Source organism: Pinus tabuliformis, chromosome X (assembly GCF_031772625.1).
Source record: "Pinus tabuliformis cultivar Carrire ecotype Pingquan chromosome X, CPIR1, whole genome shotgun sequence".
Classification (NCBI taxonomy): Eukaryota; Viridiplantae; Streptophyta; class Pinopsida; order Pinales; family Pinaceae; genus Pinus; species Pinus tabuliformis.
The window spans coordinates 353,253,543-353,325,631 of NC_142308.1; the positions used below are offsets into that span (position 1 = coordinate 353,253,543).

The window sequence follows — 72,089 nt, forward strand, 5'->3', positions numbered from 1 at the left end:
TTTAGGAAAATGGCATCAAAGAAAATTTTTGTGAATCTTTCTGGACCAAAGACTCTTAAAGGTGTATCTTCAAAAAACATTGGTGAACGAACTCCACCTGAGCTCATGGCTACAAATCTTTCAAGTGCCTCAAGTGATAAGAAGATAATTTCAGACTGGAAGAATTCAAAAGAGGTGAAATTTCCATCAAGAGTCTGGTATGTGAAAGAAAGAGAAAGCACAAATGTGAATATATATCTATATATTGATATACTGAATGATAATGGAAATTTTGAGGTGATGGGAAGAGTCATAGATATGTGTTCAGTACCGAACACTGAAGTTGTTTACGTACTTACAAAAGCTCTCAAGTCACATGAAAGGATTAAATACCGAATATCATATTCATTATATGACACGAGAGAGGTATCTACAAAGTTGTGTAAACAAATCGTAAATGAGATGACACAAAACATCATAAATATTGTTATTTATATTTGTATTTTGCGTTCTTGAAAGTCTCTCGCTATATTTTTTAACTTTGTTTTTATTGACATATGATATTTTGTTTGGCAGAATTTTGTTGAAAGTTGTTCAATTAGGTTGGAAGGCATTCATTTCATAGAGCATGATATCATGAAAGTTGTTAGCAATTTCTACTCAGTGTCAGAAAAAGATATGGAAGGCAAGAAAAATGTAGTAATTGATGATGCTACAAAACTACATCCAAAGAATTAGAAAAAAAGGCCTCTGGTGGATAAATCTAGCAAGGGTAAACAAGTTACTTTTGAGGACGATGAAGTTGAAACTGATAGTGAAGCATATGTTGCCATTATTGAAGATGACATTAGAACTGAGAAAAGTCATAAAAGACCAAAAGTAACAATTCCCAAGAATAAATCTGTTGAGAATGTTATGACGAAGAAAAGTAAAGTTGAAGATTTTGAAGTAGTCATTACCAGCAGTCAAGAACCTAGTGAAACTTCAAAAGAAAGCAGAGAAATCATTACACCAGGAGCTGATTTAGATGATGACATTATCAAAACAAAAAAAAAATGCCATTCGACAGAATTTGACAAAGAGAAACTTAATTGATGGTGGTCATACATTTCAGCTTAATGTCAGACAAACCTATAAGGTAAGTGAAGGACAATGCCAATATCAAGTCAGAAAGCCACATCATCTGCATGTTCACAACTTGAAGACATTGATGAGGTACAATCCATATGCTCATGTGGTTAGTTATGTGCTTCTTGTTGATCCACTTCAAGTTCCCAACAAAGAAGCATTTGATAAGTCAAAATGTTTTGAATACAATTATTATGTGCTTGGGGGGAACCATTCTGTAGAAGCTCAGAGACAATTGATGGAGGAATATCCTAATAACCCATGTTTTGAAACAATGAAATGTATCATTTATGTTGGTTTAAATGAAACAGAAACAAAGTTAGTGGCATGGGATCATAATTCAGATAATGAATATAGGATGTCTATGACTTTCATCCAAAGGGTTAGATTTATTCATAGTGAATTTCAAGAAAATTTGGTGGGGATAGGATAAATGTTACTGCCAATTTCTGAAAGGAATGTTGTATGGAAATAGGCTATCAAATTGAAGATAAAACCAATTGAAAAGGTGGAAAAGGCAACAAAAATAGTGATTTATTCAAAGGTGTTGATAACATTTTCCAATTGGCATTTAGAATTGGAGATGTCTGGAAGTTGATTGATGAGATTTTTAGCATGTGGGAAGACATTGGCATTAAAAACCAGAGGGTCAAAAAGTCTAAGCCATTGATATGTAGCAACAATAAATCAGCTCCTGAACTGAAGCAACTTCCAGACGATATGACTATCACGCCTTGGAGGGCGATGCGAGTGAAAGATGAAAAAATTGTCAAAACAATATTATCTCGTGTGAGGTTAGGGGAATTATCATTAGAGGAAATGTCTGAAGAATTTCAAAAGTAAGTTTATTGAATTATTTTTATTTATTTATAGATTATAGTTATCTTTTAAATAAAACATGTTGTTCTTGGTAGTATTTGTTATACATATCATTATATTAACTTTTTCTTGCTTTATCTATGTAGTCACAAAGTTTATATGAAAATTCAAGAACAAATGGTTAGATTGTTGAATGAAGATAGTTGGGATGATGTTATATGCAACTATTTAGATTCAAGTTCTACATCAACATTAAAAGCTTTTTATCTTGCATTTAAAAAGGTATCTTGATTTATGCATTCATTTTTATTCATCTGTGTACTATTTTTAATTTAAAACTTACACATATATTTGTTTATTTGATAAAATATGAGGAAGGAAGATAATGGAGCACCAGACAATTTCAAGACTTTTATTGAAAAAATAAAGATCGAAAGACTGAGGAAGCAACGTATTAAGAATGTTGAACTTGATCCAACTCTTAATCATTTCATTTGGAATGGGCTAGACACTATTCAATATCAAGTAATACAAGGTGACTATGAAGACATTGCTAAACTCATACCAAAAAGAGATTATGCCCTAGTTATTGCAGATATTCCCCATGGTTTCAATATTCCAAGCATTTAGTATGATAGTGACCCTTATACTTATCAAGCTTTTAATAAAGTGGTTGCGGGATTTGTAGAAGTGACGTCATCACTATTATGGAGATTTGTGACATTTCATTCAGACACACAATTGGCAATGATATTATCAAGCTTCAAGGGGAAAAAAAATTCAAGGATGCAGCTTACATGGTAAGACGTTTAAAATGTATATTTGATTAATGTTGAAAAATTCATTTATATGCAAGTTAATTGAACTTTTACTATTTCATGTTACAGGCAAAAGTCAAATCTTCTTAATAATGAAGATCAACAATTTATAAATGATTGTGAGTTCATTCATATTGATAGTTGGGCAAAAGATGATAGCCATATGTCTATGATTTTTAATCGGGTGGATGGAAAGAGTCATAGCCAAACACTGACTTATGAAGCTGTTGTGAGAAAACTAACATATGAAGACAAAGAAACAAAAAGAGAGATAGTTAACATTTATCAAAAACCATAATTATAGATTAACTATCTTATAGACATATGTTTAAATGAAGGAAATTGGGTTCTGGATTTATTTTCTGGTTCAGGTAAGTTTTATTATATGGAATTGAATTTCAATATGTTTTTTTTTTAATTAATATGTCATTGTACTAATTTACTTAATTATTTTTTTTGTGCTTGAAATTAGGTACAACACTAGCATGCTGCCTTCAAAAAGGAAGAAATTGCATTGCAATTGAGAAAGATCCATTACAGTGCAATTTCATTCAGCAAAGAATTAATGCTCTTCAATTTCTTCCAGATGCAATGCAAGAAATTGGGTTGAAGAAAGGGGACTTTAGTGAATCACGTGTGGCAAAAAAGGCAAAGGAACCCCAACCACCATTACATGGAATGTTTGGAAATACATACATTAGGAGATTCGCAGACATCAAGGATCCATTAGAAGAGGAAAATGAGCAAAATAAAGCAGAAAATATTGTGGAAGAAGACAATGATGAAACTCTAGAGGACGAAGAGTTTGGATTACGTGACATTGTTGATTAAATTTAAGTTATGCTTGGAAATCAAGCTTTGCAATGTTTTGACTTTGACATTTTATGAGAAGAATAATCAATCAATTAAGGTTGTTATGTGTTCAATATTTGTAATATGTGATTTTCGCATTGATTTTTAAGTTAATCATTATTTTTTGAAAAAAAAAAGTGATTATTATTATTTTTTTGACATGAAATTCATTAAAAAAAAACTATTATTTAACCATTTTTAGTTAAAATTTTCGTATAAAAATTGTGATTTTGACATGTCAATTCTAGCAAAAAATTATCAAAACGTGTAGTTTTTTTGTTATATTTATGTTAAAAATGGTTATTTTTATGTCCATTGTTAAAAAATATTGTTTTTTAGAAACAATTATTTCATGTGGATTGAAAAATTAATTAAGGATGTATAAATATGTAGATTATCTAAAATTCAAAATATCGACTTTCTAGTTTAAAAATGCAAAACAATAAAAACCTCACTAAAAAAAAAATTAAAATTAAAATAAATACAAGAAAATATGAAGAAAACAGCCACTTCAAAAACTGTCAAATTTAGAAAATAATTATTTACATTTCATACACTAGAAAATTTAAAGTAAAAGAACAGGTATTTTAAAAAAAGGGTGTGATGCAGAATAATCACTTTTTTAAATCAGCATGAAAATCACTACCATTCTAAAACGTAATGTACATAAAAAAAAATTAAAGTGCCAAAAAATATGCTCTAAAAAAACATGTGTGTTCTGCATCACCCCTTTTCAAAATCAAGTCACTTTTTTGCTATCTCTACGAAACGGGTAACAGTATCAGTTCCCATTTCAAAATTTACATTATTGGAAGGATCCACATGAATTGATTATGGATTTTTGGCAGCGCTTCCATGACTTAAAGTTTCAAGCTCCGAGGAGCCAGATGAAATTTGACTATCTTTGGGACCGGTTCGAGTATTTCCTTAAGAAATCTACCCATCCCAAGAAGAATCTTGAAATCAAGCCTCTCTCAACATTCTTCACTGGTGGAGCTACATAATCTCATGTGGATGTGGCCACTGTCTCGACTAACTGTCTGCCATCCCCTCATTCAACAGTTCCACCACTACCAAGTGATGTTGAGGATCATGCTTACTCACTTGTTTAGCTTTCACATCCTCACAACATCACTTCACTCAATTTTCGCGCAATGTTGGTTGTGAGTCCCTTGAGTTCCCATATACATTATGTTCCACGGCCTCCGTCTTCGCACTCGGTTGTTCCTTCAGATGATACTATCTTGTGTTCTTCCATTTCGGACTCTTCACTTGTTGTGAACAAGGAACAAGCCACTGACGGAGTTGGTGTTGCACAACCAACATGCGCTGTCATTCATGAAGAGTATGAGTGGGAGCTTGAGCATCAACACTTGGAAAAGGATGACTCCCTTCCATCCGAGCCCCCTCCGTTCTTTCCTAACATCTTTGGTGAACCTTCCATCCATGATTTCGCATGTGTGTCTTCATCCATGGATACACCCATTGTTGATCGCTCATAGGGCTCGCCAGATGCTGGTCCATCATTCGACAACAGAGAGGATAAATTATTCATCGAAAAGCCACTTGATCTTTCATCTGTCTTTTCTGGAAACACAGAGGATGATTTTGTTCTCTTTTCATCTGCCCCTCTATTTGATTCATCTGATCATGAGGATGTCGACGAAATATTTTTCTAATTGTGGCTATCATGATCCATTTACTACCATATTTAATCACGATCATGACTCTATCGGAGTTGATCTTTTGAAGCCACCGGTTTATGATGATCTACCTGATGATGAAGTTGAAACACCCAAGACTATTGGGGCACTTTAGCCTGAGCTGATGGTTATGTCAGGCCCTCGCTTTCTTGGGGTTAGTCTCACTTCCGATCAGGAAACCATTCAATCACCAAAGGCTCCTCATCACTTGTATATATCCATTAAAGATCCATCTCACACACAGATCATACTTCCTCCACTTGAACTACATGATCCTAATTCTCATGCATTGGAGGAATCTTGCGTTGCAAGCACACGTGTATGACACAAGTTATCTTTGTTTCTTTCATTTGCTTACATGTCTCAATCAAGAGTGTGCTTATGCTTCAAAGCTATATGAAATGTCACACAACTTCATGATAAGTCCATGAACTGCTCATCATGCACTTGCACTCACTTATGTCCAGAGGGCACTTTGAAACATGAAGTGTGGCTGTCTTCATTGTTATATCTTTCTTGCTTGCTGGTTCGCACAACTAGGTTGCTTGTGGACCAAGCCTTCACCAACATGGGTCAACCAATGTGCCGGTGGCTGCATTGGAAATATCACTTCACGTGATTAGGCCCATGCACCATTAGTTTAGGAGTAGGAGTAGTGTTTGCTTTCATTCAATTTTCTTGCATGCTTGTTTGCTTACTTGCTTTGTTTGTTGGTTTGTCGGCTTGCTTGTTTGGTTACTTGCTTTGCTTTCGCTTTTGCTTCTTCTCTTGATTTTCTTTGTTGTTTGCTAGTTCACTTGTTTCGTTCATAGGTTAGTTTTGCATGAAACCATGTATGACTCTTGAAACGAGCTGGGTAAAATACAAGAGGGCTTGTACAACTATCACTACTTGGTTATCTATCATCTTACCTTTGTATGAAGATCTTGTTACTTTTAGTTCATGATACGTCGAAGGAAAATATGTGCTATTCGACGTGAACCCTGTTGAAAACACAACGCTTGCGCGCTAACTAGTGTCGCCTACTCTAGTTGGTTGTTTTTGGGTTAACCCTTGTCAACTCAGTCAAGTACACAAAATTTAATGTTTTTTTTGCACAAAGGCAGCCCGTCGATCACAACTTGATGCATTCCCCTCACAGGCTAATCACCCGGACTTGGTCCAGCTGTAGGCTGAGCAACTCCCCGAGAAATTGTGCAATTCTTAAGGGCAACCAGCCTTCCCTCCAAACATTGTGCAATCCTGATTGGCAGCCTGTTGGGCTCCATAATTGCACAATTCTAGCAGTCAACACTCACAGTGAAAATTGCGCAATTTTCCCCAACAAGGCTTCTTAGCCTAGAATTTGCCCAAATCTAGGCAGCAGTCAACTTCTCTACCCAGAAATTGCGCAAATCTCCTGTGCAGCCAGCCCAGCTCCCAGCCAGAAATGCTTATTTTCTCCGAACAATCGAACGACCTCTTGCATGTGCAGTTGAGTTGACCGGTTCCCTCCGGGATCGAGCAAAACTGACTTGCATGCATGAGCTGCTTCTCCCAAGGTAGCATGCAAAGGCATCCCTTGTTTCAGGGATCTATTTTGGCAGTTGGAGGTTACATGAAACAATCATTTCAGAAACCTCCCACCAAGTGTTGCTTTCCCTAGATTTGTGGCATGCGCATCACAACCTCAATGTTATCAAAACTCATTAACCATACGCCGCAAAGATCATTCCTCATATCAACCTTGAAGCTCTGACATCCCACATCACATCTAGGAGTTGTCGGCACACTCGACTCAACTGTTTTGGGGTAAACCCACTTTTTATGACTTATGCTACATTTCTGGAGCTTTTTTTGTTTCGCTTCGTATGAATGATGTCTGCTTGATTTCAGTGAGCGCTTGTTGTCGTTTTGATACATACTAGCTTGTACCAGCACCGTTTCAGTTTTTGTTGCTATCTCACTGCTGCTGCATGCATGAAACTGTTTTGCACAAACGATCGCTGATTCAGCGACTCGCTTCACCCACATGGATGTTGATATGTTTATTGAACCTTTCATTCAATGTTTGCATGCACGATCAATCACTTATGTTTTCCTTAGTATCGCCATGAATTCACTTCCACATTTGCTTTCAGTTTCTTGTTGGTGAGTTTGGCCAACCTTGGCCCAGAATCTGCCTTCATTGAGACAACATTGCACAATCTGGGGAAGGAAGGCTTTGTCTTCCTCTCCATAAATGCACATTTTTTCCCAAGCACTATCCTCCAGGACTGATTTTCTCATTTTTGAGGGACAGTGACTGTTGGCCCAAAAAATTGTGCAATGCAGTCTCTAAGCTTGCAGTCACTCCCAACTGGAATTGCGCATTGCGTAATTCCAGCAGTCAACAACCAGACTGGACTGTGCATTGCGTAGTTCCAGTAGTTAGTTAGCCTCCCGACAGCCTAGACTGTGCCTTGCGCAATCTTGGCAGGCAGTCTCTCGATAGAAATTGAGCAACCTTCATGGTCAGTCACACAGGTATGTTGCAAGTCAGTTCTCAAGTTCATTTTGGTTTTCGACCAACATATTTCTTGCCATGAGTGTTGCCATGTCTCCAGGTATGGCAGGTGTTCATCTCCCTCCGAGGAGTATAGGTACAATGGTTTCCAAGAGAGAAGAGTTGAAGACACCATTCAGAGCACACTTGGGGATGCGTTCCATCAAGTGTCTATGGACTTGCCTACCCACGAAGACATCGAGTTGTTCATAGACAAGGACACCAAGACATGACAACAGAAGCATCAAATCGAGCAACATCATATACAACATCTAAAGGCAGCATACTGAATGCAACTAATGCAAGAGGAATGTTGTTGACAACACAAAGGCAAAACAAAATTGCAAGCTCAAGCAAATCCATTGATGATGAAAGAAACTTTGGAGACTTAGGCTATGAGGTGATGGCGCGGCATGAAGATTGCATGAAGAAAAAGAATGGAACAAAGGAGTTGCATGTGCTGAAGCAACAACTCAAGGAAGAACATGAAGCTGCACAGACAAGTGAATGAGTTGTAGTAGGAACAGGAACAACATAGGGTGCAACATGCATTCACAGATGAACATGTGCCCGTACAAGTTAAAGATCCATCCTAGAAGTTGGCATGGAGCAGACATGGTGAGCAGTGTTGTTGATCACATGCAGGGGATTCAACAACATGCATGCGATCCAACCCATTTAGCACACTTACCAAGGCGAAGACAAGAAGCAAGTCCAACTGGAGTTGGACATGTAGTTGGCAGTTGATGCGCATGACCACCAGCAGACACTGTAAGGTCAACAAGAACACTATGCATCAGTGTGCTTCCAGTTTGGTCACACCCAAGAAGACCATGTGCATGCTAGCAGATGAGTTGGATGGAGCAGCAATACCAATGCACCCGGATGCAACGAAGGCAAAAGTTCGCTTCAACGAGATGTCATCATGGGGTGCATGCACACCATCATAGACAACCAAGCTTGGCATCAACTCACCACCTTCACCATCACAAGCATCTCACCACAACGGACCGAGTGTAAGTGATGTCTTGCATGGCTTGCTCAAGCCCTTTTGTCTCACATGGGAACATGCATTGTAATGTAGCGTCTTGTCAAGTGTCAATTGTTGAATGTAATAGTCATAGAGTAGATGAAGAGTCCTTAGGGTAGATGAACTATCACAAAGGGGAATGTCAAGGGTCACCCCACCCTTTGCTATAAATAGTCCCTCATAACTCATTGTAAAGGCTTCTAGTCAGCCAAGCTTCCGATAAGACTATCTTGGAGAGAGATTGGAGAATATTGTAATGCGCCTTGGCTTCTCCACTGCACGGGGCTAGTACATCTCTTTGGAGGAGCAGACGGATGTGGCTGTAACGTTCCACTATTGGGACTAGTGGTTGGACATGGATGTATTGTATGACTGGAAGTTACACTTCTTTATATAATAAGAGCCAACACATTTCATGCATATGTTATATTGTATTCTAGCTATCTTGTTTACTCTAAATGGTATATGTATCTGTTTGCTTACGCATGCATGTATGAACTATTCTATATAAGTATGTGTGAATCTTACTTAAATGTGTTGATTGGTTTAACCATCACTTTGGATTGTTAGCTAACTAGCTTTCCAACTTGTGATGTATCTTCGCTCGTGTGTTCCCTTCCCATGTGAGTACTATTACAGGTTGCTAAGGGGTGCACTCATCTCAATCCACATGTGTTAGAACCTCTCATGCACCTTCCTTGACTCACTGCAATTGTCACACCCTTGCTACCAACAGAGTCATCTTACTTGCCTCTATGCGAAATCGTGGTTAAGGCATTACCATATGACTCACTGCTGGGACTCCTACAACAAATGGTCTAAGGTCTAATTGATACTTCTTACTAAGGAGATCCCCTTGACATGTTGGCGGGTCTAGCATCATCAACATGTTCCTTTGTTGTTGTTGAAAATAGCAACAAGAAATGACAAAAATAGAATCCAAATATTCCAATTTTAATTTGTCCTAAAAATAAAATTGTGAATTAAAATCGAATTTTAGTCTCACCTGTTGCTTGGAAATAATTAATTAATTCATTATGGATTAATTAGTTGGATAAATTTAGTTTAGAAGTCTTTCTGAAGTCATGCAACAGTTATACCTAAAATTTAGGAGATAAGATTGAGTTATATTTAAGTTGTAATTAGTTAACTCAGTTTATTGAGTTAAGTCTAGTTAAATTAGTTCCAAACCGTTTGAGGAATTAATTGTGAGTTATTAGTCAGTTGATGCATGCATGCACTCAACCAGTGTACTCCAGATAACTGAAGATTCCCTCATCAGAAACTCATGCATGTCTATTATGAGAAAGACCCAGTTGAGCTAAATGTCAACAACAGTGTACTATCAGTTACATGTGTTTTCCTATAAAGAAAACTCATGCATGAAGAAGGAATCATTCCTTGAGGATTGCGCAGTTCTGACAGTGTGTGAGAGAAATGTTCCACTTGGTGAGGTGAGGACCATCCACTAGGAATAACGCAAGGAAATAAGAGCTTGGAGGGTAGAGAGGAAGGCTTGTGAGAAGCCAAGATTGCATGTGAGCATCTATGAGGATTGTACTAAGAGCTGACTAGTTGTGAGAGCTAAGGATTTGTATAATCTCTATGTATTTCCACCTTGTACGATAATACAGATAGTGGGGTTTTTAGCTGAGGCTTTCCCCAAAGTATTTTCATGTGTATTTTGCATTGATTCTTCTTCTTCTGGTTATATGTGTTCAGCTCGATTCAACACGATCTTTAAGCTTCCGCAAATTGATAGTAGAAGTAGGTTATAGTATTTTGCTTTGGTTATATTGCATTATCGGGTTAATATACAGTAAGATTTTATACATAGGTCTCAGATCAAGATTTGTAGAGAATTTTTAGAATTTCTACAGTCGTTCCACAACATTCAGGTATTTATTCATAGTTGGTTTTGGTGGTCTAACTAATTTGGAGAGTTTCACATGAAACATGGGTGTTCCTGACGAGGTGGGGGACCTCATGGTCATCTCGCAGACTGTGGAGAACAAGTGGTTGAAGTGAAGGGTGATGGGGGTGTCGAGGATACTTTTGAGGGCAATTTAGCCCACGGTCAAGTTCCATCACCTGGTAATGTGGACATGCCACCATCCCTAGACTCTTTGGATATGCAACTTCAGAGTGTTCTGCACTATTGATGGAACTAGGGAAACAAAGGCATGAGGATCAGAACAAGGTGATAACGTTCGTGAATGATTTACAACACAATCAATGGTAAATCCTAGATAGGCTAGCCTCAATCGTATAGAGCCAAAGACAAATTAATTAGCAGTTGGATTAGATTAAGGGTGGGATTGATCATTTTGAGTTTCATGTTCACGGGGATACTAGACCCTCAGACATCCTTGGTGTTGGATAGGCACCAATACCTCCTCATAATCCTTGATGGTGGTGGGTTGCATATGTATTCTCATTGTGTTTTGGGTGTTTTGTGCATTTTGTTTTTTGACATGATGTAAATTTTGGCATTTTGCTATTAGTTTTTGTATCCCTCTCTTGGCCAATAAATTCGGTAGGAGTGAGGCTGGTAGAGAAGTGGAAATCAAGAAAATATGTTATATTGTTTTGAAGAATTAATAAAAATGGTTTGATCAACAAAAAATATATTAAAAACTAATATAAAAATTTAACATAATAAGAGCTCCTTCATAATCTTTTGCGAGATGAAATTTTTTATCTACAACGAAATTAAGAGTTTATATATGTCAAACTTTATTTTGGATTTAAGTTTATATGTATCAAATTTTATTTACAAAAATATTATAAAATAAAATTAAAATAAAATCTTTTGATTTTGAAATGAGTTATGGTTTTTGGGAAAGTGGTATTGGTAAGTCATGATATCGAACCATGGTATTTAACAAAGCTTATTTACAAGTTAGTAATATCGATGGTAAAATGAGGGTACATATCCATGGTTAAGAATCTTGTTATATTGTAAGTATTAAATTTTAATTTTAAAAATATGATAAAATTAAATTAAAATAAAATATTTATAAAATATTTTGATTTTGAAATGAGTTATGGTTTTTGGGCATGTGGTATTGATAACCATGGTATTAGCCCATGATATTGTAATAAAGCCTCAATTATTATGACACTTGATAAATATAATTTTTTTTTTTTTAAGTTTTTTTTTTTTTAATATAGTTTTTATATTTAACAATTATATTTAAAACCATATAAAAAGAGTTGTCAAAAATAAGGAAAAAGCAATTTACATTTTAAAATAATAAAAATTTTTTTTTTTGTTTTTACAAAACTTTAATAAACTTCATAAAACCTGTTTAAAATTTTCAAAACTAAGTCAAGGTTTTTTTTGACCAAAATAAAAAACAATAAGTTATGATTTAGTCTTAAAAAGATTAGTAGCACATTTTTTTTGAGTCAATTTTGAAGCTTTTGTTTGCAAAAATACTAATTGTCAAGGCCACAATTTCAACTAAATTGTAGTTTAACCGTTGTAAAGAATATATGCCACTTGATTTTGGGTTTTTTGTTTGTAATTATGTTGATTGTGAATGTTGGGGTTCCATAAAAATTGTAATTTTAAAGCACCCCTCTCCCCCTTAAAAAAAATTGGTGCTATTTAGTGTCACTGCTTTTCAATTTGGGGGTTGGTCTTGGTGTTTTTTCCCCAAAATGGGTTTTAATATTGGAGTTCTCATTTTGAGGTCATAGCTCTTTTTAATGCAATAACATCATTAACCATTGATGTCAAGAAGAGAAGACTAACTAAATGATATTAGCTAATTATAATGTCAAAAAATCAATAATTAAGAAATTCATCAATACAATGATAAGAAAAGCACAAATAGATTATAAGAAGATCAAATATAAACACTACATGAAACTTAGATATGATGACTAAAATTAATGAACCAATCTTACATCCAAAAGAGAATATGAAAACCATGTAAGCTCAAGTGATTGAAAACTAGATTCTATAGCAAGTGACTAACATTAATAAGAAGTTAGCTTTAGAAACCAACATAAAAAAAGAGGTTAATGATCTAAAAGAGAAAAATGGAGTCAATCTTAATAGAGGTTAAGGAAATAAAATGAAAAAAAATGGAGTCATTCTAACTAGCTTCAAGTTAAGGATATAAAAAAAGAAAAAATTGGAGCCATTCTAATGGGTTTCAAGAGTTTAAATGAACCATCCAAAATCTCAAGTTTCTTCTTTAATATACACATAAATATCCAAGCTAACATCCTTTGAAATCTAAGGTAGTTGACCCTTTAAGTACCTAGGTTCCCACTAATTTACAATTTAGGTAGGAGTGTTTTGTGGGGAAAAACATTTAGGTGCTAAGTTACATCATGATGGACATTTTGCTTTCTCATTTTGGCAAGTTGGGTTCTTCTAATCAAATCAGTCCTTCATGCCTCAATATCATTTCTCAGCCTTGGCTATGCCTACTAAAACTATTAAAGCCATAAAACGCCTCTATCTCCTTTAGGGAGGGTCAAATAAAGAGTAAAAATAGGCTTTGGTGGCTTAGGATAGAGTAGGATACTCAAATCACTAGGAGGACTAGGGATTATAGACCTTCAAGATTAAAAACCTTCATGTTTTAACAATTTAGGTAGGATTGTTTTGTGGGAAAAACATTTAGGTGCTAAGTTAGAACATGATGGACCTTTTGCTTTCTCATTTTTGCAAGGTGGGTTCTTCTAATCAAATTAGTCCTTTAGTCCATGCCTCAATATCATTTCTCAACCTTGGCTATGCCTACTAAAACTATTAAAGCCGTAAAATGCCTCTATATCCTTTAGGGAGGGTCAAATAAAGAGTAAAAATAGGTTTTGGTGGCTTAGGGTAGACTAGGATACTCAAATCTCTAGGAGGACTAGGGATTACAAACCTTCATGTTTTAGGGAGGGCCATGGGAGGGAAATCCTAGTGGAATTTCTAAAAAGAAGGAATGATTTGTGGGGTAAAATTTTGAGGGACAAATATGCCATTAGAAATGGAGAGAATAATATGATAACGATGGGGGCACTTGAAGAAACTCTAGTTTGGAACACTACTTGGAGGAATAGAGATTAGATTTAGCATCACATCGTTAGGGAGGTAAGGGAGAGGATGCCAACCCTATTCTAGGAAGATTTCTAGCAACATAACAATGAAAAGAGTGAGCAACCCAAATTCATAATATCTAAGGATATATTTGCCATTAATAATTTGACCGTTATTGACAATTACTAGAATAATTATTTGAAGAAGCTAAGGGATAGATATTCCTTTGGATAGAGAACTTGGAAACCTCTAAAATCTTAGGCCAAAAGAAATCACTAGAGGATGTCATATACCATTTGGTTTTTTCTAAAAGATTTAAAAAAAGAAAAATATTTTTAAGGAAGGTGTAGACATCCATAAATAAGGCACCCATGGGGAGTTTCCTAGTCCAATACTAAATGCACATGGAAAAGAGACAAGGGTGTTTCAAAGTCATATTGGAACTCTTTAACGAGGCCAAAGATTGTAATCTTTCTTAACTTGGTTACTTGTGTGAAAGAAGATCTAATCATGGGAAAAACTAAGTATGAGAAAAATCAAAAGTATATTCATTTATTAGATTTGTGATAAGATGAGGAAGAGAAAGCAAAATTGTTATCAATGCATGCCACAAAGGAGGGCTATACTTCAAACAATATGATGGGAGTCCAAAACCTTTGGAGGCTCCATCAAAAACTAAATTGCTATTGTTTTGGAAAGCTTGATGTAGAAGGTAAGTCACAACTTCTATTCAATCCAATGGCTAGGGTTTAAAATGAAACCCATCTTGAGAAGATTCTAAAAACTAGGCTTATATCTTGGTCTTGAGTTGAATTCCTTAACTTAAAGGAACATCCTTATCATCATTCCATCATTATGGAGAGCGTAGAGAAATGAAAATAATAAGGCGAGCACAGTTTGCATTAAAGTTAGAGTCAAAAGCAATGGTCTACGTAGCATCCGTTAATACAGCTTCGAAGAAAGCGTCCTCGCCTATTCGAAAGTCCGTAGCTTAAACTGTTCCAGAGCCAGCCTATTTATGTTCCAGATAGAAATTCAGAGCCTCAGGCAGCGGCTAAGCTATCCCACAGCCTTGAAAGATGTATAAGAAATCAGAACGGCTCATGTTGCTGCATCACTTGGCTGGCCTCAGATGCTGGTGACTCATGTTGCTACTTAACATCCAATGGCGAGGGTGGATCCAGATGTTAGTAAGGCCGCCGCAGTTGGTGCTACAAGGGATTGGAGGTACTGCCTCAGAAAAACTACTAGGAAAAAGAGAAGGGCATTCAGGTCCAGGAGGGGCAGCTAAGGGGAAGGGCCGCCAATAGCGTAAAAGGGAGCTATTTATTGAGGATCAGGCAACATGACTCTCCCTCTTCAATCCGGGCCAATAACTGAAAACAAATGGTACAGGAGTCTACTTTCCAAGTTTCCAGCCTGCAATTATAGATCTTTTTGCCTTAGTGGACCAAAAGAAGGTACGACGTCTCTTTCTTTATAACGTATTCTGCAAATAGATGTGGATTTTCCAATGAAAATGTAAATCCGTTGTCGTCTAGTCCGGTTAGGATACCTGGTTTTCACCCAGGCGACCCGGGTTCAAATCCCGGGAACGGAAATATTTTTGCATACTAGAGGTTCAAGACCCCAAGGGACCAGGGTTCAAATCCCGGCAACGGAAATCTTTTTGCGGTTCAAGCCCTCCTTCAAGAGTGCAACTAATTAAACTTGGATTTAATATTTGCGGACCCCAAGGGACCAGGGTTCAAATCCCGGCAACGTAAATCTTTTTGCCATATTAGAGGTTCAAGCCCTCCTTCAAGAGTGCAACTAATTAAACTTGGATTTAATATTTGCGGAATCCTTTTTTTCATGTCGAAGGTAACCCTCCCTCAAAAGTGTAACTAAGTAAATTTTGAATTTAATATTTCATAAACTTCCAAGGCGACCTGGGTTCAAATCCCGGAAACGGAACGTTATCTGCCAGTCCGGTGGTTTAAACCATTACCCAGGAGGTCGGAGGTCCAAGCCCTCCAAGACTGTAATTAATTATATATTGGATGTAATATTTCAGGTTCAAGCCCTCTTTCAAGAGTGCAACTAATTAAACTTGGATTTAATATTTGCGGAATCCTTCTTTTCAGGTCGGAGGTAACCCCTCCATCAAAAGTGTAATTAAATAAGTTTTAAATTTAATATCTCATGAACTTCCATGGGACCCGGGTTCAAATCTCGGAAACCAAACGTTATTCGCCAGGTCGGTGGTTGGTGGTTCAAACCCTTACCCAGGCAGTCGGAGGTTCAACCCCTCTTTCAAGACTAATTAATTATATATTGGATGTAATATTTCATACTCTCAGGGCGACCCGGGTTCAAATCCCGGCAGCGCAACGTTATCTGTCAGGTCGGTGGTTCAAGCCTTTCAAAAATTGAACTAATCATACTTTTGGGTTTAATAAGGCTGTAATGTGTTTTGAAATAAGGGTGTAATGTGTTTTGAAATTTATGGAAATTCTTATTATATTTTTAGAAAATTTGGTAGAGATTTTTGTAAATTTAAGATACAGTTGTTAAATTTCAAAATTTTAGGTGTCTTAAATTTAGATGGTGCTGAATCCATTTTTACCTATCCGTTTTTTGTGGGAACGGTAAATGAAACTTTGGACGGTTTCCGGAACTGGTCAGAATTAAATTTGCAACGCTCCAGCGTTTCCATGTGGACCCATGTGGAAATTGGAATTGGCAGCGGTCTTTTAGCTATGACAGCTAGTTTCGAACCAAACATTCCAGTATGGTTTCGGTGGAAACTGCCAGCGTGATATGAAAATTGGCTACTTGAATTCACTAATTTAGTAATTTTCACTTTGAATTCACCCAGGAAATTGCAGAATTTAGTAATTGAATTCACCCATGAAATTGTATAGTGGATTACTACCAATATGGTAAGTAAAAAACACTGTAAACCCCAAAAAAAAGGACCTAGGCAGAGAAAGACGCACTTGCTGTTACACACTGTATGATCAGAGAGGGAAATACGCACTTGTTATTAATAGACGATGCACTATTCATCTTTCCACCAGTTTCTGTGGATATGAATGGGTGGGAATGTTTTTGGGGCCAAAAAAACCCTTCAGTTTTTCCATAAATGCTGGTTGCTACACCTTTTTTCACTGAGAGCTTTAGTTGTTGTTTGGCGTTGAGAGCGGAGAGCTAAGTGTGTTGAGAGGGGAGAGCTGAGTGTGTTGAGAGAGCTAAGTGTGTTGAGAGTTGGAGCGCTGCCCGGAGAGCTAAGTGTGTTGAGAGGGGAGAGCTGAGTGTGTTGAGAGAGCTAAGTGTGTTGAGAGTTGGAGCGCTGCCCTTCAGCAATAAACTACTTGTTTCGTTTTCATAAGTTCAGGTAAAAAAAACAAATCAAGCATATTTTATTTTTATTTTTGTTTTTGTATATATTGAGTTGTTTGGGAATGCAGCGTTTAAAAATTTAGACAGAGAGCTCATGGCTTAAACATTTACATGTACGATCCAACATTTTACTCAAATATGTTCATGGATACAACGCAATGATTAATTCAAAAGAAAATAATAAGACATGGCTTCAAACTTAAAATTGGTATCTACGCTACACTAGTAAAAAAGTGCCTTTAAATTTGTTATGGATCACTAAATTTTTTAAAGAAATATATGTAAATTCTTTTTCTTACCTCTGTAACTTATATTAATGTAATTTTGGTAAAGGTTCACCCTATTGGTAAATATTACATCTTTTTGGTAAAATAGGAGACATATGTCAACACTTATTTTTGATAACATATGTTAACATATACATCTTTTTGCTATGGCAGCGGAGCCGTTTCCTGGAAAATTTGGGGAAACCTCTAGCCGTTCCAGACACCCGTACCCAAGTTCCCAACGTTCCCAAGTTCCAGAAACTCGTGCAACATAGATTTTTACCATAAAAAACACGATTCAAACAGTGTTTACAAAAAAATTTGAACTTTTTTACCTAGATTCCAGCCACTAGACCTAGATGGTGCTGAATCCATTTCTACCATCAAAAACATTCCTCCACCTTGCCTCTACAACATTTTTTGAAATTTTTACATTCCTCCTCCCTGTCTCTACAAAATATTTTAAATTTTTTTATCCAAATTCCAATCACTTTTAACATCCAAACAATTCTTCCACCTTTCATAACGACCCAAATTCTGCTTTCATAAACTCTCCCGGCGACCGAGCCAATCCCCACAACGGAACGTTATCCGTCAGGTCCGAGGCTCTAATCATATTTTTGGATTTAATATTTCATAAGCTCTCAAGGCAACCCGGGTTCAAATCCCTGCAACGGAACGTTTTCGATTAGGTGGCAGGTTCAAGATCTCCTCCAAAACTGCAACTGAATATAGTTTCGATAAAATTATCGGTTGCAACTTGTGTCTGATGCCTAATTTATTTTTTTAGAATTTAAAATGGGTACCAGCAATTATGGATGGATGTATAGCTATTTCTGTCATTATTTCCTTGTATTTTATTATTTACTTCGTTATTTATATATATATATATATATGCAAAATTACTCTATATAATTTTATTATGATAATAACTATAATTAAATTACAATAATGACTATATCCACAATTACTATATATATCATTTTATTATAATAATAACTATAACTAAATTAATTATAATAATAATTATAATTAAGTTGGTGTAGGAGAATTTTTTATATTTAAAGGTTTTTTTTTAATAATTTGATTATTAAAATTTACACTTCACATATTATATTTATAATTTATTAAAAAAAAATTTTTACTCATTAAATCTACTCAAAATGTATATATTGGTGCAATTATATAAATTAAATGATGAGCAAATATTGATAGACATCAAAACATTTATATCATGATACATCTTAGAGTGTCAATATTAAAAGTAATTATAAACATTAATAAAATTATAACTTTATTATTATTAAAAAAAATTATTATGAGTTAAACATATATAAAATACAAAAAAGAGTTAACAATATTATTAATCATGGAAATTCAGCCCTATTATAAAGATTCTTAATCTCCAAATAGACTTTATTACAATATTATAAGTCAATATCATGGCTTATCAATAACCACATGCCCAATAGAAAACCATAACATATATATAATTTTTTAATTAAATTGAAAAGTAAAACCCACATCGCTACGTTGAAATAATTTATCTCAACCCTCTATTTTGATAATTACTAAAAATATTTTAGATATATTATATGAAGATTAAATCCCTACAATCCATCTATCAATTATTAATAATTAAATTAAAATTTAGAAATTATATTCTAAAATAGATATACATATTAAAACAATTTTCCACATTATATTTGATGGTTTATAATATGTCAGTGTAACAATTATGCTTTTTTGCCCTGAAAGTTATTTTTTGCAAATCCAAGTAAACGCTGTTAAACTTCATAATTTTAGGTGCGTTAGAGGTTTTTGATGGTGCGGAATCCATTTCCACCATCAAAAACATGTTTCAAACACTGCATCTACAAGATTTTTGAATATTTTTTGCCGAGATTCCGGCCACTTTGAGTATCCGAGCAATTCCTCCAACTCTGAAGATGACTCCCTTTATGTATGTATATATATAATTAATTAATTTTAATCTACCAAATATTTAATTAACCAATATATTATCATGAAAATACAATTTCCATTTAAAGTTATCAACTCTTTAATATCAAAAATATAATCTTACAAAATCTCTAAATAAAATTAATATTAGCACAACTACATTAATTTATATATATATAATTAAGTAATTAATTAATGTAACATCATTAATTATATTAATAATATTTTTATTAATATCAATATTATATATTTTTGTGACCTTTTTACTTAAATAAGGAGGATTGTTCTATTTTCTATAATAGTAGTAAAAATTATGGCTTTGATAAATAGTTATATTAAGAATTATTTTATTTTTTTCTAGTAAATTAGCATAATTTATTATATCTATGTGGATCATTTTGAATATTAATGAGCATTCATGTTTGAATATTAATGAGCATTCATGTGATAAAGTCTTTGGAGTTGAAAATTTAGGGTCTAAAACTAAGGCAAAGGAGACCGTTTGTTGGCTGATTTTAATACGATTTGAAATTATGTATATACATGTTTCTCAAAATTTATATTTATCTCTCTTTTTTTTTTCTCAGGGGGGCGGGCCCCGCTGAAGAAGCTATATATGTCATAATACAACTGTACATAGTACATATGGCCGTGGCCCAAATATGCTGCTGGTGTAGCCTCTGCAGGACTCGATACCTGCCGGGGGCGTGTAAACCGACCGCCCCGACCATTCCAACATACACTCGCGTGTACATATTTATCTATGGTACATATACCATATGAATTGATAATATATCTTATTTTTTATATAAATAATTCAATTTTTGCATTTGGTTATCATCAATAACTTGAATTTCACATTTCAATCTTGAGTTGTATATTTGATATTAATATGAATTGATAATATAGCTTATTTTCTATATAAATAATTCAAATTTTACATTTGGTTATGACCAATAACTTGAATTTCACATTTCAATCTTGAGCTATATATATTTGATATTAATATGAAACATGGTTATAATTTTGCTAACATTAATATGAATTTTAATGTACCGGTGACATTCACACATTTGATATAATCCACGGGGTTGTGACTGGGTTTATATATATATATAGTCAAGTAACTATAGATTGAGTGGTTGAGATGGGCTATTAACTCCCTCACCACCTATGTTAGTCAATAACATATGTTTATATATATGGTCAAGTAACTATAGATTGAGTGTTTGAGATGGGCTCTTAACTCCCTCACCACCTATGTTAGTCAATAAGATACATTTCGGCTCTTGCTTAGTCATTAGGTCATCATTGTTTAAAAAAAAAAAAATGTGGAAAAGATGTTGTTTTTATCCAATATATTTCACTTATTTCGAGACATGGGAAACTTGCGCACAATGAGTACCATTATGATATCATAGTTCTTTGTTGTTCACCTTTCTAAAACCCATGAAATGGCACAGACCAACATATTCCTACATCTAAAGTGGTAAAGAGCCCAATTGCAATTTTTTAGTCATTAGTTTAGAGATGTGGTTCTTTTCATTTCTTGTTTAATCATAGTTCCTATTAGGTGTTGTGCTTCTATTGATTTTAACCCTTCTTTATTATTGGGGCGCATTACATAAAAATACCAATGTGCATTACATTAAAACACTAAAAATTCAACTAAGTACATTAGATTCACCAGGATATCAATCAAATCAAATATTTGTTGCCAATGTCCAAAGCCCTAATTTACATTCTTCACTTTTCGGCTCTATAACTGAGTTTCTCAGGTTTTGCAATTATGCTTTTACTTCCTAATTGGGCCCATTGAATTACAAGGATGTCAAGCAATAATACCAAGAGTAGATGTAATATTTCCCAATATTTGCTTGGATGATCTCAAAGCCCTGCATTTTCTTATTTTATTACTTCAAAATTGGGTTGTTAGGATATAAATTAGGATAACACATTAACTACTTCAAAATTGAGTTGTTAGGATATAAATTAGGATAACACAAATTCAAAACTGGGTTGTTAGGATATAAATTAGGATAACACAAATTAACTATTTCAAAATTGGGTTGTTAGGATATAAATTAGGATAACACAGATTAACAATGAAATGACCTCATTTGGACTCCTAACATCTTGGAGCATAAAAAATAGGTTTTCCAGTTTTGAGGGGCTAAACACTACTAATTCCTTTAAGAGTTTCAATAATTTCAAACAAAATTACATATGAAATAGCTTGGATGACTTAGATGTGATAGATGCCTCTCAATTTTCCAAACTTAGCCTCATTGCAAAGCAGAAACATATGAAGAAAATTTATTGTCAATATCTCATAGTTATTGGGCGTGCGTAATTTTTTTATAATGCTATAAGTTTTAGGCACACAACCATGGATGCATCATTGATGACTCCTACGTGAAAAATTATTTGAGAAACCATTTTTCTTTTAATAATGGCCAACCTGAGTCTAGCCATCATGCCAATATTATGAAATTTGCTTGTAGGGATCTCGTAAACAAACTGAACATGGTCGAAATGCACAACTCACAGACAGATTTAAGAGAACCGTGATAAACATCGCTCTCAATTTGCACAAACCTTAGACATATGATAAATAAAAACCAAACCTTAAACCTAAATTTAAAAGCCATTACAAAATGCAATGCTCCCCTTTTAATTCTGTCACTCCCTTTCACAATTACATGATATCTCTCGATATGAAATGAAACAAACGATTAATTGGTCAAGGTAACAAACAATCCATAGTAATGAAACAAAGAGATGGGAGAGTGTAGCTATTTGTAAAATCTATTAATTATATTTTGGAATTGACACCTCATCAAGTGATTTTTGAAACTAAAAAAACTTTTGAAACTTATTCAATTTGATCCATTAGATTGTATATAAGATGAAGAATATTTTGCCACAATAAAATCTTAGCCATTCATAATTTGTAATTTTATAAAGAAAGAAAATTCATACATGCCAATTCCAATATAGACGAGGCTTATTGGCCTAATTAAAGAATTGCAAAAAATAAACATGCAATACTAGGTTCATCTTCACCATTATTGATTTTGATATTCTCTTCATCTCCTAGTTGATTGCTATGGATTTACGAGGCATTTATGTCCCACCCAACATTTTTCCTTTTATCTTAAAGACCACTCAGTAACAAAGATCATTGATGTTATCATAGGGAAATTGTCAATTTAAGATTGGGAGAAGAGTTATTAGGCCAACATTGTTATAATTTATGACAATACTCCCTAACATGTTGACAATGTGCCAAGATCAATTAACACATTATTGTGATTATTTGATTTAATATTCGTTTTTTCATGTATGTATGATTTTTTTATTCCTTTTTTCTAAATCATCTATGTTGGGATCATATCTCAAAATATTTTTGTTTGTGATATATGATCTTATATTCCCAAATAAAATTAGAAAATAAAATATATTCAATGTTAACATTATATTTGAGGGAGAAGCCTAAAATTGCTTAAGTGATAAAGACCGATTTTAGTGCACTTCAAAGCCAAAACTTCACGAATGATGAATCAAAATTCTCTAAGATGGCACAAGTAATGAACCAAATTCTACTATCCTAAAGCCAAAGATCCAAAATGAGTATTCTTGATAAGTAATGATTACTTTGACTGGTCTTTCTTATGCCTTATCCTAACTAAAATTGGGTTGGATGTGCACAATGTGGAGTGGATTATGGCATGTATATCATTGGTTGCTCTGATGTGTTGATAAATGGATATCCATTGAGTGTTTTTGGGCAGGCATGGGATTGAGACAGGGCTGCTCACTTTCACCCTTGCTTTTCATACTTGTTATGTACGACCTTAGTTTGAAGATTAATGCAACAAATTCTCTGGATTTATTCATAGGTATCAATTTAGTTGACAAGGTGAACATTACACATTTGTTTTTTGTTGATGATATACTTACCTTTGGTATGGTCTCTCAATCTCAATGGAATTTACTTCACTATATTTTTATGCGTTACGAGGAGGCATCTGGGTTGGCGGCTAATGGGCGGAAATCCATACTTATTTTTTCTAATGGAGACTGGGTGGATATAGATTATATTGCAGTTATATTGGGGGTTGGGACCATACCATTGGTTGATGGTTTCTCCTACTTGGACTATAGATTAAAGCCAAATAATTATAGGCGGGTAGATTGGACTTGGCTATTGGAAAAATTCCAGTATAGACCGAATAGTTGGATGCACATGTGGCTATCTCTTTGGTTTGGGGGGGGGGGGGGGGTGATATATACTCATTCAGGATGTACTACAACAAATTTCAGTTCTCATATATTTTCTCTTTTGTCATCTATTATATTTAAGATAAGGTCAATTCTCTCCTGTTTCCTTTGGTCAGGTACTGGCGAGACACATAAATTTCACTTGATAAGGTGGGAAGCAATAACTTTACCGAAGGAATATGGTGGAAGAATCGCCAAAAATGTTATTCCTCAACTCCTCTTGTGACTTCATATATCTTATATCTTAGATTATGTTCAAATTCACTCATATTACCTTTATTTATATTGTTTTTATGCTTACTTATGGGGATGACTCGTAAAATTGTTAGGTCGGGTTGCTTGTACTTTGGTTGGGTCATCTTGAAAAAATATTTCATATCTCCTCATTTGTATGGAGTTAGAGAGAGTGCCATATATCATTTGAAAGGTATTGGAATAATATTTACAACCATATATCCTATGCTCCCATTTGATCTAGGTAATTGGAGTAAAAATTCCTTAAATATAGGGTATCCAAATGGGGTATCGAATGTCCACAAACAACATTTTCAACAATATTCATTCTCCAATATTTTTCTTAGACACAAGTAGTCTCCTCTTGTCTTTGAAATTAATGAAAAATCATGTTTTACAATATCCCCCTTCTTCCTTGATGGAAATCCTAAGTCAATGCAATAATATTGTAGAACTTCCCTATTTGAAATTCTCCTTGTGTCTACAACTTCCCCCCCTTAAAAGCAATGGCAAAGGAATGCTACCCATGAACTTATGTTTCTCCTTATTTGTGACTCTTATTTTATATGCAACTCTTCCTCTATTTGAAAATTCTCTTAGTGATTACATCTCTTCCTCTATCTACAATTTCTCTTAGTAATTGCAATTGCCCCCTCTATCTATTATCACTCCTTATGTCTACATATTCTCCCCTTTTATGAATGGAAATGAGTTTTTTTAACTTCCAGTTGCAATTTCTCCCCTTGAGATCATAAAAACAAAATAATTACTTGCTCCAATTATTCACTTCTCCTTTGTTTGTAACTACGCTCCCCTTGTCAAGGTTGTGTCTATCTATTGTTGCATACAAAATTTCCTCTTCTATAGATATGCTCTTGAGACTACTCCCACTATGCTTGAACTTTCTTTTAATTCTTATTTTGGGATTGATCCCCCTGGGATATGCTTCCTTTTGTATACAACTTAACTCTTTTAACATCAAAGTGTTTTTCCCCTGAATTGATACTTCTCCTTACTTTCAAATCTCATTCTTTTTCTTTTCTTTCTAATTGAATTTCACCATTATATTTAATTTTTCTACTAATTCATACCTTTCAATGATATTCTTCTACTTGACCAATTGTGATGGGCATATCTTCAATATGTGCATGCTTCCTAGTCATCTTATACTGGTGTTTCTTCCATTGCTTTTCCTTGATGCAAACACAAGTCTTTGTGCATGCATACAAATGCAAGTTCATTTTCTTTACCTCCATTCATTTTGGGCTTGCATGCTTCTCTTTCTCTTTTTTGGCCTTCACTGTAGCATTTGGAATTCTATGGGTTGTACTCTCTTCCATTGCTTGCATTGCTACTATATCCGAATTCTCATCCTCATGTCTATCCCACAAGCTTTCCATTTCATCATCGTTCTCCTATAGCTCACACTTAAAAGTCCCCATGTTCTTAATGAAAGTTGAGTTATTAGAGTCTCTCACTTGTATTTTACTGATAAGATGAGGGAGATAACACTCTTATCCAACAATCTTCCCCTTTTCCTTTATTAAGGACATATACATTATGTGACGTCCTAGTTACTCTTTCCACTAATTTTATAGACCCTAATTTTCTTGTTTTCCATTAGAATTCAATGTGACTTCATGTCATTTATCAACCATTTGAATTACACTTAGAATATTGTTCTTTAAACCTTCAACAAATAGGACATCTCCATCTTCAACTTTTTCATTACCAAGGCTTGCCTATTATTCTTCCTAATGCATTTTCTCCGAGAGTGACACACCCACCTTTGACTTCCTTTAGAGATAAAAAAATATTTTTATCTCGAGTCATATGATGTTAACATTCACTATCTATATATAATTTGCTATCTTTATTTTGAACACATAGAGGTAGACCACACTCTACATGCTCTCCTTGCTTCCTTCTCCATATCTTTATTCTTTTATTTCTATTTTTGACAACATCTTCATCTCTACTTTAGTTTACGGGCCTCAATATAGCACTTCTACAATCTTGAGCTTTGTGCCCAAAATAATTGCACTTGAAACATTCAATGTGATCTAATAAGGGGGGGAAATTAATTGTAATTTTTGACATAACTCTCATGAAAACTTCTTGGATTGTTTCTAATACAACCATTACTTGAGATCTTATAATATCCATTGTTTCTATTCCTCATATAGTCATTTCTTACATAGGTTCTTAAATTTATTGCCTTATCACCAAAATTATTGCATGAAAAGCAATACCCATAAAATAAATTTTAATGTCTGGATATGATGAGCCTTCTTGGTGGGGTAATTGTGCTATAACATAAAATCTAGTGAAGATATTTGTGCTATGATGAGCCTTCTTTGGTGACCTAGGTGATATTTGGAAACTTATAGTGTTATCAAATGAGTCAATCCCTTTTTCAAACTTTAATTCATATTCAATTGAGAATTTGCCTTCTCTAGATCATTTATTAATAATACAACCTCTTCTTCTAGTTTCTTTCCTTTTCTTCTAGTTGAAGTAGCAATGAATCATATATTTTCTTTGCTTGTTCCAATTCTGGCTTTAGGAGGATGATTGATGCTTCTTCAAAATCAAGATATTTATCTTCATATTTCTATAATGGATCCTCTAGCTCTTTATTCCTTCTTCTGAGTCTATCTTTCTTTTAGAGAAAAAACAAGTTCACCCTCAATATCCTTTTTACCTTCAACTTCTTCCTTTGAGTTTGAATATTCATTTTGATGATCAACATTCATGACTTTTCCTTCTTTAGTTCCTCTTGAGATAGATTGTGCTTCCTACACATCTAACCTTTGACTTCCTTTAGAGATAAAAAATTATTTTTATCTTGTGTCATATGATGTTAACATTCACTATATATATATAATTTACTATCTTTATATTGAACACATAGAGGTAGACCACACTCTACATGCTCTCCTTGCTTCCTTCTCCATATCTTTATTCTTTTATTTCTATTTTTGACAACATCTTCATCTCTACTTTAGTTTACGGGCCTCAATGCAGCACTTCTAGAATCTTGAGCTTTGTGCCCAAAATTATTGCACTTGAAACATTCAACGTGATCTAATAAGGGGGGGAATTAATTGTAATTTTTGACAAAACTCTCATGAAAACTTCTTGGATTGTTTCTAATACAACCATTACTTGAGATCTTATAATATCCATTGTTTCTATTCCTCATATAGTCATTTCTTATATAGGTTCTTAAAACCAAAATTATTGCATGAAAAGAAATACCCATAAAATAAATTTTAATACCTGGATATGATGAGCCTTCTTGTTGGAGTAATTGTGCTATAACATAAAATCTAGTGAAGGTATTTGTGTTATGATGAGCCTTATTTGGCGACCTAGGTGATATTTGGAAACTTATAGTGTTATCTAATGAGTCAATGTTATGCAACCAGCTCAAGAAAAAGATAGAAAAGATAGATCAACACCTTAGAATTCAGCCTCTTCGAGGGGGCAACCTCCTTTACATTACATAAATGAACAATTCTTGGATGATACAAATGAAAAGACCTCCTTTCTATATATAGGAGTCTAAGGGGTCATAACATAATCAGAGCCGACATAACAATAATAATGTAAGGGCACAATAATAACAATAGTGGGCTTCTATGCGGCACAATAGTAACAATATGGGCACTACATGGGTACATCAATATAATAAGTGGGTTATACTAATAACAATAAGGGGTTACACTAGTAGTATAGGGGCATAACATGCCCCTCTCCTTCAAAAAGCGTTGTCCTCAAAGCTTGAGTAGTTCTTGATGCTTTTGTATAAAATTCTTGTCCTCCCATGTGGAATATTCAGCGAGTAAGTTCTTCCACTTGATGAGATACTCTGAAATTGATCGATTTCGTAGCTGTCGGGTTCTTGTTTCTGTGACTGCTCCAGGTTCCAATATGATTTTTCCTTCCTCTTTAATTTCTGGCAATATTGTTTGAATTGGAATCTTTTGCAACTTTTGAATAAGTGGCCATACTTCTTCGTCCTTCTTCCATTCATCCCTTGCTTCGTTTATCCAATCTGGTTGGATAATATAAATAGCACAAAACAATTCTTCCACATCCTCATCCTTGAAGAGTCTTCCCATTCGGTAAGGTCGCCATTTTTTATGTGCCTGTTGTTTCGTTTGATTTTGCACTGAAGTGGCGTTATCCTTTAAAAGTTGGAGAACTTGTTGTTGATGCTCGATGTGATCTTTCACTGCTTGAACCTTTTTCTTCTTGATATGTCCTTCTATCTCTAGAGTTTGAGGAGTGGTAATTTCTTCCAATCCTTTACAAGATATGGTCGGATTTATTTCTTGATGCTCGATGTGATCTTTCACTTCTTGAACATTTTTCTTCTTTATATGTCCTTCTATCTTGATAGTTTGAGGAGTGGTAATTTCAAACAATGAATTACAAGATATGGTTGGATTCATTTCTTCTTTCTCGATGTGATCTTTCACTTCTTGCACCTTTTTCTTCTTGATATGTCCTTCTATCTTGAGAGTTTTAGGAGTGGTAATTCTTGCCAATATTTTACAAGATATGGTGTGATTCATTTCTTCTTTCTCTGGGGTGGGGTCCTGGCGTATATCTTCTTCTTTTGTTGTTTCTTGATCCTTTTCTTCCTCCTCTTCATATTCTATGTAAAATAATTTCTTCTCAGCACACTTATGACCTTTAGCGCCTTTGTTATCACAATTGTAACAAAGCCCTTTTTCTCTTTTTTCTTCCAATTGTTGTGGTGTAACCCTTGTAGGTTGTGGAAGGCTAGGAGAAACAACAATTCCATCTTTATAGTTGTGAGGGGTACACTTATTGGTTTCCATAATTTTGCTTTCCACTATGTCACAAAGCCCTTTTACTCTTTCCAATTGTTGTTGTGTTTCTCTAAAGAAGGTGTTGCTCTTTGTATCCTCATAATGTGCTATCATTTCCTCCGTGAAAATTGACCACGTAACAAGTTGTTTACGAGAGCAAAGCCCTTTGTACCATAAAAATTGATCTGGTTCTAAATATGAAGATGCAATACATACCTTTTGTAACAGTTGTACACCATGTATATGAAAATATTGCTCCATCTGAAGTATCCAATTTACCGGATCCTTGCTATCAAACTTCCTCATCTTGCTTTTTCTTGATTTTAGGAGCTCTACCTTGAAATGACTATAACTCTGTACTTTCGGATCTTTAAGTTCTGAAATTGTGACTTCTAGTAGCCCTCTGTGTCATCTTTCCAATTCCACCAGTCTGATTCAAATTGGATTCTCCAAGAAAGAGTTATGCACAATCTCCCAAGATGACCTGATTATAGAATAGTTCAATAGAGCGAACTTGTACGACGTGCCACGAGTCACTGTTTCAACCTTTGGATCTGAAAAATGCATACAAGAAACTACAGTCCGTCCTCTTTCTGTACCTTCTAACGAAATTTCAATTCGATCCCCAGAGAGAAAGTTATGACGATTTTCCCCAGGTCACCTGTTTTTGAATGTAAGTCAGGAGTCTGCAAAAAGACCAACTTCCTCAGATCATGTCTCCGTAAATATCGCGCGAAAAGCTCTGAAATTCGGACCCAAGGTTCAGCGCGATTTATTTTCAAATGGGTTTTTTTTGCGACTTCTGAAACGTCACAGAAAAAAGTTATAGCGAAAATGCCACGATGACCTGTTTGGAGCAGTGAAACCCTAGAATCTAAAGCTCTGATACCAAATGTTATGAAACCAGCTCAAGAAAAAGATAGAAAAGATAGATCAACGCCTTAGAATTCAGCCTCTTCGAGGGGGCAACCTCCTTTACATTACATAAATGAACAATTCTTGGATGATACAAATGAAAAGACCTCCTTTCTATATATAGGAGTCTAAGGGGTCATAACATAATCAGAGCCGACATAACAATAATAATGTAAGGGCACAATAATAACAATAGTGGGCTTCTATGGGGCACAATAGTAACAATATGGGTACTACATGGGTACATCAATATAATAAGTGGGTTATACTAATAACAATAAGGGGTTACACTAGTAGTATAGGGGCCTAATAGTCAATCCCTTTTTCAAACTTTAATTCATATTCAATTGAGCATTTTCCTTCTCTAGATCATTTATTAATGATGCAATCTCTTCTTCTAGTTTCTTTCCTTTTCTTCTAGCTGGCTTAGCAATGAATCATCTATTTTCTTAGCTTCTTCGAATTCTGACTTTAGGAGGATGGTTGATGCTTCTTCAAAATCATGATATTTATCTTCATATTTCTATAATGGATCCTCTAGCTCTTGATTCTTTCTTCTGAGTCTATCTATTTCATTTAGAGAAAAAACAAGTTCACCCTCAATATCCTTTTTACCTTCAACTTCTTCCTTTGAGTTTGAATCTTCATTTTGATGATCAACATTCATGACTTTTCCTTCTTAAGTTCCTCTTGAGATAGATTGTGCTTCCTATACATCTAACCTTTGACTTCCTTTAGAGATAAAAAATTATTTTTATCTTGTGTCATATGATGTTAACATTCACTATCTATATATAATTTACTATCTTTCTTTTGAACACATAGAGGTAGACCACACTCTACATGCTCTCCTTGCTTTCTTCTCCATATCTTTATTATTTTATTTTTATTTTTGTCAACATCTTCATCTCTACTTTAGTTTATGGGCCTCAATGCATCACTTCTACAATCTTGAGCTTTGTGCCCAAGATTATTGCACTTGAAACATTCAACGTGATCTAATGGGGGGGGGGGGAATTAATTGTAATTTGTGACATAACTCTCATGAAAACTTCTTGGATTGTTTCTAATACAACCATTACTTGAGATCTTACAATATCCATTGTTTCTATTCCTCATATAGTCATTTCTTACATAGGTTCTTAAATTTATTGCCTTATCACCAAAATTATTGCATGAAAAACAATACCCATAAAATAAATTTTAATACCTGGATATGATGAGCCTTCTTGTTGGAGTAATTGTGTTATAACATAAAATCTAGTGAAAAAACAAGTTCACCCTCAATATCCTTTTTACCTTCAACTTCTTCCTTTGAGTTTGAATCTTCATTTTGATGATCAACATTCATGACTTTTCCTTCTTAAGTTCCTCTTGAGATAGATTGTGCTTCCTATACATCTAACCTTTGACTTCCTTTAGAGATAAAAAATTATTTTTATCTTGTGTCATATGATGTTAACATTCACTATCTATATATAATTTACTATCTTTCTTTTGAACACATAGAGGTAGACCACACTCTACATGCTCTCCTTGCTTCCTTCAACATATCTTTATTATTTTATTTTTATTTTTGTCAACATGTTCATCTCTACTTTAGTTTACGGGCCTCAATGCATCACTTCTACAATCTTGAGCTTTGTGCCCAAAATTATTGCACTTGAAACATTCAACGTGATCTAATAGGGGGGGGGGGAATTAATTGTAATTTGTGACATAACTCTCATGAAAACTTCTTGGATTGTTTCTAATACAACCATTACTTGAGATCTTATAATATCCATTTTTTCTATTCCTCATATAGTCATTTCTTACATAGGTTCTTAAATTTATTGCCTTATCACCAAAATTATTGCATGAAAAACAATACCCATAAAATAAATTTTAATACCTGGATGATGAGCCTTCTTGGTGGAGTAATTGTGTTATAACATAAAATATAGTGAAGATATTTGTGCTATGATGAGCCTTATTTGGCGACCTAGGTGATATTTGAAAACTTATAGTGTTATCTAATGAGTCAATCCCTTTTTCAAACTTTAATTCATATTCAATTGAGCATTTTCCTTCTCTAGATCATTTATTAATGATACAACCTCTTCTTCTAGTTTCTTTCCTTTTCTTCTAACTGACTTAGCAATGAATCATCTATTTTCTTTGCTTCTTCCAATTCTGACTTTAGGAGGATGGTTGATGCTTCTTCAAAATCATGATATCTATCTTCATATTTCTATAATGGATCCTCTAGCTCTTTATTCCTTCTTCCGAGTCTATCTATTTCATTTAGAGAAAAAACAAGTTCACCCTCAATATCCTTTTTACCTTCAACCTCTTCCTTTGAGTTTGAATCTTCATTTTGATGATCAACATTCATGACTTTTCCTTCTTCAATTCCTCTTGAGATAGATTGTGCTTCCTATACATTTAACTCATTGTTGGAGTCATCACAAGTGATGAGCCCCAATTTTTGGTACAATTTGGGCTCATTTGGCCTACTTGCTCTGCTCAAACCATTCATTTTTTATTGCTTATGCATTCATTTCTTGGTTTATTCGTGTTGTTTGTAGGAAGAAGGGTAGGCATTCTATCTACGTGACTAATACATGATGATTTTAGGTTTTTGGCATTAAAAGGGAGCAAAGACCACGAGAAAGGAGACAAGGAGACAGTGAGGTGGCACTGCTGGTTTTTAGGAGAGGATGTCCACAGTCTTGGGGACCTTCCTCGTGATTCCCACCATAGCTCCGAGCTCCAACCAATCTCCCCACCGAGCTTAGAGGCAGCCAACTGTTCTACAGGAACAGCAGTTACAACTGTTCTACAGGATCAACAGTTTAACCTTCAGTTGGACAGCCGAGCTCCACAAATCAAGGAAACCTGTTGGACTATCATTTGGCATAAATACTGAGGCCGTAGCCTTGGATAGAAGCTTTTTGAACTTTTGTATTGCTCTTGTAATTTGGAAGTACGAGCTACAGCTCGGTATTAGTTCTTTTTGTAAGCCAGTTTTGGCATGACATCAGATTTTTGGTTATGAATAAAGGCAGGCAGATTTTGATCTCATTCTGAGTTTCTAAGGGAGCTATAGCTCTCAGGTTAGGGCCCAACCTGAGAGCAATAGATCTCCTCGGTGTTGTAATGTTATTTGCATTTCGTTCCAGCACTTTGAATCTTTACTTGGACATTCAATTCGAATTTACAGTCTGTTAATTTAGTCTTTTTCATGAGATTGAATAGGATTAGTTTATGGTGAATTTGCTTCCAATTGCTTAGGTTAGAAGAGGATCGTTATCATTTATTGGAGCTCCAGAAAAAGGTTGTTAGAGCTCACTGCCATCTCTGCTTAGGGATTGGGGTGCAGTCCATATCAACCACCAAAAAGAAACGCAGCTCTTCTCACTTCCATGCAAGCTGCAACATAGACATTTTCGTTGAAGATCCATCCATGCACTTTTGATATTGAACCATACTTCTACATTCTTCATTCCATGCACGGTTTCTTTTCTTGGTTTTACATTGCTGTTCATAGGTTTAATGGCACAGGTATCATAGGTTAATGAATTCTCGTTTTTGGTGCATAAGTCATTTGTTTCATTTACACTGCTCCATATCATTCCACTTCCTTCTTCTTCCTCTTAATCTCTCCTCAATCCACCTACTCGGCCTCTGTCCAGCTCGTTTACCCTCCAATTCATCCACTGCCACGTAGCTTCATCTTTTTGACCTTTTGTTAATCCCATCCTTCCAGCCATCAACCCACTGCATGCACTCTTCCTCCATCTGACTTCTCTGCTCCTGAGCCATCACCAGTTCCATCTCCATCTCACCTATCCTCCCACACCACTCCAACACTTCACCATCTCCCAAAACTTCCACGGTCAAACATCCTGTAGAATTGCACAGACTTCCTGTAGAATCCCTGAGTTTCCTGTAGGATCCCCTGCAGACTTCCTGTAGAAGCCTGCAAACTCGGTTGCTGAGCATCCGAACGTGGTAGACTTCTGTGGACTGATGCTAGGGACCCTCTGGGACCTCCCTTAGCCATCCTGACCTTGCCCATGCTTTCCTTCCATTCAAATCGCTCCTGCACAACCAAACCCTAATCAAAAGCATCATCACAATAAATCCAACCACTTAATGAAAAAATACAAAAACATGTCTTTTCAGATGCAAGTAGCTTAGATGCATGTATTTCAGCTCACTACAAGTAATGGCATGATTGGTAGTAGTTTCATTCACAGTTTTGCATTGTAAGGGTCTAGCTAGTCAAATTAGGGTTTACTAGGGTTTTCATGCTTTGTTGGCTTTCAGTTTCTTTCTGCCAATAGACTAGTCTCCTTTGAGTTAGCTTTCGTCCATCATTCATAAAGCTTCTTCTGTGAGCATATAGAAGTTGGCTTGAGCCCTAGCGGACTTGTGCCAGCTGACCAAGTGACAGCTGCGACAAGAGCTAGTACTTGTGCATACAGCACCGTCGCTTCCAAGTTTGTACGAACTACCGGGTTGATAAAATTAGAGATAGGAAGCTCCAGGAGTTGTAGTATTATTGCTACAATACTGGAGCCCACCATCTTTTTGGCGCCGTTGCCGGGGAAGCGTCAAAGTATTAGTAATTGTTGCTTTTCTTCTACTTTCTTACTCTTGCCTTCTGCTAAGTAGTTTACTTCATTTCCATTCAGCAAAAGTAGCATAAGACATTTCCTGCTTTCATAGATTAGCATTTCCTGCTTTCATAGATTAGCATTTCCTTTCTGCAAGCATAGACTAGCATTTCCATTCTTGCAATTTCATTTGAGAAAAGTAGATTAGTTCTTTCCTGCTTTCAGTTTAATTCTGCATCTTTCATAGTTAGTTGTAGATCAATCTGTCTCAGTTTTGCAGGTACCAAAAGAAAAGCAAAGAAAAAACAATCAAAAGAAAAAGAAAGTCTTTTCCATTTCATGCCTCGTAGGAACCGAGATAGATCAGGCAAATTCCTACCAAACACCCCCACCACATCACTGAGTCACCCTTCTCTCTTCTTTGGTGACAGTGACCCAGAAGAACCTATAGGTGAACATCCTGAGATATACAAAGATCCTATAGTAGAAGAAGAGTTAGAGACCACTCCATCTGAAGCTATGGCTGACAATAGAAGAGAAGATGAGAGAATAGAAGGTGCCTTCCCCATCCGAGAGACCAATGGAGAGATGAAAATGAAGAACATTAGCCCCTCTGCCTTACCTCACTTCCATGGGCTGACCACTGAAGATCCGGATACCTTCCTGTTTGAGTTTGCTGTCCTTTGTAGAACCTATGACTATACTGAAGATGAGCAAAAGCTGAAACTTTTCCCTTCCACTCTTAAGGATGCAGCACTACGCTGGTTCATGGGCTTACCTGGGAATAGTATCACCACTTGGGCTCAGATGCAGCAAGCTTTCAATACCAAGTACCAGGATTACTTTAGGTCCAAGGAAACAAAGGGGGAAATCTTTCAGATGACCATGGGAAATGATGAGTCCTTAGAGGATTATGAGGAGAGGTTCCAACTAAGCTATAAGCGGGCCAGGTGCACACTTGACCCTGAATCCCTCAAGTTGGTCCTGCTCCGAGGAGTCCCTGAAGACCTCTTAGATACCCTTCACATGTTAGCTGGGGGGGACATTTAACAACTGCCTTATGAGGACATCAAGACTGTGTTTAGAAACCACTCCAGGGCAGCTCGGAAACGAGGTAGAGGAAACCACCTCTCAACTAGTGTCCCTTTCTCCAAACATGAGCTTGCAAATCAATTAGAAGATCTTAAGAGTGAGGTGAGACAGACCATTGCCATGCAGCTTGACACATTCAGGATTCAACAAAAGAAAGAAGAAGCTGAGAGAGCCTTGGCTGTCTTCTGCCCTAGGTGCACAAGTAGACACCCTAAGAACGAATGTCCATTGCATTCGGTTGAAGTGTGTTTCGTTTGTGAGGAGGACCATCCCACAAATCAGTGTCCAACCTTACCTGGGTTTAAAGCCATGTACCAAGGGACAGAAGCTCCCACAGAGCCTCTCTATTACCTCAACCAAAGGAGGCCACAGGGATCTAGACCTTATCAGCAGGGGATGCAAGGGGCATCTCAAGCTTATTACAGCCCCAACCAATAGACTCCTATGCCTTCCTGGGGTCCCCCTGCTCATCCTTCATGGTCCATGCATCCTCCATGGTCTTATCCACCTCAGTACCCCACTCAACCTACTTCTCATTCATATCACTCACATGCCCAGCCACAGCCTCAATGGAATGCACCTCAGTCGGGGTGGAGGCCCCAATACAACACTCCTCCTGCCGTCTTGCCTCCACCACCAGTTCAACCTCAGCCATTACCTCCTGCTCCTCCAAGGCAACCTCAAATGCCTGCTCAACCGAACCCGAACCCCAACAATAGACAGGCCCAACAGGTATACACTGGGTAAACCTCATGCCCTACCTATGCTGTGGAGATCCAGGAGATCAATCTTCAATCTGGAAAGACTCTACCAGATCGCCAACCTCCTCCCCCAGAGGATGAGGAAGATAAACAGGAAAGTGAACCGAAGGTTATTCCACCCTTTCCTGAGAGACTAACAGCCACCACACAACCCAACCTAGAGGAGGATGAGCTTCTGGGTGAGCTCAAGCAGTTGTGTGTAAAAATACCACTTCTCCAAGCCATCAAGGATGTGCCAATATACAACAAACTGGTTAAGGAGAAGTGTTTCAAACACCCAGGCAGACGGAAGAAAGATGCCTCAACTATCAATGTCATAGGACAACTGTCTGACCTTATGTTAGGACAAGTCATCTGCCCAAAGTACCTAGATCCTGGAAGTCCTGTAGTAGATGTTCACATCAATGGCACCATTATACCTCACACCTTGATTGATCTGGGGGCTGCCATTAATGTGATGACTAGGGATACCATGCTTAAGCTTAATCTTCAGGGTTCCTTAAGGAAGACCTCGACAGTACTGCAATTAGCAGATCGCTCCACCGTGACTCCCGAAGGGATTGTGGAGGATGTCTTGGTCTCTATTGACTCTTGGGAATACCCTGCAGACTTCCTGGTTCTGCAACCAAAGGCCAAGCTTACTGGATATCCTCTCATTTTGGGAAGGCCTTGGTTAGCTACTGCAGATGCTTACATAAGTTGTCATGCAGGAAACATGACCATCAAAAATGGTCCCATGTCCAAGCAGCTAGTCCTATACCCTCCTGCCCAACCCTCCTTAGAGCATGACTTACCACTCTGGTTGGAAGAAGGAGAGGAAGACGAGGTGTACTCAACACCTCTGTGCACCTTAGATACCACTAGAAGAGACCCCCCAACCGAGGATGACTTGATCGAGACCTTGATCCAGAATCCACCTTCCAGTGCATTACCCTTAGAGAAATTGGTGGAGGATGCCCAAGCCAGCACCTTAGTGGATCTTTGTACAACCAACCCTGTTACTCCCAGAGTCAAGAATGTGGAGTTCGGCCCTGAGAAAGCATTGAAGATCAGCTCCTCCCTATCTCCTTCCCAGGAAAAGGAGCTGTGTAGTCTGTTGGCCAACCACCTAGATGCTTTTGCTTGGAGCTATAAGGAAATGAAAGGAGTCCATCCTTCGGTCTGTACCCATCATATATACATCAAAGAGGATTGTAAACCGGTTAGGCAACCTCAGAGGAGAATGAATCCAACCCTTAAGGACATTGTCAAGGAAGAATTGCAAAAACTGTTGGATGTTGGGTTCATCTACCCCATCTCAGATAGTGAATGGGTGTCCCCTCTAGTGTTGGTTCCCAAGAAAAATGGGAAATGGAGAATCTGTGTGGACTACCGAGAACTGAACAAAGCTACCAAGAAGGACCATTTCCCTCTACCTTTCATAGATCAAGTGTTGGATGGACTGGCAGGAAAGAAGTTCTTCTCTTTCCTGGATGGGTTTAGCGGGTACAACCAAATCCAAATCAGCCCGGAAGACCAAGATAAGACCACCTTCACTTGTCCTTGGGGTACCTTTGCCTACTGAGTCCTTCCCTTTGGGCTATGCAATGCTCCTGCTACCTTCCAGAGAGCTGTCTTGAGCATCTTCTCGGAGCTGGTCCATGATGCGGTAGAAATCTATATGGATGACTTTACTCCTTATGGGGCCAACTTCCAGGAAGCATTGTCCAACCTGGGAAAAGTCCTAACCAAATGCACCGAGATGAACTTGTCCCTTAGTCCTGAAAAATGTGAATTCCTAATGACTGAAGGGACCGTGCTAGGCCATACCATTTCTTGCCAAGGGTTGCAGGTGGATCCTAACAAAATTGCTCTCATCAAGAGGGTTCCACCTCCTCAAAAGGTAAGGGATGTTCGGAGTTTCTTGGGATTAGCAGGATACTACCGGAGATTCATTAAAGATTTCAGCAAGCTAGCCTCGCCATTGTTTGGCCTGTTGGCAAAAGATGTGGAGTTTAATTGGACTGACGATTGTCAGAGGGCTTTAAATGAATTGAAGGAAAAGTTGGTGTCAGCCCCAATCCTGAGAGGTCCAAACTGGGCCCTACCTTTCCACATCCACACCGATGCCTCGAACAAAGCCATAGGTGCGGCTTTAGGACAAGTTGAGCAAAAACTTCCATATGCCATTTACTTTGTTAGCAAAAACTTGTCCAAAGCTGAGCTGAATTACACTGTAACTGAGAAAGAATTCTTGGCTGTGGTCCATGCATTGAACAAGTTCTGACATTATATTACTGGTTACCAGACCTTTGTACATACTGACCATGCTGCTATTAGATATTTAATGAATAAACTAGATGTGAATGCTCGTATTATTAGATGGTTACTTTTATTGCAGCAGTTTGATTTGACTATTGTTGACAAACCAGGTAGAGAAAATGTTGTTGCTGACTTTTTATCTAGATTGGATTTGTCTGCAGATGAGGATGGAACAGTGGATGACCAGATGCTCGATGAACATCTGTTTGCTATTTCAGTACTCTCTCCATGGTTTGCTGATATAGCAAACTATCTTGTTTCAGCACAGTTCCCTCCACACCTATCTTCCAGAGAGAAGAGCAGAATCATCAGAAAAAGTGCCTCATTTACTTGGATCGGGGGCAATCTGTTCAAGCTTGGCCTCGATCAGATCTTAAGGCGTTGTGTAAGGGAGGAGGAAGTCTTTGATATCCTCCTCACTTGTCATGATGGGCCTTGTGGAGGACATTTTGCAGCAAAGAGAACTGCCTTCAAAATCCTGCAGGCAGGCTACTATTGGCCCACACTTCATCAAGATGTCAGAAGATATGTCAGTCAGTGTGACCAATTCCAAAGAATGGGGAAACCGACCCAAAGGGATGAGATGCCTCTCTAACCTCAAGTGACTCTTGAGCCATTTGAGAAGTGGGGCATGGACTTGGTGGGCCCAGTCAACCCCTCTTCGAGGCAAAGGACTTACATCATTGTGTGTACTGACTATTTGACAAAGTGGGCAGAGACCAAAGCAATCAAAGCAGCAACAGAAGAAAAGGTGGCCGAGTTCCTAAGAGAAAACATCTTCTATAAGTTTGGCTATCCAAGAGAGCTGGTCACCGATCAAGGGAGCCAGTTCACCTCCAACCTGGTTGAAGATCTACTAGCTCATCACAAGATCAAGCATAGGACTTCCACCCCTTATCACCCTCAAGCAAATGGGCAGGTGGAAGTCACCAATAGAGCATTAGAAGGGATCTTGACTAAGGTGGTGAGCAACAGCAGAAAGGACTGGGCAGATCGCCTGGTTGAAGCCACATGGGCTTACAACACCACTTGGAAGACCACCACCGGCTTTACACCGTATGAGCTGGTCTATGGGAAGAAAGCTTTGTTTTCCATTGAGTTTGAATACAACACTTTGAGGATGGCAGCTCAGCTGGACCTAGATCTCAGCCATGCACAACAAGAAAGGCTACTGCAGCTGAATGGCCTGGATGAGCACCGAATGCAGGCCCTCCTTCACTCAGAAGTGGTTCAACTTCAGAGAAAGGTGTGGCATGACCAACATCTCCATGACAAGCAATTTCAGCTGGGAGATTGGGCTTTGTTGTATGACTCCAGATACAAAGATTTCAAGGGGAAGCTGAGAACCAGATGGCTAGGACCATATGCAGTGGAGAAATGCCATGACAATGGATCTGTCCTCATTCGAACCATTGATGAGGAAGCCATTCCCATGCTTGTCAATGGGCATCGATTGAAGATCTACAGGAGACCTCTCTCAAGACAAGAGTTCATCAAAACTATGGAGAAATCTGTATTGGTCCTAGAGAGGGGTTCTGCCTCTGCTTCTGGCATACCCTGAGGGATATGAAAAAAAAAAAAAGAAGAAAAAATAATAAAGATCCTTGGGTGAAAACCTCTCTGAGGCGCCCAAGATAGGTGGTAGGGGTGAAAACCTCATTGAGGCGCCCCTATTGTCTTTCAAAAAAAAGAGAAAAGGTTTGAAAAAGATCCTTGAGTGAAAACCTCTCTGAGGCGCTCAGGGCAGATGGCACGGGTGAAAACCTCTTTGAGGCGCCCCTGTCATCTTTCAAAAAAAAAAAGAGAAAAAAAAAAGAAAAAACAATAAGAAAAATATGGTAAAATTGCATGCAGGTTGCAGATGTTCTATGGAGGAGAGGAAGCCCTTCAACTCAAAGCCAAGGGTCCTTATCATGCTGTCAAGAGACCTCACCAGCACCTCCTCTAAGGGTACCCATGCTTTTTCAAGGTATGTGCAATTTTATCATGGTTTGAGTCTTCTACAGGAAGATGCAGTCTTTCTACAGGAAGATGCAGTCTTTCTACAGGAAGACGCGGATTTTCTACAGGAAAGTGCAGACTTTCTACAGGAAGCCCGAACTTTCTACAGGAAGCTTTGTGTTCTACAGGAAACTTCCTGTAGAAGTTTGGGACGGCCCAGAATTCATCTTAAAAGGAGATTTAGCGACTATGGATTGGTTTGGATGCATGCAAGCCTCTGTTGGCACCCTTGCACATTGCTGTCACCTTGCTCCACCATCCTTGTCGACATGCAACCGAGTTCCCTGCACCAACAAAGCAGATCGATGAGTTCTCGCGGAGAAGCCATTTTCGAAGATAAACAAATGCTGAGATCTCATACCACAGGCATCAGAAGCTCAGGGAACGTGATTGAAAGGCCAGATCCTCTGTCGTGCAGCATGCACCCAAGGAGGAAGAACTGTTACGAGACACCTCGCGGGAATCCTGTAACAGTTCAACCTGCTAGAGTGGATACCATTCACAGCACCGCCATCTGCAATGAAACGTGGGCGCATGCAACCCAAGCATCCACTCCATCGTCGGCAGCCTGTAACCACGAGCCTCCGGGTCTGTGTAAGTTCGCATGCAGCAGGTAGATCCACTCACCATCGTCCAAAGACTGGAAAAATCGTGTGCAGCCACGCAGGTAAGTGTCTCGACCCTTCCTTCCATCAAATCGCATGAATTTTACTTTGAATTGTTTGCATGGCGTAAAAGTGAATGGTTGAGCGGCCGTATGGCCAGTCGACTGGCCACGTCGGCTAGTTATGGTGTAATTGGATGTTTGGGTGGCGGCCACGACAAAGAGAATGAGCGGCACGCACGTGAGAACACTCCCGTCGGAAGCAAGAGTTTAACAGGAAAAGGCGGCGGCAGATCTGTGGGAATGGATGCGGCAACAAGTGAATACGCAGGCGAATGATGGATGATGTCGCCCAACGGTCCGGCGGGGACAGCTCACCCCCCGCGCCACGGATTGCGCCAATTCAAAATCTAATCGGCTAGATCATGCGCATGCATTTATCAACCACACTTCAAACTCGAGTGGCTATTCTGATCTCCTCTGCACTTTGATACGCCGAGCTTTTGGCTACCAGAACACCGGTGAAGCACACCTCACGCGCAGGCCAACTAAAGTCCTCCCCGAAAATTGCGCACTGCTCCTACAGGAACACAGTTTCTACAGGAACGCAGTTCTACAGGAACGCAGTCCCTACAGGAACGCAGTCTTCTACAGGGAAGCGGGTGCCTCACGGAAAAAGGTGGCAAATTAAAGAGGTAACCCTGAACTCTTCATGTAACTGGTTAGTAAGAGTGGCAAGACCATCGTCCACAGTTTGGTCATAAAGATATTGGTGAAATTGTTGGTTGCTGTGCCTATGCTGTCGTTCTACAGGATGTCAGTATAAGTAGACTGTGTTGAATTTTGTGGATTATGTGCATGCTCTGTCTTAATAGACCAAATCTCTTTCGCATTTGCCACCTTTAATTAAAACAACCGTGTTCATCATGTCGGGTGGGTTTATAAGACGGGAACCCACTGATTCAACCAAATTAAGGGAAAACCCGGCAGTGGTAGAGCTCTTCACCAGAGCACAATGGATGTCTTTTTGTGATAAGCTGCAAAGTGGCCGAAGAATTCTTGCAGGCTTTGAAGCTGAAATCCCAGACACTGGCCACAGTGAACTTCAGAGGTCTAAGCCTCAAGCTCACCCCGCAACATATCAGTGGGATCACAGAACTTCCTATGGGTTTGCCGTGGGATAAGGAAGAAAGAAAGCTGAGCTAGCAGGCAAAGAAAGAATTCTTCCCACCTGAGGAAGAATTCTCGGAGGACAAAAATGGGGTGCGAAGAACGAGCCTGTTGCCACCTTGGAATGAAGTCAGTTTGCAAATCATGAAATATATCACTTGTGAAGGCCCTTTTAGCATCGTGTATGCATATCATTTTCGGCTGCTCACTGAATTGAGGCACCGAATTGATCTTCCTGTAGAACAAAAACTGAGCATCCCTTATTTCCTATTGCAGTCTCTAATGGAGTGTGCCACAAAGCTAAAAGAGGGCATACCAGATCAGATAGCCCACCATGGGTTGATCAAGCTTCTGGTGGAGGATGCGCTGCATTCAGATAAGGTTCCCCTCTCATGGGAATCCTTCTGGAATTTGACAAAAGATGGGGACATTAAAATGTTGATCGAAGAAACGGGTTCCTCCAGCGGTGAAGAACAAGAAGCAGTGGCCGAGGGACAGAGGGAAGAAGGCCAAAAGACCCCGACCACAGTGCAGAAGAAAGAACAAAGGAAGAAGCATGAGGAAAAGGAGGACAAAGAAAAAGGTGGCACACCTATCTTGTCAGCAAGAGAAAAGAGGATGAAGAGCAGAATGGACAAAGCTGAGGTGGTCCACGTCAGCCCAAGTACCTCAACAGCACCTGCAACCAAAGCAAAAAGCAAAACTCAGGCAGGCAAGCAAGCAGAGGTGGAGACACCTGTGTCTACAGGAAAGCAGAAACAGGCTTCTACAGGAAGCCCAAAAACAAAGACAAAGGCTTCTACAGGAAGCCCGAAAAGCATTGAGAAACAGGCTTCTACAGGAAGCCCAAAAACAAAGACAAAGGCTTCTACAGGAAGCCCGAAAATCATTGAGAAACAGGCTTCTACAGGAAGCCCGAAAACAGAGACAAAGGCTTCTACAGGAAGCCCGAAATTGCAGAAACAGGCTTCTACAGGAAGCCCCGAAAAGGCGAAACCCAAAGAGAAGAAGGTGGACATTCTGGCACGGGAGGCAGCAGCTGTATTAGCTGGCCTCAGCATGCCACCTAAGCCAAAAGAAAAGAGGAAGAGGGAGACCCCTCTATACTTTAAAGCTCGAAGAAGTGTTAGGATAAAGACGGGCAAACCACAGCCTCAATCCAGCAGCCCGATCGTCATCGAAGATACACCTGCTTCTCCCAAGGAAAAGTCACCCTCCAGGATCACAGTCACCTACGAGAAGGGGAGTCCAAAGAAAAATACGTGGCAAGAAAGGTTAGACCTGTTGTCCGAAAAAACTCGGCTACAGGAAGATGAAAATGTTCTACAGGATACTCTGGCCCGGCTACAAGAAACGGAAAAGAAGGAAGGAGAAGGACTCCCATCACCACCAAGGGAGGGTGAGGTAGAACCCCCTGAAGAGATAGAAAGGGAACATATACCAGAACCTAGCCCTTCGCCTAATCTGAATTCATACTATACCTTTTTAGAGGCGGGCAAAATCATACCGCAGAAATTTACTGTGCCTCTATTTTTTGCACTAGAGGAAGAAAGAGTCTGTTCCCACACCTGGATGCAGATCGCCAAATCAAAGGGTGTGGCGGACATATGCCCTTTACAAGAGCAACTCAAGGAGGTCAGGAGTGAATTCACCATGGCTAAACATGTGGCTAATTGCCAACGTGTGCTTCTACAGGAAGAAAATCAGAAGCTGAGGATGCAGCTACAAGAACTAAGGGCAGGGGCAGGAACATCCTCCAAGGACATCACAAATGAACAACAAAGCAAAAAGGAGCTGACCACCAGCCTTGAAGAGCCAATGACACTTCTACAGGAAGCAGAACAACAAACAAAAATTGAAGTGCAAGCCCTAAGAGAACAGCTGCAACAAAAGGAAGCACAATTGGCCTGCATGGCCAGTTGGGCCATGGAGGCAATTCAGTGCAGACCACTTGCAAAATCCTATGGATTGTTCTTAAAAGATCAATGGCTGCAGTTCCAAATAAACACCTTGGCACAAAGAGGTATTTCACATATCCAGAACCCACAACAATTTTCTGAATTGTGCAGTACTAGTTCGTCAGAGGACAAAGCCAAATTAGCAGAGTTTTACCTCCACAATTTGGCTTTGCCTAATGAAGTCTCCTGGGATCCCAATATTGCCTTGGGGGATATGCAATTGATGGCGTTCGCCTCATGGTTAAACCATGAGGATCAAAGAGCAGCTGAAGCAAAATCGGTCATGAACCGAGAAGTGAGCGAGCCACTATTCATTCGACCAGAACTAGAGGATCCGGTGGCACTCATCTCAACCCACCAACAGTTGGCTACGGATCCCACAGCTTCCTTGAGATTCATGGACCAACAGGTCCAAGCCATAGCTCACTTTGAAGACATGGAAAGGTTGTTGGGAGAAAATGCTGCCCAAGCATGTGCACGCAGATGGAATACCCTGGCACACAGTTTGAAAATCCGAGAGTACCATACCCCCATTCGGATGAGGGAAGCCTTGGCAAGGGTTGAACTTTACAAGAAATCCATGCAAAGCCTCCAGGCCAGCTGGATTGGCCTTAAACTCAGCCCACCACTACTGCTAGGACTGACTGAAGGCAATACAGAGGAAGATGACAGTCAACAATGGGAAGAGGTGAACAAGAAAGTAGGGTTTCATATCCACAGAGAAGAAACTACCACAGAGCCTTGGGATGCAAGGGAAGCAGTGAAAGCAATGAAGGATGAAGATTTGGACTAAGTTGCTCAAGGATGAGCAAATAGTTTAGCTGGGGGGTGATGATGAGCCCCAATTTTTGGTACAATTTGGGCTCATTTGGCCTACTTGCTCTGCTCAAACCATTCATTTTTTATTGCTTATGCATTCATTTCTTGGTTTATTCGTGTTGTTTGTAGGAAGAAGGGTAGGCATTCTATCTACGTGACTAATACATGATGATTTCAGGTTTTTTGCATTAAAAGGGAGCAAAGACCACGAGAAAGGAGACAAGGAGACAGTGAGGTGGCACTGCTGGTTTTTAGGAGAGGATGTCCACAGTCTTGGGGACCTTCCTCGTGATTCCCACCATAGCTCCGAGCTCCAACCAATCTCCCCACCGAGCTTAGAGGCAGCCAACTGTTCTACAGGAACAACAGTTACAACTGTTCTACAGGATCAGCAGTTTAACCTTCAGTTGGACAGCCGAGCTCCACAAATCAAGGAAACCTGTTGGACTATCATTTTGCATAAATACTGAGGCCGTAGCCTTGGATAGAAGCTTTTTGAACTTTTGTATTGCTCTTGTAATTTGGAAGTACGAGCTACAGCTCGGTGTTTGTTCTTTTTGTAAGCCAGTTTTGGCATGACATCAGATTTTTGGTTATGAATAAAGGCAGGCAGATTTTGATCTCATTCTGAGTTTCTAAGGGAGCTATAGCTCTCAGGTTAGGGCCCAACCTGAGAGCAATAGATCTCCTCGGTGTTGTAATGTTATTTGCATTTCGTTCCAGCACTTTGAGTCTTTACTTTGACATGCAATTCGAATTTACAGTCTGTTAATTTAGTCTTTTTCATGAGATTGAATAGGATTAGTTTATGGTGAATTTGCTTCCAGTTGCTTAGGTTAGAAGAGGATCGTTATAATTTATTGGAGCTCCAGAAAAAGGTTGTTAGAGCTCACTGCCATCTCTGCTTAGGGATTGGGGTGCAGTCCATATCAACCACCAAAAAGAAACGCAGTTCTTCTCACTTCCATGCAAGCTGCAACATAGACATTTTCGTTGAAGATCCATCCATGCACTTTTGATATTGAACCATACTTCTACATTCTTCATTCCATGCACGGTTTCTTTTCTTGGTTTTACATTGTTGTTCATAGGTTTAATGGCACAGGTATCATAGGTTAATGAATTCTCGTTTTTGGTGCATAAGTCATTTGTTTCATTTACACTGCTCCATATCATTCCACTTCCTTCTTCTTCCTCTTAACCTCTCCTCAATCCACCTACTCGGCCTCTGTCTAGCTCGTTTACCCTCCAATTCATCCACTGCCACGTAGCTTCATCTTTTTGACCTTTTGTTAATCCCATCCTTCCAGCCATCAACCCACTGTATGCACTCTTCCTCCATCTGACTTCTCTGCTCCTGAGCCATCACCAGTTCCATCTCCATCTCACCTATCCTCCCACACCACTCCAACACTTCACCATCTCCCAAAACTTCCACGGTCAAACATCCTGTAGAATTGCACAGACTTCCTGTAGAATCCCTGAGTTTCCTGTAGGATCCCCTGCAGACTTCCTGTAGAAGCCTGCAAACTCGGTTGCTGAGCATTCGAACATGGTAGACTTCTGTGGACTGATGCTAGGGACCCTCTGGGACCTCCCTTAGCCATCCTGACCTTGCCCATGCTTTCCTTCCATTCAAATCGCTCCTGCACAACCAAACCCTAATCAAAAGCATCATCACAATAAATCCAACCACTTAATGAAAAAATACAAAAACATGTCTTTTCATATGCAAGTAGCTTAGATGCATGTATTTCAGCTCACTACAAGTAATGGCATGATTGGTAGTAGTTTCATTCACAGTTTTGCATTGTAAGGGTCTAGGTAGTCAAATTAGGGTTTACTAGGGTTTTCATGCTTTGTTGGCTTTCAGTTTCTTTCTGCCAATAGACTAGTCTCCTTTGAGTTAGCTTTCGTCCATCATTCATAAAGCTTCTTCTGTGAGCATATAGAAGTTGGCTTGAGCCCTAGCGGACTTGTGCCAGCTGACCAAGTGACAGCTGCGACAAGAGCTAGTACTTGTGCATACAGCACCGTCGCTTCCAAGTTTGTACGAACTACCGGGTTGATAAAATTAGAGATAGGAAGCTCCAGGAGTTGTAGCATTATTGCTACAATACTAGAGCCTACCAACAAGCTTTAAATTCTCCCATCTGCTTTAAATATTTGGGGGTTGTTTATTTTTGCGCCGACTTTTCTATCTTCGTTTCATATGCAATGAGAATTTAATCTCTCATATAGATTATTTGAAACTTGTACCGAACTTGTTTGGTAGAGTCACAATGCATTACCTTGACAAATACCAATTAGAAAGATCACTTTGGATGGCATCTGTTTCTTTGGATTTATTTACGTAAACCTTTTGTATCATATGCATCTACGAAAGGAATTGCTGGAAATTTATGGCCTTCTACCATATAATGCCATACATTAGCACCAAGAGACATTAGATGTTCTCTCATCCTTATCTTCCAAAAAGTGTAATTTTTTCAATCAAAGGCAGGGGTTTTGTTATCCTTGATAGCCATTTTTCCCTCTAAGATTTACCTTCCGATGGTTAAAATGCTTCTGAAGGAACCTACTTTGATACCAATTGTTGGATTTAAAAATTACACTAAGAGGGGGTTGAATCCGTATAATGATCATTTTTACTTATGTAATGCCATTCAAATATCATAAAACATTAACCTCATAAATTGAACAGGTAACATGAGATATACGTGGAAACCCTTATGGGAGAAAACCAAAAAATTATTTATATGAAAGATATTGTAGGCACCAATCTACTATTACATCAATTTGTAGACACCAACATACAAGAGACACCAATCCCTTTTGCTGCTTTGTTATGTTTCTCTATAGGCACCAATCTGTAGGAGAAACCAATCCCTTCTTCTACTTTGTAGGAAACACCCTATATGAGACACCAATCTCCTTTGTTATTTGTAGGAATAATTCTACAGGAGACACTAATCTTGTATCATTCTTTATAGGCACCAACCAATAGGAGAAACTAATCTTCACTACCACAAATATTCATAGGCACCAACCTACTTCCCTAAGTCTACTCTCTTCTTCACAATGTTTGCTAGTTATTTTTACTTTCACTAGGTCTACTCATTAAGGGAATTTTGAGGTAAAAAATAGGCCTCAAAACAAAAAATGTACTAGAGAAATTAACTTTAAGTAACCAATAGGATTCAAGATGATGATATCATCCCCAGGGTTAAATATTTTGGAGAGAAAAGAAGAAAACAACTTTTTTATTTGTTGTATTTTTAGCTTATCTCCTTATAGGTATACTCAAATTTTAAGTGTAGACACCCATTATATGTGGAATTAAATTCCACATCTAATGAGTACCCACTTTTCATACTTCTGAGTAGACCCGCTTGAAAAAATTTGAAAATGAACATGCTTAATTAATTTATTTTCATTTTTTTTTATGCGAGTGTCAGAAGTATGCAGAGTGGGTACTCGTTGCATGTGGAATTTAATATTGCATCCAACTAGTGTATACACTAGGAATTTTAGTAAACATGTAAGGGGATAATCCAAAAAAAATATGTTTCTTTATTTTTCTTTAAAATTATATAGCTAAATTTTCCCACCTTATGTCAAATAGAGGAACCCTAGCTCGACCTCCTAAATTTTTGGCTTGAATGCGTCCCTCCCCTCCTTTATTTTTCTCTTTTACTAGCCCATTTCTCCCACAAGAGTCTCATCCTATAACCCATCGATCCATTATAGCATGACAAACTGACACCTGAGTACCCTACATGCCTTCCACATGGGAGCAATGGAGGTAAATTTTCTAAGTTGGCCCACTTTTTACTAAGTTGGTTGGAAATCAATTATTAGAGAAGTTTCCTAACTTCTCATGCCCCTAGGTGTCTAGATACATCCTTCTGAGTTCAGAAAAATCCTATATATAGAGACACTGTCAAGAGGAGAAGGGAGTCATATAAAAAGTATAACTCAATGATTCTAGTGGATTTATACCATAACGTCTCTTGCATGTGAGATAAGGGCAGTCTTCTAGTGAATTGAGGGAAGAGTAGTGCTAAGAATTGGAGAAATGTGCATTGGTAAACCAAGGTATAATGTAATTTTTCCATTTTGATTAATGAAAGTAATTGTGAACTATCTCTTGCACATCTCATATTCTTTTGTATATGAATATGGTTTGATTATTTCTAGTGCATGCTAACATGCCTTCCATGGAGGAAAACATATTCTTGTTTGGTGGTGCATGTGTATAGGGCATTGGATCAGGAATCTTGGAGTAGGAATTTCAGAGTAAATTAGAGACTCTAATGCTTTTATAGGGTTAGCAAACTTCAACAACCTGCGCAGGATATAGGTAAGCATTTCTTGTCCTTGATGAGATTAATGACATATGGTTGCATTAGCTTTTGAGAGTTCATTTGGATTTTTTCACACATTGTCTAATGGATTTGGAGGTGAGATTCTTGGAGAAATATTTCCTTATTGTAATTGAAACTTGAGCTAATGGAACCAACAACTCCACTAGGGAACTTCCCCTAGTTTTTATTTTCTCATTCCTAGGTGTTGATTTCCTATTTCTACTCACTGTTGAGCCAGTTTCTATTGATTTTGACGTTATGTGGGCTTGTTATAGGATTATTTTTCTTGTTTGGTTAGATATGAGTTATTTCATATTTTAGTCTTGGTCTTGGAGATTGATCACTCCTTATAAGTGATTTATAGAGCGACTGTTGTATCTGGTCACTCCCTAGGAGTACTCCTTGTAGTGATTAGGTGCCCTTGTTATGTAATGTTTGGGAGTGATGGCTTCCTATTGATTGCATTTTTAGTAAGGTTTGATACAAGCTCTCCTAAGAGGGCTCTAGATCTATCATCCTCTATTTTTACTTGATTAGATATGTTGCAGATTTAGTGGAGTGGGCATTTTATTTGTGATATCTCTTAGTTTATTTACAATTCTAGTTTACTAGGTAAACATTGCATGTTTGGTTCAATTAATTCTAGTAGTTATTAGTGGTTCTTTTATTTTTCGTGACATTGTAGATTTCATTTTAGGTGGTATGGTTAGTATTTGTGATTTATTTTTTATTTTTTGGGTCATGAAGAAATATAAGTTCTGTGACCTCTAAAGTCTTATTTCCTTTGTCTAGTATTTAGATTGTTTTCCCATGTAGGCCATTGTAGGTTTGTTCTTGTTGGCTCTAGCATTGACTTGCAAATTGAAACTTTCTTTGAGTGTGATCTTGTCATTGGTCTCACCCACATTGTGTTCTCTGATTTAAGTAAGAGATATAGTTGTTAATCAAGGCCTTGCTATATGAAACACTGGTGGTTGAAATGATGCATAATAGATGGATTGCAAATCCAGTTCTTCTTATGAGAAATTCTTCAAATTTAGAATGGCCAAGTACCATTATGAATACCTCCCTAGTTTAGAAGGAGTGTTGAAGAAAGCGTAACTAGGTTTGGTCTTCATAGTGACATGATATTTGTAAATGATGTAATAAAGAGAATAAATTATTTGTGTATATCTTGCTACATGGGTTTTATGAGCAAGAAGTGTCATTAGGTCAAATACTTCTTCTTGATGTCTTTAGGATTTTATTTATATGTCAAAGAGTCATGTCATATGTAAATAAGTTCTTCATGAGCCTATGGAAATGTATACAAGTGTGTAGAAACCCTCCAAGACCAAGATCAATCCTCCATTAGCAAACACAAGAAGTTTGCAAGAAAAACGAATAAGAGTTCATCATTATCGACTTTAAATATTGAATTAAATATGTTTAAATGACATGTCGGCGCAAATGAAAGACATGTCGGTTCACAAGTTCACGTCGGCTCAAAATAGGAGCACAAACAACTATAAATACCCATCTAGGGTATTCGCAAATTCTATGCTAAGATCTCGCAAATCTCCTCTAAGATTTCGATGGGTATAGGGTGTAGGAAGGTGTGGCTCAGACCTCAGATGGGTTACAGGTATAATACTTCGTATGGGTATAGGCAGAAGTAGCCTCGGACATATCCCTGTACCTATATTAGCATGATCTCAGACAAGATGTCACTGCAGGCAGACAAGGATTCAAATGGACAGTAAGTCACAATCTTGATGACAGTGAAGTCCTCTCTGTAGTCTCGATGAAAGGCAATGATCTCAGTGTCACAAAATCGGTGGACCTATCTATATGTACTCGACATGCCTTTGGAAGAAGAAATACATTCTCGACATACATATACTCTCAACTACTATATTGGCATATTGTCTCAGCATAACCATGTTGATGAAATGAGTTTTGGTGATAACAGTGATTCTTGACATACCTGAGAAAGGAGACATACAGTCTTAATGGATAACACAATATTCAAATTTGCCTCCTAGTGATCTCAATATCAATGCATATCTCAGATGCAGTCATAATGACAAGGACCATAAGCAGTAATAACATGATTATTACAGCCTCAGCATAATGGAAGACGCAGTGATCACCAAGTTAAGAAGGGTCAGTCTCGGAAAGGATAAGTGACAAGGATTGTGATTTCATAGTAATCTCAACCTTCAGTGAAGTGTAGTCATGTTCTTCATGATCTCAAAGAAGGTGCAGAGATTATCTCAGTGATAATATCAAGGAGCAGTCATGGTGTAGCAATTCTCAATGATATTGCAACAATAATGAATTTCTTGGTGATGCAGTAGAGTTGATCTCAGAGGTGCAGCAAAAATGATGATCCCAACAGTGACGAAGAAGAGGATCAATGTCTTGGTCTTGGAGAGGCAGAATGTGTCAAGGGTAAGGGTCTTGGTATTCGTCAATTGGAATTTCTATAAGAAGAAATTTGTGCGGATTTTCCTCTCCAAGAGGGAGAGGCTTTAGCCCTGGCAGAGAGCCTAATCTCTTGTGTTCTCGTCTCTTTGTTTTTGGAGCAGTTTGATGAAGTAATCACGCATACTAATAATGAAAAGAAGATCATGCTAAGATAAATTGTAAAAACACTTCACAAATTGTTATCATTGAAAGAATAACTTCGGCGTAAATAACATGTAGACAAACATTTGTCGACGCGTTTCGAACCAACTAGTGTGGTTCATCGTCAGGACAAGTTGAATCATGTCAAGAAGAATCACCCTAATTTATGTTTGCCCTAGATTCTTCAACACATCATGGGTCCACTGAGCACATCATTGAGATCTTAAACACCATGCTTTATGAGCTCCATATTTTAGCATCTAGGGGTACCTCAAATTTTCAAGCATCATGTGGGGTCATCAAGTAGCCATATGCTCTGCTCTAGATAGGAAATGTTGCATCAACAAGTTCATACTCTCTGGAATGGATAAAATGGCCTTGGGAATGATACTAAGAAAGTAGGGCAATGATCTCAAGAGGTATCTACTATTGTAATGAAACCCCCTGATGAAACCCTCTCAAGATCAAGTGAAAATCAATAATCATTGGGTATAATAACCATATGTGCATCATAGTGGACCATATTTAATGTTGGGGGCACAATAATACTTCACACAAAGCTCACCTTCAAATATCTAACTAGATTGAGATTCTAGCTCATTCTAGAATCTAGTAAACAAGTTATTTCCCTATGTCAAGGATGATTAGATGAATAGCCCTATTAGGTGTTTCTAGCTCCCAAGTTATTGTTGGAATATCTAATTCCTACTTGTCTCTAGTTGTGATTCTTACTAAATAAAGGAGTATGTTCCAAGTAATTAGGATCTATTTCCTACAATGGTGTGTGGTTGAGATATTCCCTCAACCAACCGATTATGTGTCCAAGATAGCCTACCTATCTTGAGACAACACTTCTTGTATATATGTAATTACATTTGATTAATAAACCAATCTGGATTCACATATTTTATCACCGTATCAGAGCCCTGAGAGTTGGCCCCTTGTGGGTCCCAGGCTGAGAGAAATAAGAGAGAATATTTTGTTTTAGTTTTTTTAAGTTTGTCCATCGAACAAAATTCTCAGAGTCAAGGTAGCCCACTGTGAAAGATTGCATGCTGGTGATATGGAGTATTGCATGTTGGTTGAATGAGGTCGCTTGAAGTTTGTCTGAGCATTGAAGGGCTTAGTGTTGTTCATGAGGGTGACAGCGTTGGTGCTGGTGTAGATCTGAAAGTGTGGATCTGCATAGTGGATGTTTGCATGTCTTGTTGCTGTAGATCTGAGCATAGGTGTTGAGGCTCACTGATCTACGTGGGATTTTGACCTATGAATAGTGATACGTGGCTTTGAAGAGGCATGAAGCTTCTAACCGCGGCCAGATCTAAGCCGGCATGTTGCGCCTCTGTCAGTGATGGCGTGGATGCCTAGATCAGGAAGTTGGAAGGCAGCATGAGTTAGGGAGAGCTCGCGGATCAGTGTTTTTCCATGGATGGTTGTCTGGTTGGGGCCAATGTGGATCAGAAAGCTTAGAACGTGCTGGAGACTGTGGCATGCGATCAAGCGATCTCAAAAGCGTCTTCCAAGCACCCAGTTGACAGAAGAAGAGGCGCTAGTCTATGTGGCAGTGTTTTTTGTTTGTGATTTTCAGGATTAAGAATAACTAGGTGGCTCGTTATTTGGTTGTCACGATGATACATTGGATGGAAATTTTATGTTTGTATCGCAAATGGGCTTCAACCCATTAGCTAACATAAGTGGCAGTTTTCGTCAGTGATGCTCTGCTGAAGCGAAGGTATTTATCGAGTCTTGCTAACGTCAAGCGTTATGGATTTTCTCATTCACGAGTGGAAGCTGTTAAAAGTGTGTAAATATGTTCCGAAAACTGCTAATGAACAGAAAGAGTCTCAGGGCTGCAAATTACGTGTATGGCATAAACAGGAAAATAAAAGGTATCACTTCCTAGAACATGGACCAGAAGTAGACGGGTAGACATTCTTACAGAGGAAATCAAGAAAGTCTCGATCAAAGAGAAATCCACTACCGCGAGCTGCACAAAGATCTAAATCTAGGACCCAATTTGGGATGCTATCTTCAACTTCGTCTACATCAACATAGATTCAATACCTCAGACCTAGACCATAGCACTGGTGTGGAGATCTGTTGGGGTTCATTCCTCCCTCAAATCTGATATATAATAGCTCTAAGGGCCTCGCAAGATCTTTGGATTACACTGGTGGATCGGAGGATTAGTGCTATAGAAGACGAGAGTGCTTGACGATGACTGCCGCTGATTCATCAAATGGAGCTACTACCAATGCTAGTTATCAGACGGTTCGTAGGCCTCCTCCAACTCCCTCGCCCTTATGTTACTCGAAATTCTCATAGGCAAATCTGCGAATTCTAGTGACAGGGGGAGTTGGCTTCATTGGATCTCATTTGGTAGATCGATTGATGGAATCTGGCAACGGTGAGGTGATTGTTGCTGACAACTTCTTCCTCGGATCAAAAGATAACCTTAGGAAATGGATTGGGCATCCAAATTTTGAACTCATTCGGCATGATGTGACTGAGACCCTGTTGGTAGAAGTGGATCAGATCTATCATTTGGCGTGCCCAGCATCACTTATATTCTATAAATATAATATAAAGACTAACGCGATTGGCACATTGAATATGTTGGGACTTGCCAGTGACCCTCTTGAGCATCCACAAAAGGAGGAATATTGGGGTAATGTTAACCCTATTGGAGTAAGAAGTTGCTATGATGAAGGAAAGCGTGTCGCAGAAACATTAATGTTTGACTATCACAGACAACATGATTTAGAGATTCGCATTGCTCGAATTTTCAATACTTATGGTCCTCGCATGAACATTGATGATGGACGTGTTGTTAGCAATTTCGTTGCAGAAGTGCTCAGAGGTGAAGAACTAAAAATGCAAGCTCCTGGCACTCAGACCCGCAGCTTCTGCTACGTTTCTGACATGTTGATGGGGAGTGTAAAGACCTGAGCACTGAATTGTTGCGGTGTCGTGGTGTTCACCAGGGGTTAAATTTGACGCCCGTATGGACGTATTTCTCTTTTTTACCCGTAAAATACGTTTGAGTTTTAAATTTCCACGTCATAGGCAACTTGCCATTAATTTCCAAAAACGTCATATTGACAGGCATGTTTAAAAATTAAAAGTTTAAATTTTTTTTATATATGTCATACGGTATACCTGTGGGCCGGCGACAATTAACCCAAAAGCAATGGTCCTTCGGGCCGTTCTGGTTCTGGTTAATGCGTTTTGCACGATCCGTGTTAAAAACAGAACGGAGCTGTCTAATCGTACCTGTCAGTTGTATCTATCCGCACGATATATGGTGCATTTTTAATAGAGACGTTAAATATCATCTTGCATTTTGTACCGATTTGTGCCCCAGCTTCACTCTGGGATTTTTGTGGCAGGACCATTCCAGCGCTTCTCGATTTCACATCTTTCATCCTTCGAGGTGAGAGCGCAACGATGAACGAGGTGAGAGGGCAACGATGAATGAAAGGTGAGAAGCTCAGCTGCCCTGTCTCTGATACAAGGGGGTAACCACGAAAGAAGTTTTTTGTGTTAAATTTGTACTGGATAGCTATGTTAAGGGTGAATTTCTGATGAGATTTTCCAATGAAGCCTCTGGATGGTCTCCCGACTTCCGGATTTAATGGTGTGGTGGCCTCGGTTACTGGTGTGGTGGTTCGATTCTACCTCTCTTTGCTTTCTCCCATGGTGAAGAAGCTGGTTGGGGTTTTGAATTTTCCGCCGGAAATGTAAGAAAATGCAGTAGAAGACGGAGGGGCGGATGAGGAATCCATGTCAAATATCCAGTGTGAAATCAGAGCGGAAGATTTGAGAAAATATTTCCGAAGCAGAGGAGTTATTTTGACCAAATTCTTTACAATATAATTTGTTGGGGTAAGGAAATGCGTTTTTTCTTCTTCACTGCTGTGAGTGGGATGTATGTTGTTTGATCTAATGGAGGAAGCGAGTTGTGCTGTCATATAATCTAATATTTTCGTTTCTTTCTTTTCCATTTCTGATTCCTTGGTGCTAACATTTATGGTTATGGTACGGCGATAGATCATTTGTTCCTATAATTGTATGCTGATTCTGAAATTTTTAGATTTCTCACTTTAATTAATTATTTATATTAATCTGAATTAAATTAATTAGACTGAATTAAATTTACTGGACAATAGATATCAGTTCATATGTCATTGTTTTTTCATTTAATTTCCTAAAGGTGTAATTGATTTATTTTTAACGTTTTTTCATTTAGTTTCTTCACGGTGTAATTTGAATATTTATTTTATTATTACAGGTGATCTGTCTCTGGAAAAATAGCATATGGTGCTGGATTGAGATTGAAAGATTGAAGATCATTTGGAACTTTTAAGAACGAAAGTTCTAGGGTTGTTGGAAATGAGAGTAGAAAGAGAAGAGATGTCTCTGAACCTACATACAGCTCTGCTTATTCTCCTTCGGCTCCTCTGTCTCTGTTCTGGTTTTTGTGTGTGTTCGTGTGTTCTGGAAGCGCTTCCAATGTGTTGTGTTGTCTCGTTGTTTCTCTGTTCATGTTATATGTCTTATGCGTGTTGTGTGTGTGAAATTGTTATTTGTGTTGTGTATGTGAAATTAATAAAAATCAGAGCGGTTGGAGGGTGAATAGGATTGGAATATGTGAAAATAGTGGAGCATTTGGATTTGAATCAACTCACACGTTGGATATGGACATGAAGACACTTAGGTATTTGTTTTTTTCATGGCTTCGCTTTACTCTCAGTGCATTTTTTTTTCTCTTCTTGAAAATTAAATATTATTATATCATTGCACTTCTTTGTGTTTATTAGCCGACTGTTTTTTTAATTAAATGGTATGATTGTAGCAAGAGATCTTGATCTTTTAATTTTTCTGTTTCAGGTTATGTGAAATTGTTAAAAGTTAGAGAGGTTGGACCTTGGAGGGTGAATATGCTTGGAATCTGTGAAAAAAAAGGAATCAAGACTTGAATCAAATCACACGGTGGATATGAAGTCCCTTAGGTATTTGTTTTTTTCTTCTTCTTGAAATTAAATATTATATATCATTGCACCTCAGCATCGGGATTCAAATCAACTCACACGTTGTGTTATCACTGAAAATGTTGTGGAGCCAAAATTTTTTTAGCCTAGCTTAAAGACAGGGTGTTTTCGCAGCGCTACATGTTTAGGCGGTTTCGTAGCGCGCTACGAAATTGGGGATTGGCTTGAGCTTTCAGCAGAAGGTTCATATACCTAAATTGTGATGATAAGGTTCCTGCCCGAATGGTGCTTACTACTATTGACACTGCAGTGTTTAGAGCCACACCAGAGCCTTTTTGGTCCATCACAAACAGTTGTTCAGTTGGCAGCTCGTTGGGAGCAAAATATTAGCCTGCTCTAACTCTGCATTTGCTTTACAGATGACTGATATAGGTGAAAATGTCGTGAATCTTATTAAGCACGTTGGTTCATTATTAATGCACATATTGAAGACATGAAAGTGAATTGTAAGGGAATATCTGCGCTAGTATGAAGGGAATTTTAATTGGTGTTAGTTAGTAACATGGATTTTGGAACCAGAGAGTAGATGTCAGAGTGGTATGTGATGATCTATCATTGCAAAACCTGTGTACTAGTGTTTTCTGGTTCGATATCTGTGGCCTGGCGCAGTTATCATTTTCAGTGATTGCGGGAAAATGAGCTAGTTACAGGATGAGATCATGTATGATCCTCGGGAGCGAATTGAAATTGCCCAGAGTCATGTTTTCTACAGGCTTTCACTCCTAAGACAATTTCTGCAACGACAAAGGCATTGGATCCTGAATCTAAGGAAGTGCATATGTCATCTTCAGGTGTACATGATTGTGGGATCGCGTACGTGTCAGTCATGAGTTTTGACAAACGAAACGTTGAAGATGTGGCAAACGATATTAGCTGTTCGTTCATTAGCTCTGCCACCGACAAAAGACAGAGACACATGGTCGAAATTAGCTTATCGTTGCCAGAAAGGTGTTCATATTATTTAAGGTAATTCCGCCTTGATCAGATTGTCGCAGCATGATCCAGAATTACTACTCCAAATACAAACTGGTAACTGTTAGTGTGTTTGAGACCTATTGTGCATATCTGGAACGAGAAGTTGCTTTGGGAGGAGGTTATAAAATTGAGAAAATGCAGATATCAGCAATGGTAATGGCGATTCGTGGAGTGATCCCGTCAAAACTCAAGCATTCAGTGTTTGCATGTGTAGTGCTCTTGACATTATGCCATCTATGTCTGGCGGCACCGTCATCAGAATTGGTGCTCCTAAAGGTGGAACGCCGGATTGACTTGACATCACCCATTATACGGGTTGTTACATTCTTGAAGGTTGAAAATACTGGTTTGGGCACGACTTCAGAAGTTTTCTTGCCTTTCCTCCTGACCAGGTTGAAAATCTGGCGTATCTGAAAGCAGCTGCCTGTAAAGGAAAGGGTAAAAATAAGGTTTCTGTTTCACTTATAGTGAGCCCTTCTCAATCAGAGGACGCACCTGGTGGTATAGTTTTATTTTCAAGCTCTTTGGTGACGACATTAAAAAGGGTGACACTGTAACTATAGAAGTGCTTTCAGTCTTTACACATTCAGTGAAGAAGATCCCTTAGGCACAAATTCAGCTTGTTCTTTATCGTGACAGTGCCTACTTTCTTTCTCCTTATCTAGTTAAAGTGCAAACCACAGCCATCAAGACCAAATGCTAGAGGCGCATCATCTTTTAAGAGTCTAGTGGCAAGACTGCCACCTCAAGCACATTCGGTTTATTACCGAGATGAAATTGGGAATATTTCTACTTCGCATCTGAATCCCTGGAAGTACGAGCTGATGTTGAGAAGAATTTGTGTCTGGCTTTACGTATCATACAGGGTACAAGGCAGATTGTGGGGAGAAGCCTGTAGAATAATATAGAGTTATCTCTAAAGAAGCTTCGCATTGGAATGAATCTGGCAGATATTGCAAAGTCACGTCAAAATTCAATAACAGTTGATGAAGACAATACTATTCAAAAGGTTAACTATCAGGTGGAGCCTCTAAATATTGACCCTGTATCTCTTGCAAACCCTAGAGATCAAGACAACAAAACAAGTGAATCTCCATTTGGCGATTCATTTGCAACTCGTACCCAACCCTATGATCTCTTCCAAGCAGCAAATACTCTACCTGATGTGACTTCTCAGAAAGGAAGTTCATTTGTTCATGATATATTACAGAGAAGATCGAGGTTGCTTCCAGAAGAAACAAATGGATCCTCGGGTCTACTTAATTCACTGGTTCATATCACGGCTCTGAAATTTGAGAATAAAATTAACCAAGCTCTTCATGGCCTAAAAAAACAAAATCTCAAGAAGCAGAATATAAGTTTGCCCAAGAAAAACTATATTCCTAGAAAGATTTTCTATTGTTCCTCTTTCAGGAGCTACACATAGAAAGCAATGAATTTACAAATGTTTCATCCTCATCCTCTTTGGAAAACTTTGATGATTTGCTTGTAGGTGTTTCAGATCGAGTTGGAAGACTGAGGAAAGAGAGCTGGGACTTAATGCTAAACTAGTAAACTATGTTCCAGCCAAAGTATCTCCAGAAAACAGAGGAATCCGGGCATGCTGTTTGAGTTTTTTAGGAAAAGCTATTGACATTGAAGCCTGGCAGCTAAACAGGATTACTTGCAAATTGTTGTTCATTTGTTGGAATGAGGAGTAGTCAGAAAGTGGAGGACCAGTTATCTATGGTGGAACAGTAACTTTCTGAGATAATGCAGGATGCAGTGATTCCATTCCTGAGTGCGTTGGTAAAGCCAGAGCTTCTAAGGCACCAAAACAAAGATATCAGGCTCATTGTTGTTACTTGCATTAGTGAGAATCACACTCGAAATGTACCTGCTTCAACGCAAACAATGATAAGTTTGGTTTGAATGAGAGGTAGACTGTGTTTTTTAAAAATCACACAGCAGTTTCGTAGCGCGCTATGAAACTGCTGTAGATGGTGATTTTAAACGCACAGCAGCTATTGTGATACTGTGAGCGGGAGTTGAGGAAGAGAAACACCTGTATATCAATACCACTTACAGCACATCAGAAACATGGCAGCATTCCATACTTGGGGTTATTAAAAGAGCTGGGACATGTTGCTGAATTTTCGAAGGATGGTAGGAGACAGGGACCTTAAAAATAGGTGTTTTGATTCTGATGATAAATGAGCCATCAGCGCTAACAGGTATCCAAAGTCAGCGTTCCTTGCATCTTTAGCTCAGCCATCTCAGCCTAACTGAAGGAGGACAGCTGTCAAGGATCCAAGAAGAATCAAGCATACGAGGAGAATGGAATTAGTGTTTTAGTTTGATTAGGATTTTGTGTAATTACAGCTCAGCATGTTTGTAATTAATGAATTAGTTAAATAGCATGTAGGAGTAGTTAATAGGGCCTTCGAGCCCATTCTAGAGGAGGAGGAATAGATTCCTATAAAGGGATCAGATTAGGATGTAATAGGGGTTGGAGACTTATGAAAAACAGAGTTTTATTTTAGCTGATGTAAAAGACTTATTACAGTAATAGAAAAACAGTTGTTGTTTCTTCTCAAGATTCTCAATAGATCATATTGTTCAAATGTAATGGTGGTTTATTCTCTTAGTGTTCTTTTACAGCCTTGTTACAGCATAATCACTCAGAATTCATGTTTAATGCTCTGACTTCCTGTATGCTTGGTAAGCTGTGGTTTATTGTAAAGTATGTTTGAACATCTGATGTAAAGAGCCTTGACGTCCATGAAATGACTGTGCTTTTGTTTACTGAATGTGTGAGACTCCATAGCCCAATGAAGACTAATTTGATATTTGTCCAACCAGCTTGTTTTCATAAACTGTTTGAAGAGTTAGCCATCTTTTCTTGTTAATATTTCCTATCAAAAATCAGTGAGAGAGCCCTCTCTGACTAAGGAGGCTAATCCTTAGTCTAAAGTCTGGTTGAAATAGTTACATGAGATCTTGCTAGGTAGCATCCCTTAGTACTGATTTTGTGATAACATTTTGGTGCGTCTGCCGGGAGTCTGAAGTCTATTCATTCCCGAAATCAATGGCTGAACTTCTGAAGGTAGCAGGAGCTCAGGCATCATTTTGAGGCTGCAAAACTACCTTGGCGACTCCACACATCAAAGAATAAATTAGAAGGTGACTCCACTGCTAGAAGATCAGTAGCTTGATGAAGTTTCAAGATGGATTCCACTGCAAGAATGAATGCCAGGTATGCTCCTATGAATCGGTCTCATATCCCTGGTTTTCCAAATCCTATGCCAAAGGTTGATTGGTTAGATGATCTTCCAATATTCAAAGATGAAAAGAAGGATGATGCTGCTCTCCATTTGGTTAGGTTTCACATGCATGTACGCAGTCTTAAGGTTCATTTCCCTGAAGATTGTCTCATGAGGATGTTTATGGCCACTTTAGAAGGAGAAGCATGGTCTTGGTATAAAAGTTTGGAAAATGGTTCATTATCTTCTCTTGCTGATTTCCATGATGTGTTCTGTGAAATGTATAAAGAATGTTATCCTTCTTTGTTGCTGCTCAAAGATTGCTGTAGGCATTCTTTAAATCTTATTCAGTACTTGGAGGATTGTTATGGTGATGATGAATTTACAGATGAAGAAATTTTAGAGGCTCTTCATAACAATGTTTTTCAGCACCAAGGAGAAGGTATAACATTCCATGAAGCACAGCATGAAGAGCAGCAAGAGTTTACCTGTGAAAACCATGTTTTATCCTTTGATATTGATGTAGAGATGCAGCAGATTTGTCAGGTTTCAGATCATGATGGAGATGAAATTGATTGCACTCAGCAAGAAGAAATATTGGAGGAAATTTTCTATGACCCTCAGGCAGAGGAAAAGCTTGCTCAATTTTGTAATTCCTTGCAGCAGCTTACTCCAAATAGTAATCATAATAGTGAGGAAAATTCCATTGTTTGTTGGAATGATTCAGAAAAGCAGCTGGATAGCTTGTCAAATAGAAAAGTGGATAGCACATCAGAGGGGTCTTGTGTGGTTGAGAATCAGTGGCCTGAAAATGAAGAGTGTTATCATGATCATTATTTTCAGCAGCTTTCTATGACAGAACACAAGGAGAGAGTGCCACTTCCTTTCTCTTTCACGTTTAAGGAGCTATACATGGTTGTTGAAGATCAGTTTGCACAACCTGAAGGTTACAAGAAGAATCAAGCTGTTCATGTGTTCTGGGATCCTATAGCTGATTACATGGAAGAGTTTTACTCTCCAGTGTTTCAGTTTACTTACAAAGATCAGAGACAATTTCAGTGGCAGCGGTCATCACACTATCACATTGGCTCTGAACTCCGATGCAGTCAAAGAAATCAAATATCAGATAAGACAAATGATTGGCTACATTGGAAATTTCATATTGATTGAGCAGAAAAGAAGTTGAAATGGTTAGGGTAGGTAGGTAGAGGTAATTGCAAATAAGCTCAAGGTTAACTGAGCATTTCTTTTTTCAGTAGATGTAGCTTTCTTTCTCCTACAGGGATGATTGTCGAGCAAATTTCAGTTTGTCAAAATGGATAAGGCACTGGAACTGCAGGTTCTTAGTGTACCACAAGGGCACACTATCCCAAGTGGAGCCACTGTTATCACTGAAAATGCTGTGGAGCCAAAAAATTTTTAGCCTAGCTTAAAGACAGGGTGTTTTCGCAGCGCTACATGTTTAGGCGGTTTCGTAGCGCGCTACGAAATTGGGGATTGGCTTGAGCTTTCAGCAGAAGGTTCATATACCTAAATTGTGATGATAAGGTTCCTGCCCGAATGGTGCTTACTACTATTGACACTGCAGTGTTTAGAGCCACACCAGAGCCTTTTTGGTCCATCACAAACAGTTGTTCAGTTGGCAGCTCGTTGGGAGCAAAATATTAGCCTGCTCTAACTCTGCATTTGCTTTACAGATGACTGATATAGGTGAAAATGTCGTGAATCTTATTAAGCACGTTGGTTCATTATTAATGCACATATTGAAGACATGAAAGTGAATTGTAAGGGAATATCTGCGCTAGTATGAAGGGAATTTTAATTGGTGTTAGTTAGTAACATGGATTTTGGAACCAGAGAGTAGATGTCAGAGTGGTATGTGATGATCTATCATTGCAAAACCTGTGTACTAGTGTTTTCTGGTTCAATATCTGTGGCCTGGCGCAGTTATCATTTTCAGTGATTGCGGGAAAATGAGCTAGTTACAGGATGAGATCATGTATGATCCTCGGGAGCGAATTGAAATTGCCCAGAGTCATGTTTTCTACAGGCTTTCACTCCTAAGACAATTTCTGCAACGACAAAGGCATTGGATCCTGAATCTAAGGAAGTGCATATGTCATCTTCAGGTGTACATGATTGTGGGATCGCGTACGTGTCAGTCATGAGTTTTGACAAACGAAACGTTGAAGATGTGGCAAACGATATTAGCTGTTCGTTCATTAGCTCTGCCACCGACAAAAGACAGAGACACATGGTCGAAATTAGCTTATCGTTGCCAGAAAGGTGTTCATATTATTTAAGGTAATTCCGCCTTGATCAGATTGTCGCAGCATGATCCAGAATTACTACTCCAAATACAAACTGGTAACTGTTAGTGTGTTTGAGACCTATTGTGCATATCTGGAATGAGAAGTTGCTTTAGGAGGAGGTTATAAAATTGAGAAAATGCAGATATCAGCAATGGTAATGGCGATTCGTGGAGTGATCCCGTCAAAACTCAAGCATTCAGTGTTTGCATGTGTAGTGCTCTTGACATTATGCCATCTATGTCTGGCGGCACCGTCATCAGAATTGGTGCTCCTAAAGGTGGAACGCCGGATTGACTTGACATCACCCATTATACGGGTTGTTACATTCTTGAAGGTTGAAAATACTGGTTTGGGCACGACTTCAGAAGTTTTCTTGCCTTTCCTCCTGACCAGGTTGAAAATCTGGCGTATCTGAAAGCAGCTGCCCGTAAAGGAAAGGGTAAAAATAAGGTTTCTGTTTCACTTATAGTGAGCCCTTCTCAATCAGAGGACGCACCTAGTGGTATAGTTTTATTTTCAAGCTCTTTGGTGACGGCATTAAAAAGGGTGACACTGTAACTATAGAAGTGCTTTCAGTCTTTACACATTCAGTGAAGAAGATCCCTTAGGCACAAATTCAGCTTGTTCTTTATCGTGACAGTGCCTACTTTCTTTCTCCTTATCTAGTTAAAGTGCAAACCACAGCCATCAAGACCAAATGCTAGAGGCGCATCATCTTTTAAGAGTCTAGTGGCAAGACTGCCACCTCAAGCACATTCGGTTTATTACCGAGATGAAATTGGGAATATTTCTACTTCGCATCTGAATCCCTAGAAGTACGAGCTGATGTTGAGAAGAATTTGTGTCTGGCTTTACGTATCATACAGGGTACAAGGCAGATTGTGGGGAGAAGCCTGTAGAATAATATAGAGTTATCTCTAAAGAAGCTTCGCATTGGAATGAATCTGGCAGATATTGCAGAGTCACGTCAAAATTCAATAACAGTTGATGAAGACAATACTATTCAAAAGGTTAACTATCAGGTGGAGCCTCTAAATATTGACCCTGTATCTCTTGCAAACCCTAGAGATCAAGACAACAAAACAAGTGAATCTCCATTTGGCGATTCATTTGCAACTCGTACCCAACCCTATGATCTCTTCCAAGCAGCAAATACTCTACCTGATGTGACTTCTCAGAAAGGAAGTTCATTTGTTCATGATATATTACAGAGAAGATCGAGGTTGCTTCCAGAAGAAACAAATGGATCCTCGGGTCTACTTAATTCACCGGTTCATATCACGGCTCTGAAATTTGAGAATAAAATTAACCAAGCTCTTCATGGCCTAAAAAAACAAAATCTCAAGAAGCAGAATATAAGTTTGCCCAAGAAAAACTATATTCCTAGAAAGATTTTCTATTGTTCCTCTTTCAGGAGCTAGACATAGCAAACAATGAATTTACAAATGTTTCATCCTCATCCTCTTTGGAAAACTTTGATGATTTGCTTGTAGGTGTTTCAGATCGAGTTGGAAGACTGAGGAAAGAGAGCTGGGACTTAATGCTAAACTAGTAAACTATGTTCCAGCCAAAGTATCTCCAGAAAACAGAGGAATCCGGGCATGCTGTTTGAGTTTTTTAGGAAAAGCTATTGACATTGAAGCCTGGCAGCTAAACAGGATTACTTGCAAATTGTTGTTCATTTGTTGGAATGAGGAGTAGTCAGAAAGTGGATGACCAGTTATCTATGGTGGAACAGTAACTTTCTGAGATAATGCAGGATGCAGTGATTCCATTCCTGAGTGCGTTGGTAAAGCCAGAGCTTCTAAGGCACCAAAACAAAGATATCAGGCTCATTGTTGTTACTTGCATTAGTGAGAATCACACTCGAAATGTACCTGCTTCAACGCAAACAATGATAAGTTTGGTTTGAATGAGAGGTAGACTGTGTTTTTTAAAAATCACACAGCAGTTTCGTAGCGCGCTACGAAACTGCTGTAGATGGTGATTTTAAACGCACAGCAGCTATTGTGATACTGTGAGCGGGAGTTGAGGAAGAGAAACACCTGTATATCAATACCACTTACAGCACATCAGAAACATGGCAGCATTCCATACTTGGGGTTATTAAAAGAGCTGGGACATGTTGCTGAATTTTCGAAGGATGGTAGGAGACAGGGACCTTAAAAATAGATGTTTTGATTCTGATGATAAATGAGCCATCAGCGCTAACAGGTATCCAAAGTCAGCGTTCCTTGCATCTTTAGCTCAGCCATCTCAGCCTAACTGAAGGAGGACAGCTGTCAAGGATCCAAGAAGAATCAAGCATACGAGGAGAATGGAATTAGTGTTTTAGTTTGATTAGGATTTTGTGTAATTACAGCTCAGCATGTTTGTAATTAATGAATTAGTTAAATAGCATGTAGGAGTAGTTAATAGGGCCTTCGAGCCCATTCTAGAGGAGGAGGAATAGATTCCTATAAAGGGATCAGATTAGGATGTAATAGGGGTTGGAGACTTATGAAAAACAGAGTTTTATTTTAGCTGATGTAAAAGACTTATTACAGTAATAGAAAAACAGTTGTTGTTTCTTCTCAAGATTCTCAATAGATCATATTGTTCAAATGTAATGGTGGTTTATTCTCTTAGTGTTCTTTTACAGCGTTGTTACAGCATAATCACTCAGAATTCATGTTTAATGCTCTGACTTCCTGTATGCTTGGTAAGCTGTGGTTTATTGTAAAGTATGTTTGAACATCTGATGTAAAGAGCCTTGACTTCCATGAAATGACTGTGCTTTTGTTTACTGAATGTGTGAGACTCCATAGCCCAATGAAGACTAATTTGATATTTGTCCAACCAGCTTGTTTTCATAAACTGTTTGAAGAGTTAGCCATCTTTTCTTGTTAATATTTCCTATCAAAAATCAGTGAGAGAGCCCTCTCTGACTAAGGAGGCTAATCCTTAGTCTAAAGTCTGGTTGAAATAGTTACATGAGATCTTGCTAGGTAGCAGCCCTTAGTACTGATTTTGTGATAACACGTTGGATATGATGTCCCTTAGGTATATTTTTTTTTTCTATTTTTTTTTCTTTATCTCCTTGAAAAATAAATATTACTATATCATTGCAAGCCTGTGAGTGAATTATTTTTGTCAAATTTATTGCAACAATATTAACATTCATTATTTTCATGTGAAAGTAATTATGAATATATATTTTTTCACTTCATAATATTATTTTTTGTTGTTTCTATATATATTTCCCATCTATTTTATCAGTATTTCCATTTTAAACAAAAAAACTCAGAACATTTGAACAATCTTGAAAATTTGCAGAAAAATTTGATCAGCAGGTCTCAAAACAAAGTGTATCAATGAGACTTGAGCCGAATTGTACAACAAAAAATGAAAAATTTGAACAATTATAAGTACAATTTGAAATTAGATGAAACTTGTACAAATAAATTTTAAAAGTCATATGATGGACAGTTTAAAAATAAAAACGTCATAAAAAAATTCCTTGACAGGTAGGGTCACCCGTCAAATTTAACCCCTGGTGTTCACCAAAACCCTGAACTTCACAGTAGTCTTCTTGGACTTCGGGGATCCAATACCGTGGCTTCATAAAACGAGGCTCAACAATCGCGTGGCCTACCAGTTCGCAGATTCTGCTATTTGCTGCATTAAATATGATTTTGACCTTGTGAAAATATATGATTTGAGTGGATTCTATATTCAACACATGATGCCTTGACTCCGACCTTGATTTTGATGCATGTATTTCAGGGAAAAATGTTATTCATGTAAATCTGTTTAAAAGAATTAGATTTTGTATTGTTGTGACATTTAGTGTGGCGAACTATTGTCACACATTTGTTTCTGCTAGAACTGTCCAGCGATAGATAAATTTATTTGCAGGAATTCTTAATAACCAGATATGATGAAGACATGACAGTGAAGATGGCATTAGAGGATCATCATAAGAGATTAGAAGATGATGGAAAACTAGGTGAAAGTTTGTGTGAGTTTGTGGAATAGTCACTAGCATGTTATTTTTTGAGTCACATTTTAAGCAAGTCTAGGGTGTTTTGTAGTGGTCTTTTTAAACTATGTACCTGGTAACTCCAGAGTTGGAGTGTGAAATGTAAGCCTTGTAAGGCATGTGTATCCCCATACAATTCGTGGTGATCTAAAAACTACTTTGTATTTGCAGTGTCGGTTTGTGGTAAGCCAGAAACCACATGTAATAGTGAAGTGGGACAGAGATTCTCGTTGGCATGGTTTAGGGTTAGCCGAGAAAATCCTCGACCTGGTTGAGTCGGGTCTTTGGAGTGCCCTAGTGGCAGGTTTGTAGCCCAGAGTGGCTAGAGTGCCCTAATGGCAAGCTTGTGGCTGGAGTGCCTTGGTGGCTGAGAGCCCTTGGTGGCATGGTTGAGGGTAATCCAATAAAACCCATAGCATGGTTACGGGTAATCCGATAAAACCCATGATGATATTGGAGGGGGATTTACAGGTACAAGTACATGTGTGCAGTTATAATGGTTGGAAGAACCATGTATGCGAAGGACATCCTACAAGACTGGCGGTTGTAGTGGTTAGTACCCATGCATTTCAGTGTATGGTTGCTCCTTTATATGGACATCAACATATTCTTTTTGGTATATTTGACCACAACTAGATTTTGCAGATTGATATGCACACAGGTACTCATTAAGGGGGAGTGTTGGAATATCTAATTCCTACTTGTCTCTAGTTGTGATTCTTTCAAAATTTGAAGGGGGGAAAGGTGGACAGCACTACTTACAGACAATTGATTGGCAACCTGATTTATTTGAAAAACACTCACCATGATCTATCTTATGCAGTCAGTATTCTTTCACATTTTATGTAAGAACCACGAGACAACCGCTGGAATGCAACCAAAAGAGTTCTTTGATATATCGAAGGAACAAAAGATTTTGGTCTTCTTTACACAAAGACTAAAAACTTTGTACTTGGTGGATTTTCAGATGCTGACTTTGTTGAAAGCATTGGTGATCGAGCATCAACATCAGGTTATTTAATGAACATGGGGTCAGCAACAATGTCTTGGAGTTGTGAGAAACAAGCTACAATAGCCACCTCTTCAGTAGAAGTAGAATACATTTTAGCGTGGGAAGCAGCATGTGAAATTGTTTGGTTGCGCAGAATTTTGCAGGACTTGGGAATTTCTTAGGCAGAAGCTACATCATTATTCATTGACAGCCAGTCATCCATCAAGCTTGCTAAGAACCCAATTTTTCATTCAAAGACAAAGCATGTGGACACCAAGTATCATCATATCAGATCTCTCATTGCCAAAGATGTCCTCAAGCCAATTTATTGTCCCTCAGAAGATTAGATCTCCGACATTTTCACGAAACCTCTTGGCAGAATAAAATTTACTAAGTTCAAGGATGAACTTGATATTTGTTACAATGTATCTTTGGATCATAGAGGGGAATGTTAGATGATCTAAAAATAAATATTATCATAGGTTATTAAGTTAGAATAAAATACTTATTAATTTAAGATATTAAATTAATAATTATTAATCTAGAATATTTAATTATTTAATGGATACATTTAGAATTAGTATATTGTTGTAAAAGATATGACTCTACAAATGTGTCGTATCTTAGGCTCTACTTTAGGATAATTGTTAGTAAGTTGTTTGAATAGCTTTTATTGTAAGTGGACACTTGTTATTTCATAAGTGATCTATAATTAGAGGTAGTTAGGACATTGAGCTTATAAATAGCTCATTGCAAGAGTGTTTGGTTATTCGAGTGTAAACTCTTGCAAAATTCCAAATGTAATTCCAAATTTGTGTGTAAAATCTGGCCTAAAACAGACAATTTGCAGATGAACCAACTATACTTGTTTGAGCTAATACCTTCTTTCTTATCACAAAAAAGTTGCAGCATGCTGTCTTGAAATCTATTCGTCAATTTTTAAATAAGTTTATATGCAATTTGAGTTGAAAATAAAATATAACGTTGTTTTTCCTTATTTAATAAGATATCACTAAGTATGTGTTGGGTTGTGTTATATTCTTTCCACCACTAGCCCACGTAGTTAACCGGGGGGGTTAGGGGGAGGGGTCATAGGGGGTTTGAGGCGTACCCGTAACCCCACTTTATGGGGTTCAGGGCAGCGCCCCAGAAATTTTTGGTTTTGGACCCTATGTTAGGTTGGGCAGACCCACCTATGGTTTTGTGCATGATTTTAACACATGTTTTTTGGACGCGATGGTTTTTAGTCCATGGTATTGGACACGATGGTTTTTTGGTCCATGGTATTGGATGCTTTGGCATGTATAAATATGTATTATATCATTGAAAGGAATATAATGAAAAATCAAGCTGGTAGTCTCGGTTTTTGGATCCAGGGGAAAATCTCTGTGTATATGCGTTTTATGTGTTATGCTCTCGCATTGTTTATTTTCTGTGTTTTAGAATTCGTATGCAGGTAATTTCTGTACGGGGTTAAAACCTACATTTGGTATCAGAGCAGTTTTGGCTTCAAGGGGACGCCTTTGTTGCTGAGGGGTTTCGCTCGAGCCTGTGGTAGACCCTGTTCAGTGGGAGATCTATAAGATCAATTCTGGTGGTGAAGGAAGATGGCGAGCAGTGGAAAGATAGAGATCGAGAAATTTAATGGTCAGAGTTTTGAGTTGTGGAAACTCAAGATGGAGGATCTGTTGGTGGATAAAGATCAGTGGATTGCAGTAGATTAGGGTACTAAACCAACGGGAGTGTTCGATGAAGAATGGAAGAAGTTGGATCGGAAGACAGAGCACAATATGATTGTGTGTCTCAGATTCAGTATTGCTAAATGTATCAGGGGAAGCTACGACGAAGGCTTTGTGGGACAAGTTAGGGACTTTGTACCAATCTAAGTCTCTGGTGAATAAATTGTTCTTGTAGAAAAAGTTGTATAACCCGAGGATGAAAGATGGAGACTCAATGATAGAGCATCTGAATGCATTTAATACTGTGGTAAGTCAGTTAGAATCTGTTGATATTAAAATTTCAAATGAAGATAAGTGCATCAGTTTGTTTTGTTCTCTACTAGATGCGTGGGATAGTCTGGTTATTGTAATAGGTAGCAATGCAACTGCCTTGCAGTTTGATGAAATAGTCTCATCCTTGCTAACGGAGGAGATGAGACGGAAAAATATGTAGAGCCAGAATGGTGATGCCTTGTCTGTATGAGGATGGTCGCATAACAGAAACAAAAATAAGTCATTGAGTGGGAGATCTAAATCTCCAGGAAAAACCTGTAAAGGTGGTGTGCTGGAAATGCAGAAAGGAAGGGCACTACAAAAGGGATTGTAAATCTAAATCTCCCAATAAAGGAAAGGGATCTGATGATTCTCCTTCTGCAGAGGCAAAAATCACCTCAGATGGAGGTGGGGATGTGTTTGGACTTGTGAAGGTTCCATCACTGGGTAAGTCTGTGTACTATGTATCATTTATAGATGACTTCTCAAGGAATACATGATATATTCCCTTAAGAAGAAATCTGAAGCCTTTGACAGGTTTAAAGAATTTAAGGCTCTCGTGGAAAATCAGACAGAGAAGAAGATAAAGGTGCTAAGGACAGATAATGGTGGAGAGTTTTGCAGCAAGGAATTTGAAGAATTCTGTAAGAAGTGTGGTATAGCACGACAGAAGAATACTCCATATACACCTCAGCAAAATGGAGTTGCAGAAAGAATGAATAAGACGTTTATGGAAAGGGCAAGAAGAATGCTCATTGGTGCCGGGTTAGGACAAGAATTCTGGGCAGAGGCAGTGGATACTACATGTTCCCTGGTCAATAGGTCACCTTCATCAACGTTAGAGGATAAGACTCCACAAGAGGTATGGACTGGTAAAAAACCCTCTCTTTCACATTTGAGAGTATTTGGATGTGATGCATATGTACATGTTCCAAAGGAGAAACGAACTAAGTTGGATAGTAAATATAAAAAGTGAATCTTTATTGGGTATAAGGATGGTCTAAAGGGTTATAAGTTTTGGAACCCAGTCACACGGGAGGTTGTGTACAACCGAGATGTGGTGTTAAGAAAGGTAAAAGATGTTATTATACATGAAGTCCAACCAAAGGTACTTGAGAAGATAGAGTTTGAGCTTAAGGAGGAAGAATCAGACTCTACAACAGAGGAGGAATCAGAAGATGAAGAGCCAAAAACTCTGGGTGTGAGAAGATCAATTCAAGAAAGAAGGCAGCTAGAAAGGTATAGTCCATTTGCTTTCTGTTCAAATTTTTCTTTATCTATTACTTACGATGATCCCAAAATTTTGAAGGAAGTAGTAGATTCAGAGGATGGCAAACTCTGAAAAGAGGCCATGGTTGATGAAATGGCATCTTTGCACAAAAATGAGGCTTGGGATCTGGTGGAGTTGTTGGCTGGAAGGAAACCCATTG

General features: G+C 38.1%; 1 long non-coding RNA gene, 1 other non-coding gene and 1 pseudogene across 2 annotated transcripts; all 3 read left to right on the forward strand.

Moving 5' to 3' along the window:
- Positions 1-15,426: 15,426 nt before the first annotated feature.
- Positions 15,427-15,500, forward strand: TRNAE-UUC (transfer RNA glutamic acid (anticodon UUC)). The gene has a single exon. It is a non-coding gene; the product is annotated as a tRNA-Glu (tRNA).
- A 38,793-nt stretch (positions 15,501-54,293) lies between these two features.
- LOC149139949 (UDP-glucuronic acid decarboxylase 6 pseudogene) lies at positions 54,294-55,025 on the forward strand (annotated as a pseudogene).
- Positions 55,026-55,342: 317 nt separating this feature from the next.
- Positions 55,343-57,089, forward strand: LOC149139950 (uncharacterized). The gene is made up of 3 exons (XR_016264656.1): positions 55,343-55,961; positions 56,368-56,793; positions 56,967-57,089. It is a non-coding gene; the product is annotated as an uncharacterized LOC149139950 (long non-coding RNA).
- The last annotated feature ends 15,000 nt before the right edge of the window (positions 57,090-72,089 follow it).